General features: G+C 38.0%; 1 protein-coding gene and 1 non-coding gene across 2 annotated transcripts; one reads left to right on the top strand and one right to left on the bottom strand.

Annotated features, from left to right (window-relative positions):
• The first annotated feature begins 43,860 nt into the window (after positions 1 to 43,860).
• LOC145992711 (neuronal synaptobrevin-like) lies at positions 43,861 to 71,570 on the top strand. Its single transcript, XM_083129098.1, has 6 exons — positions 43,861 to 43,966; positions 56,458 to 56,629; positions 57,489 to 57,567; positions 58,079 to 58,158; positions 60,716 to 60,767; positions 69,953 to 71,570. Coding segments are annotated over exons 1-6 (522 nt in total). The 5' UTR covers positions 43,861 to 43,964; the 3' UTR covers positions 70,090 to 71,570.
• TRNAT-GGU (transfer RNA threonine (anticodon GGU)) lies at positions 61,644 to 61,715 on the bottom strand. Its single transcript has one exon. It is a non-coding gene; the product is annotated as a tRNA-Thr (tRNA).
• Positions 71,571 to 72,089: the final 519 nt, after the last annotated feature.

The following is a 72,089-nucleotide window of genomic DNA, read 5'->3' as shown; positions in this document are numbered from 1 at the left end:
CCGTCCACTTAATTGTTTAATCCGCTTGAGGTTTGTTCATTGTTTATGTGTCAGCGCTGTGTCGCTGCTAGCTACGTCAGGTCGCATATGTGATTGTTTGTTAAAGTATTTGCTTGGTAATATGAATTGCTCGTCGCGGCGAAGTGTTTAAGTCCCTCCTGCTAGAGAGTATATGTTCGCGTCACTCAACGGAGGTTATTTGTTATGTTTGGAACCACGTGAGGTCTTGTAAAAGGAAAACGTCCGCCCACGTGAGCGTAATTGCCGTTGAGACGCCTTTGTTTATGCTGGTCAAATAATGTATTGTTACCGCGCCGACCTAGTTTCTTTTTAAAAAAGGTGAACCTAAGTAAGGGCTGGCTAGGATTTGAGTAGCACTGGAGCAAAAATCACAAATGACCTGATTAGACAAAAAATTCAAGGTAAATTTAAATATGAATGCAATCATTAGGGCTTGTCGTCATAAAACCTGTACATGTCATGTATCATTGTTTGTGTTGATGACCCCGAGAGGATTGATTCTGTGAGTGAGTGAAAGTGAGAGTGAAAGAGGGGGAGATGTAGTAAATTGATTTTTGTTGGTTATGAATAGAATATACTTTTTATTTTCATGTTAATTTTGGGCTATATCATTTCGTACGCATGTCGCTACCCGTGATTTTCAGGTATGCAGCTAGCCGCTTCCCGACTACAGGTAAAGAGGTGGTAATTTGAACGTATATATGCTTTTGTTTTCTATTCGACATGACTAATCACTACGCACTGTTGGTCACCGGTTCCTACACACGAACTTAACCTGGACTGTAACGCTATTTCGCTTGTCCGAGGGAGATTTTGCCGCCTCTATCTAGGTAGTGGTAGCATTTGTTTTCCCGGACAAGGGAGGGCGTTTCACACATTTGTGCACTATTTAGTTATGCGATGTTTAATGCTACCATTACGCAGATGGTCCTTTCAGAGTTGACCGATATTCACTAATCATGTGCATATGTATCCAATTAGATTTAGAACTTAGAACTTCCCTATTGAAAATTGCTGATTAATATATTTTCCACGGAAGAACAATACCGAACGTTGAACCAATCTCAATTACTAATGGGAAACATAATCTGATTCCGGTACATTTATTTTGCCTTGTATGAAATGTGGTTGGTTATATTTGTAATAATTTGAATGAATAATGTCAATCGGACATATATGTATATTATACTAAATTTGTTACTGGAAAATTTCTATTGTTAAAGATACTACTGTTGTATAAGACAAATTTTGCTACCTTCATTTGGTGCAAAGGTACATAAATCTTAATCTTAAAACTCAGCTAGCTTATCTACAGGGTAGGGTTCTTTGTAGACAACGAAACCAGACAGGATGCCTTCCAATGTAGACGTTTAAACGAATATATTATTTAAACACAGGATACATGGAGTAAGAATTTTACATGATAAGCTACATTCTTCTATAATTTTCTCGTTTACAGTCAATTTTCATCTCAATATTCTTTTTATTATTTATTTTCTCTATTTGGATATTCTTCTATTTGTACTTCATTCGTAATGGGCAGATCTGGATCGGGACTTCCTTCTTGTCTTCTTTGTGAACTTCCCTCTGGATTTCAATTTATTTAGGTTTTGACTATTTAACGAATTCCTTTATCCTTTTCCAACTCTTTCCTTTAAGCTTTGGGAATAATACTAACATCCTCCCTTGGGGCTGCAATTGGAACGCGCCACCACTAACTAGGTACAACAGAGTGTATACTTGGTGCAAACGATTTACACGCGCATCCAAGTAGGTGCTACGGTTAAACCGCGCAACCAAAAAGTGCTGTGGGGCGTCGATCAGAACGCGCTCGCCACTGATGTAAACAAAATTTCCCCTATGGGAATGGTAAATCAATCAGACAGATGCAATATCTGTTCAAAGACACAAATTTGTATCAGTGCTTCGACTTCCTTAATTTTCATATTAACTTACATGTGATCACTGATTTGATTTATAAAATATATATATTAATTTACTTCTTTCATATTTATTCTTTGTCTTCTTATAATATATTCTATTGTTTTTCATCTTTCCAATTTGCTTTGTTCTTATTTATAAATTTATTCACATATATTCTTAACCTTGCACGCCTGGTGCTGCCATCTCTATTCGTCTTTGGAAAACTATTCACATTACTTGGTCCTATTGGGTACGTAACACAATATTCCCCCCGTTGGCCATAAAAAAATTGTCGTAATATATATATATATATATATATATATATATATATATGCAGATACATTTTTTTTTCAAATTATATATGTACAATTCTATTATTTCTTCTTGACGCTTTCTTTCTTCTCTTCTGTACAATTATATCTTCTAATGTTGTCTAAATTCTCTCTCCTTTCTACATCTGTTTTTATGTGCTTTAGAAGAACTGTATTTCTAAAAGTAGTTATCACTTCATACGGGCCTTCATATATGAAAAATAGCTTTTTGATAGCTTTCTCTGAAGCTTTGCTCACCGGATGTGTTTTACAAAACACTAAATCTCCTTTCTTGATATCTATTTTCTTAACCTTCTTCTCGTCCTTTGTTTTTCTTCTATTTCTCTTTTTATACAGCTCTGATATCAGTTTCTTCATTTCGCTCTTTTGCTCCATTATATCTGGCCACTCCAATTCTTCAAACACATATGGTTCCTCCGTGTATCCGAGAAATAATTCAGCAGGGCTTCTTCCTGTTTCTTCTGACAATGCGTTATTTAACAATTTAGTTATTTTATTAACAACAGTTGACCATCGTGTATGGTTATCGTGGCAGTATGTTCTTAACAGTCTGACTATTTCTCCATTGTATCGTTCTATGGGATTCGAGCTGGGGTGGTATCGTGTTACATTTATTACTTTGACTCCTTTGAATTGCATATAGTCCATGAAATACTCCGATACAAACTGTGTACCATTATCTGTTAACACCTTTCTAGGAAATCCATAGTGTTTAGTGAAACCGTCTTCGAAACATTTAACTATCTCTTTTGATGTTGCTTTTCTTATGTTGTAACACATTACAAATTTACTACTTATGTCCACGCATGTAAGGATGTATTGGAATCCTTTTGATCTCGGCAGTGGTCCAATTAAGTCTATGGATATTAAATCCAATGGCCTTCGAGCTATAACATGTAGTTCTTCCTTTTTTAATTTCCATTTAGATGGCTTAGTCTGTATGCATACAACGCAGTTTCTAACATGGTCCACAACATCCTTTTTCAGAGTCTTCCAAAAATAAAAACGACGTGCCATCCTCAAAATTTTGTCTGTCCCAAAATGTCCTGACTCTTCATGTACTGTTGTTAAGATCTTATAGATCATTGTTTTGGGTACACATAACCTTACTTGGTGTGGATTTTCAGTGTTCACTTTGAAAATCATGCCTTCTATAATCCTGTAATTCCCTTTGATTCTGGCTTTTCTCATCTTCCTTTCTCCAACAATGGTTTCTCCATCCAATATTTTAAATATAGTACTAAGTTCTTCATCTTCTTTCACCTCTTTTATCCATTCTTATTTTACTATACTTTTCATTTCTTCCTCCACAATCGCATTTGTGGACAATTTGATTATCTCTTCTGGTTCTTGTTGGGGTCTTATTGGAGCTCTGCTTAATGCATCGGCAATTTGATTATCCCTGCCCTTTATATCAATCACTTCAAAGCTATATTCTTGTATTAACAGGGCCCATCTGGTAAGTCTAGGATTCCACTGCTTTGCCGAATTTAGCCAGACCAAGCATTTGTGATCGCTGAATACCTTAAATCTCCTTCCTTTGAGGTATGGTGAGAACTTTTGTATTCCAAATAGGATGGCTAGGCATTCGAGTTCACTTATAGTATAGGATTTCTCAAAAGTCTTAAGAGAACGGCTGGCATACTGGATGACTTGGTCTTCTCCATTCCCGTCCTTCTGGAATAGATACGCCCCTAGTCCTATATTAGATGTATCGGTTCCCAAGCAAAATGTTTTCTCGAAATTCGGTTGGCTTATGGCCGGCGATGATATGAGGTCGATCTTCAGTACACCGAAAGCTTTATCTTCTTCTTCTCCCCAATTCCACTTGTTAGTTTTCTTTAATAGCTCGTACAATGGTCTTGCCTTTTGTGCAAAATCTCTAATGAACTTGCTTCTCCAATTACACATTCCAAGAAATCTCTGTAATTATTTCTTTGTAATTGGCTTAGGGAAAAGTCTTATCGCTTCATCCTTATCTGTACATAGCTTAATTTCTCCACCGGATATAACATGGCCTAAAAACGTAACTTCCTTTCTGACAAAAGAGCATTTCTCCAGTTTGATGGTTAATCCTGCTTTTCCTAATTTGTTCAATACCCAATCTATTCTTCTTATATGTGAATCCCAGTCTTTACTGTGAATGCACATGTCATCTACATATATGGCTAACCAATGCTTAGTTTCTATCCAAAATATCTTGTTCAACGCAGTCATAAATGCCGAAACAGATGAATTTAAACCATATGGCAATCTTCTGAATTGAAACAATCTTGAGCCATATCTGAATGCTGTATACTTTCTTGACTTCTTGTCGATCTCAATTTGAAAGTGTCCCAGTGTCAAATCAAAAGAAGTAAAGTATCTGCTTCCTGCAAATGAGTGTAGCATCTCATCTATTCTATCCACCTGGTTTCTTGGAAGTAATACGTGTTTGTTTAGTTCTCTCAGATCTAAGACTGGTGTAACTCCTCCATTGGGTTTGTCAACTACATGCATCGGGCTTACATGTATGCTATTTGAATCTTCTATAATTTCCCATCTTAACCATTTCTGAAGTTCTTCTTCTACAGCTTTTCTTTTCGCAAAAGGTATCGGATACTGTTTAGATACTATAGGTCTTTCTGTATCTGCTTCTATTTCGTAGGAATTCCCTCTGATGAGTCCTGGCTTTAGGCTAAACAAGTTCCTATGTTCTAACAAAACTTCTTGTAATTGCTTCCTCTCTTCTTTGGAAATATCTTTGCACTCATCAACCTTATTCTTTATCTCTTCAACAGATGCAGTGTATTCATCATTTTCTTTATTCATTTCACTTTCAATTTCTTCGCATCTATCATTTGGTACTGCCTTCATCTGTCCGTACATTAAATTGAGGTTGCCAATGCATTCTTTTCTCTCCATTTCGTTGTTTACAGTTTCCATAGGAACATCTAGTCTTTCTTCTTCCAATGACTCTAGATTCAATCTTCTATCTTTGATATAAATATGACCATCATATTTTTCCAAAAATGGTATCCTAATATCATATCACTTCTTAGACCATTTACTACAAGGAATCTGACAGGAAAATTTAACCCTTGAAGGTTCATCATTACGCCGACGGTTCCTTGCATTTTATATTCTTCTTTCCCTGCTGCCATGACCAATCTTATTTTATCCCTTTCTGATGCATCTAGACGAGCTTGTGGATATTTTCCTTTTATCCTTTTCTAACAATCATAACTCATTACTTCTACCACACTACCACAAGCTATTAGGCACTTTACTTCTAATTCTATAATTTTTGCCTTTACATAAAAAGTTCTCCCTGGCTTCAGGTCATTGAAATTCGGCTCTTCTATTAAACATAATTCAAGACTTTCTCTTCCACTATGTACATTTCTATTTACAATTTCTCCCTGCCTTACATTTCTCTCTGTTTTTGCTCTCACACCTGGGAGATGCTGCAAGAGCATTACATGTTTGACCCTCTATTCTCTTCTGCATTCCTTGAATCTTCATCTGCTGTAATTCCCTCTTGGAATCTTCTTGTGTCATTACAATAATTTCTGGCTAATTCTATGGCTTCGTCTCTTTCTACATCCGGAAGTGCATTTCTTCTTTCCATTTCTTCATTGGGCACACTTACTCGGTATTCTCTTTCGTTTTGTTCATATATGTTCCTCCATCGCTGATTTCCTCCTCTTCCGTATCTTCGGAAATTATTTCGTCCTCTCATGTTTCTCCAATTTCCTCGATATCTATCATCGTTTCTCTCTCTTTCTTCCACAGAGTCTATGTTTCTATCATATCTTCCATTGTTTCTTCCTACGTCTCTTCTTTCTGCACTTGGTCTCTGGTTTCTACCTTCTATTCTTCTTACATCAAATTCTTGTCTCCGGAACTTTGGTTTTGAGCGCCCTTCTTCTTATGAATGTTGCCTCTTTCCATAGAATCTTCCTTCCTTATCGTTCCAGGAATTCTGAGTTTTTGTTAGCACATCTTCGGTTCTTAGATATTCAATCAAATCATCAACTGCTTTTATTTTAACCGCTGCTATAGCTCTCTGTATTCTTAATGGCAATGTTTGGACAACTTGTTTAACCAGCTCCTCTTCACTGCATCCTTCCTTTAGGTTTTTGAAGCTTCTTAGTGTCTCCCATGTATGTTCTTCCAGGCTGTCGACTTTTGACCAATCTACATATCTTCTTTTTAATGCTTCTAGCTGCCTTTCCTTTATGTCTTCACTGCAGTAGTAATTCAGGAATTTTCGGCTGAACTCCTTAAAAAATTTTAAATTTGTGCTCATTTAGTTGATACCATCCTGCTGCCGACTGTTCAAAACATGTCTCTATGACGTTCAAAATCATTCCTTCGGGGATCCTCATAAGTATGACATTTGTTGTTAGTTCCCTTAAAAACTTTCTGGGACATTTATCAGATATATTCCCATTGAATTTTGGAAGATGCTGCAATTCTTGTGGCCTAGGTATCCTGGTCCTATAGTCCTCAGATTCATTTTCCAATATGTCTAAGAGCCTTTCATTATTACTTCCATCTTCGCTATTCTTCCATTTCCTTTTCTTGTGACCTCCCGCTATTCTATATCTCTTATGCTTCTCTTCTTCCTCCGTCGTCGATTCATCGCTTGAACTCTCTTCTCTCAGCTCTTTCTTAACCTTCGTTTCTTCACTTTCTCGAAACCTAGGATTTATGTTTCCTTCTTTGATGAATAGCTTTCCTAACCTTCTTTCCACTTCTTCTACTTTCTTTTCTGTCTTCTCTATCTTTGACACTGCCCCATTTAATTTTCTGTCTAATTCCTTTCCTTTCTTATCTGCTGCATTAATTTTATTTTGATTTTCCGCAATGTCCTTCTCCATACTGCTAGCTTTTTCTTGAACTTCTTGCAGTTCCCGCGTACTTACTTCTCTCAGTTTTAGAACTTCCTTTTCCATTCTATTGCGTGTTTCCCAGCTTCTATCTTCCATTAGGACCTTTGCTTCTTCTATCTTGCTTTCATTTGCATCTACTCTAGAAGATACTGCTTCTATTTGCGATTTATTTTCAACAATTTTTCTTTCCATACTATTGGTTCTGTGTATATTCTCCTCTCTAAGTTTTGAAACTTCTTCCTCGATCGTCCTATTTATATCCACGCTTTTGTTTTCAATTAGCAGTGTTGTTTCTTCTATCTTCTTTTCCAATGATCTTCTATTTTCTTCACATGTCTCGGTTATTATCTTGTACATTTTTTTGCTTTCATTTCTTACTGCTTCTAATTTTCTACTATTTTCATCAAGCCTTTCTTTCACTTCCTTCTTATTTTCTTCTAACTTTTCTTCTACTGTTCTATTTCTCTCATCAATCTTCTCCTTCAATTCTCTGTTATTTTCATTTATCTGCATTGACAGCTTTTGGAACATTTCCATCAAGTTTATTTCTTCTGTCTTCTTCTGCTTTTCTTTTAGCTTTTCCTTCTTGCATTCCTTACATGTATAATCTTCTTCCCTTTTACTTATTGATATGTATTTCTCCTTTCTCATTCCTTCGCACGTCCAATGTTTCATTTCCTTGCACGTGACACAGAAAATAATTTCTTCCTTGTTTCCTTCCTCTCCGCAGCAAATGAAAGTTTCCCTTTTTCCTCCGTCTTCCTTCATTGTAGCTTCTCCATTCTCATTTCCATCTTTATCCTTTTCTTCCATTTTCAATTATTCTTTCTCTCTTCGCTGTCTGTTTCCTAATTCTCTAGCTCCAAAAGTTGGTCGCCATTTATTTATGCTACTTTCATTTGGTGCAAAGGTACATAAAGCTTAATCTTAAAACTCAGCTAGCTTATCTACAGGGTAGGGTTCTTTGTAGACAACGAAACCAGACAGGATGCCTTCCAATGAAGACGTTTAAACGAATATATTATTTAAATACAGGATACATGGAGTAAGAATTTTACATGATAAGCTACATTCTTCTATAATTTTCTCGTTTACAGTCAATTTTCATCTCAATATTCTTTTTATTATTTCTTTTCTCTATTTGGATATTCTTCTATTTGTACTTCCTTCGTAATGGGCAGATCTGGATCGGGACTTCCTTCTCAATGGACGGTCTGGATCGGAACTTCCTTCTCAATGGACGGTCTGGATCTGGACTTCCTTCTCAATATGGAGGATCTGAACTTCCCTCTTAATTGACGTTCTGGATCTGGACTTCCTTCTTGATGGACGGTCTGGATCGGAACTTCCTTCTCAATGGACGGTCTGGATCTGGACTTCCTTCTCAATATGGAGGATCTGGACTTCCCTCTTAATGGACGTTCTGGATCGGGACTTCCTTCTTGTCTTCTTTGTGAACTTCCCTCTGGATTTCAATTTATTTAGGTTTTGACTATTTAACGAATTCCTTTATCCTTTTCCAACTCTTTCCTTTAAGCTTTGGGAATAATACTAACATCCTCCCTTGGGGCTGCAATTGGAACGCGCCACCACTAACTAGGTACAACAGAGTGTATACTTGGTGCAAACGATTTACACGCGCATCCAAGTAGGTGCTACGGTTAAACCGCGCAACCAAAAAGTGCTGTGGGGCGTCGATCAGAACGCGCTCGCCACTGATGTAAACAAAATTTCCCCTATGGGAATGGTAAATCAATCAGACAGATGCAATATCTGTTCAAAGACACAAATTTGTATCAGTGCTTCGACTTCCTTAATTTTCATATTAACTTACATGTGATCACTGATTTGATTTATAAAATATATATATTAATTTACTTCTTTCATATTTATTCTTTGTCTTCTTATAATATATTCTATTGTTTTTCATCTTTCCAATTTGCTTTGTTCTTATTTATAAAATTATTCACATATATTCTTAACCTTGCACACCTGGTGCTGCCATCTCTATTCGTCTTTGGAAAACTATTCACATTACTTGGTCCTATTGGGTACGTAACAATTTCTAGTAGTTGTTTCCTCAATAAATTTGTTAAATATGCTATTTACTTTTCGTACTTCCCACAAAGGCCTCTGATTCTGCTAAATATTTCAATGAGTTGTGAAAGTGTAGGCCCCCCTATCCCTCGTTTCTATCCGACCCTCTGGATTACTTCCTACTTTAATCTCTCAATCTCTGATTTCACCTCACCCTGGGTGCAAAGCGAGCAGATTATATTTGCGCCGGAATTACAAAAGGGGGATTTCACATAACAATTTATATTTTTATGTCCCTGGTTCGTTTACACATGTAAAGAAAGTGAATATACAACTTGTTAAATGGACAGTACCGTAGTTCTTGAAGTCATAACATTCTCGTAGGATATATTGGTTTATTATACGTAGTTATATATATATATATATATATATATATACATATTTTACATAGCGTTTCCATGAGTGTCTGCATAGATCAAATTACCAAATCTCTAATAATATATATGCGCACCTATGGCATAACCATCGGCACTTCCTTTACCACAGAGTTAGCATAACTATCTCCGTGGGCCTATCCTCAGCTTAAATGATATTCCGTTACAAATGCGTTTCCTTACGCCTTCACTCCTTCTTTTGGGCATCAATTAATCGAATACGGAAATATCCACATAAAGGGGACTTGGGACAGCAACAGGGGCTGGCATAACCAGATGCTACAGTATTATATCCAGTTTAGCCACCATAAGTGGACTAAACTTGAGGAGACGTTCCTCTTTCGTCGATCAATGGGGAAACACTGTTTTTTTGCTAAAGCCCACTGGCCTTTTTATAGTCGGGGTAAACGTCCGTGGACGTGGACCCCGTAGCGTTGGAAAATTCCACTGCCAACGGTCTTTTGAAAGACAGCTAGCCCCCCAACCGGGGAGGTAAAAAACAGGGGAATCTAACATCCAGCAAAGCACAATCCAATAAGCATATACACTTACATGCAATAATAACATAAAAGTACACTCATGGAAACATATTACTTAACCCTACACCTCGTAGCTGGCCAGCAATTAATTATTACAATATACCAAAACCAGTAATGGTCAATCCGACCGTTACAAAGTAAAGGTAGTAAAATCGTCAGCCCATAGTGTATATATAATTGTAGAGGACTAGTGGTATAATCCAAATCTAAATTATATGAGAAAATACTTGGGTGGTGACAAGTGATGCCCATTAAAGTCACCTAAAAGGGTAATAGGTCCGGGAACGTCTTCTTGAAGGTCTCTTGTTCGTATACCTTGGGAGTTTGTATTAGAAGAGATGTATATCGATATGACTGTGAATGTTCGTAGAAAAATGGAAACGCGAATAGCTACTATTTCTGCTTGGAAATGTTGTAAACTTATGTCATTCGGAATCGGGACTTCTGTACGTTGTATTTTTTCGTGTACGAATACATGTATGACCGTTCCCCGATTAATTGTTGGTGTACCGTAGGCTATATGTTATAATGTGTGATATGATATTGTTCGTGTTTGGTACCTTTAACTTCCTGTAAACAGAGGATTTGGGGTTTATATTCTGCAATTAAGTCTAGTATTTCCAATTTTCTCGCGGAGAATCTATTAACATTCCATTGTACTATTATTTTCATTTCCGGTATCTATCGAACCTTGTTCTGTCACGGCGTGTATTCTATAATAGCCAAGAGGTTGGAGCCCGACCCTGTGGCCGAGTGGTTAGCACATCGCGCCACCAAGGGTCCCGGGTTCGAATCTCGGTCGGGCTTGGTTGTTTGTGAATGTCCCTTCATCAATTTCATCATTTCATCACTCATCCCCATCTTCGAAAATTAGCCAAGAGGCACAAAACGCGAAGTAAAATAAACTAAATCAATCAATCAATCAATCAACCAAGAGGTTGGATGTTAGAGATTGTATTTGTTGAAGCCGAGCCTTCTGTCCTATCGGTTTTGAGCGAGTGCTGTCTGTATTGGAAGTGGGACTGGAGGTCCTGGATAGTATTTCATCGTTGTCATACCTGTTCCTGCTAGTGTTCGTTTTACGTGATTTGTGCTCGTCGTTTCTTTTTGTTTTGGATGGAGGGTGTCGAGGGAACGCCTTGGCGGTTTATGGCATCGGTAGGGGAAATATGCCCTACTTCTGAGTCATCTCTTGTGAACCCCGCCCGCTTCTGTATGCTTCAATATCTGATAGTAGTTGACCGTTTGTGTCGAATGGGGCAACTCGAATCTAGTGTGGTTCACCAGATGTTCCGACCTTGGGAGGCGTAGTGGGGGGAAGTTAGCACCTGTAAATTTGGGGCGGAGTACTTCCTCCCTGGTGGGATTAGGAATAAAGATCCCTTGGAGTTTACTTCTTGCCTCGTGATATGCTATATTTTCTTCAGCCATTTTGTCTTGTATAACGGTTTCTAGTCTACGGCGGGGGCAAATTTTGGATAAAGAAGAATGTGATTCTTTGCAGTTAATGCATGAAGGTGTGTTTTCGCACTGGTCTTCATGTCTTTCTTTTGCACAGTTAGCACACATGGGTTTAGAACGGCAATGCCTCTGGTGGTGCGAGTACCTGAAACATTGTAAACATTGTAGGACTGCTCTTGTTCGCGGTCTTACTTTATATATGGCTATTGATAATGATTTTATCAGGAATTTGATTCCCGCGGAAGGTAACACAGAAAAGTTTTGTTGGGACGAGATCAAAGGTCCCATTTTGTCGTCAGATCTTCTTCGGCTAAAGTTTGACTGTGAGAACCCGGATGGGGCTTTCTATACCTTCCAATACGTCTTCTTGTTCGGAGGTATCATGTTCGATACCAAAAACGAGGCCCTCCCTTTGAACTAGTGAAATTGGCACCCGCGATTTAACCAACATTTCCTGGTGTAAAGCAGTCTGCAGCATGAAGTTGTTTGCTGCCCTTGCTGTTTGGAATGTCACCCTGACCCGGTTGATACCACATTGCTCCACCAAGTTAACGAGCACTTTTTTTTTTCGGAGAATGTTTCCGACACTACCTGCGGCAAGTCTTTTCTCGTTTTCTCAATGCCGTCCAGGAGGACGACATATCGTCCCGGCATGTATTTGTCCTACCAGTAGTCGGGAAGAAGGGGTGGATGTTCGGGAGTGGAGTCTCCGCGGGGAATTTTGTCGGGCTGGTTTTGAGTCCTCCATTTCATCCCGGTGTCGTTTTTGGGTGTTTTTCTCCGCACTTGACTGAGGGGTTGGTGTGTGGTTAAGCTTGTTTGACGGGTGAAGTTGTTCTGTTGTGTCCAAGTCAAGAGCCAGGGTTTCGTTCCCATACATGGCCGTTCGGGCCGGCTACCCGGATCGGTGGATGTATACGTATCACTTGTTCAATTATACCACGCGGTAGTTGTTCCTATACAATACCTGTTAACTACACTATCACTTAGGAATATAGTAAAAGGTGAACTATTGTACAGTGGGATCCATGAGTATTACCGTGCAAATTGTCCATCACCATGTTCGTGCACTTTATTTGACCTCAATAAGAGCTTCAAGAATTAAAACAAAACTCAAAACAAGCCGTTGACAACTTCTGCACCAGCATACATAATAGTTCATCGCTTAAAAACACATAGAATGTAAGAGAAAAAAATAATGAAAATAGTCATGGACAATTTGCACGGTAATACTCATGGATCCCACTGTACGTGTAACCACTGCACGAGGATCTGCGTATGTCGCTGTAGTGACGTTATCGTCAAAGCAAACTATTGTAGATGGCAGCACCCCTGTTGTGTCCCCACGCTTTTGATGGGCAATTGTTCTCCCATTTAGATATATGGGGAATTTGATGCTGAACGTGCTGTTATTACATTAAATTGCAAGTTTAATTTCATCTTAACCTCAGAAATTATGTCGGAGCATGATAGATAACTAACCAGTGCTGTGAAACTAATAATTTTATAAGAGGATCGTCAACAACTGAAAAGATATCGGAACTCAGAAAAGACTTAAACATTTGCACAGCGCTTGTTTACGTCACTTGCAATTTTCACAATTTAAGGGCTTTATTCTTGTAAATCTGGTAAAGAATAATACATAATAATTCCACTCGATTGTACATTTATTTTTATAGTTGTTATTAAAAACTGACTCCATTTTTTTACGTGATATCATACTTTTCCTCACGGCTATTAAACATGGTTCTCTATTATATACATACATATTTATCGAGAAGAATACTTATTACAAAAAACTATTTTATATTCTGTTTCATGTCTCGCAACCTCTAGGGCTTTCTTATTTATAGGAATTATAATTTTAAAATTGTTGTAACCCCAAACAAAAAGGACGAAAATACGGGGGGGGGGGGGGACATATCTGCTTAATGCAAAGAAACCTACGTTAATATTAAGTTATCGGATAGGGCATAATGTATATAATAAATATCATGCGCTTACTCACTTAATATATTTTTTCTTTGTAATATGGTGAGTTTTTCCGATTCCTACTCCCGCTTTGAATTACATACACTCGCAAGTCGAAACAAGAGGAAACGTAAAAAAAAAAACGTAGTGTAAAAATCTAAATTTTTGTATTATAGACCCATGGCAGCTAGGGACGACCAAAATTACGTCAGGTTTAGTGCTCTTTGTGCATAAACATACTATATGTAGCCCGCCTGAGCTACCCTGCCGTTGCGCTTTAATATATTAATTCTTAGGTTCAGGAGAATGTAATTTTCGGAAACTTATGACGTTCTACATAATCTTAAAGGTTTGATAAACACATTTTTGTTATCGATTTACACGAGAAATTCTTACCTTCTTTGAAAATAAGGTTTCAATAGCCATCCTATCGCACTTCAATGTAAAGCTTAGGGCAACCAGATGACAAACGATATTCTTTAGGGACATAACAGGGGTGGCGCCTCTAGCGGAAAAGTTTGCAGTGAACAGCCACATTTCACTTTCCTTCACAAAAATTCCCTCGCTTTATTATTTGAAATAATTTATGTATTTATTATCTCCCAATTATTCAAAGGTTACGGGGCGGTTAGCAGCTGCCCATGAAGCCTCGTAATGCCCGCGAAAAGGGGGGGGGGGGGCAGGATGTTAGGTTGGTGTGGAGCCCTTGAATGGGTATTCCTACATGGTGCAAAATCCTGGGGGGACATGGGGAATTTCCCCCACCAACAATCTTGTCCTAAAAAATCCCCACCAAAAATTTCGGGGAGGAGATTTTTTGTTATAAGAACGAAGAAACAGGTCCGTAGCCAGACAGGGGTAGGCGGGGCTGTCCCCTGTAAAACAATTTTGTATAATTTGCTCGCAGAGAAGAGTGAAAATGTGGACAGAAGATATGATTTTGCTCACAACAGGTGAAGGATAAATTCACAGAACATGAATTTTAGAAGAGACAGAAGAAAACCTGTAGTATTTATAATTATGGTGTTTCTAAATTTTATATTTAACTTAATGACCCCCTCTCCACACACACATACACACACAATCAGTAGCGTACGCAGGAATTCATTAAAGGGGGGGTTATTTCGAAAACTTTCTACAAATTCACATTACAATTGTTTTATTATACTTTAATTAATTAATTAATAATACTTATAATTAATTAATTAGTTTAATTACTAATAATAATACTACTAATGCAGCTGCTGTTACTACTTATATCACTACTATTATTAAGTAGTAGAGATCTACATAAATATATTTATGAAAGCAATATAACAAAATTACATTTTTTTGTTTCTTTGTTACGAAATAATTGTCTAGTCAACGGTTATTTGCATATGATAGGTGAGACATTTCAAGTGTGAACAAAATCCATAAAAGCAAGCAAATATATTAAATTAATTGAAATAATCAAAATATGAAACTCATTCAAGGAGCCGAGGTGGTCTAGTCTGACAACCTCGTGGGAGATCCAGGTTCAATTCCCGGAATTGGTTGGAATTTATCTAGCCTTGTCTCCGCACCCAGCCTAATATCAATGGGTACCTGAGAACAATCCTGGGTGATAAAGGCTGCAGGAGCATGGTGGTGATCACATCACCTGCAAAGTGGCCGAAATCGAGAATGTGTGGGACCCATCACACTACTACGTGTAACTTCATGGCACGGTGCTATATGCACGGGGAAATTTACATTTATGGAACTCACCAAGGATGATGATGAAGCGCGAGAATACGTGTTGCTAAATTCCACTGAGTCTATGTTTTCGTTCAAAAGTAAGTTTATAGACATTCCAACACATTTATCACTTCTAGGTGATTCACAAAGCACTTCTTCAACATTATTTAATGATGTGGATGTAGACTCAGCATCACTTGAGAGTTCACAAGGGGATGTGAAATCAGTACAGGGAAGAACGTTTGCAATAAGGTCGACACACTGCAACGAAGCAAGGAATTTTCACAATTCTCGCGAGAGTCGCTGCGCGACTTTTTGCGAAAAAAATTGCAAAATTGAACTTTACGGCCGCTTAGATTGTGTTTGGAATGTTATGTTTCTCTCCATGCTGCATGGGAATGTCAAATTATTATTATTAGTAGTAGACTATTGTTATTATTGTTATTACTGTCGCAGATCTTTGACTATAATAAATTAGCCATTTTTATTTTTTTCTACAGCCTTTACCATAATATTTCAAAAGCTCAAGGGGGGGTTTAAACCCGGTAACCCCTCCCCTTGCGTACGCCACTGCACACAATGTACCTTTACTTAACACTGTTAAACTTTTGAAAATGGACTTTGTTACAAAGCTTCCCCTGATAACTCGAGAGACGCCCCCCTGAGAAATTTTCTAGCTACGGTCCTGAAGCACAGACCTGAAGGGTCGAGTAACACCATGTAACACCTTGTATGTCTTCCTTCTCATTTATCTCTGCTTTTCCTTTGAAAAAAAGTCTAAACTTGAATGGGGCCCTAGGCTTCAGCTTCTATGGGGTTTGCGAGATCTATAGCCGAATACTTAACCATTTTGTGATTTTGTAGAAGTGAGAATACATAAATACAGTGTGTCCGTAAAGTCATGGTGCACTTTTGACCGGTCACAGGAAAGCAACAAAACAAGGTAGAAATGTGAAATCTTCACCAAATAAAAGGTTAACTCTCCAAGTTTCCGTACTATGATGCGCAAGCATGTGCGCACACAGGTGATGACGCAACACCACGAAATGCGCAGCAGCGGATCAACCCTCGCCCACGCCAGTCGAGATGTGGACGGTACAGAGGAAAGTCCAGTGTGTTCTGTGGCTTGCAAAGTTCGAATCCGTGAGCAAAGTGCAACGTGAATATCGTCCCGTGTACAACGAAGCGCCTCTGTACAGTCCACATCTAGACTGGCGTGGGCGAGAGCTGATCCGCTGCTGCGCAGTTCGTGGTGTTGCGTCATCACCTGTGTGCGCACACGCTTGCGCATCATAGTACGGAAACTTGGAGAGTTTTCCTTTTATTTGGTGAAGATTTCACATTTCTATCTTGTTTTGTTGCTTTCCTGTGACCGGTCAAAAGTGCACCATGACTTTACGGACACACTGTATATTCTCTCATTGTCTTACGGTCCTTTCTGTCTGTTCCGCGTAAATCGTCTCTTAATCGCATGTCTGTTGAGGGAATTCTCCCTACCCCCTACAAATTCCACCCCAATTATTTGCTAAATGTGCTTCGAGAAACAAAAAGAATGCACAGCTTGTGGCCCATTGTGGATTCTTTGCCACATGAAAAGCAGAGCCACAGACGGAAGTTTCGGTAACTAATCAATAAACGCAGGCATTCTCCCTTCACTTCGGTCGTTACGTCACAGATGGTGGGGACAATATCATCTCGGTATCTAATGCTGTGATCTAAGTGAATATTCGGTTATTCGTGCCACAAGGGACATACGGGTCAGTGCGCGATGTAATGCACATATCGAGCTTACGAACGAAATCAGAACAAGTCATACTTTGTCCTTGTCCGATCCTTGCCTGGTTTCGGACTACTACGTTTTTCTAATGTCTATGTCAATAAATCTACAAGGTGTCCCATAATATCCCATAGGAGAAGAACGAAACAAGTATATGTTAGGAACTTATTGTACAGCGTCTCTCAAAAGTTTTACGACAACGACATTCTAAACTAGGCAAACCAATTTACACAATGCGTTGGTGGGTTGTGTGTAGAGTTAGGCTCAATTTCAGGGTTGCCACATGCACAATAGATATTTGTGAAATACGCGAAAGAAATGAAAAGTATTTTTGTATAAAATTATTAAAAATAGCAATATTACGTAGCAAATGACGAATTTCCTTCTAAAAGAAAGAAACTAGGTTTTCTAGTATTTCATCGCTGATGAGCCTAAGGAAAGGATAAGAGGTTAGAGGAAACGAAAGGTGACAAAGGAGAGGAGAAAGAGAAAGCGAAAAGAGAAGAGGAAAAGTAGAGGAGAAAAGAAAGAGAGGATAGATGAGGAGAGGAGAAGTAGTGAGAAGATAGGAAAAATCGAGGAGAGATGAGGAAAATGGAGCAAAGAAGAGAGGAGGAAACCGAGAGGAGAGGAGAGGAGGGAAGGAGACGAGAAGAGGGTAGAGTAAAAGAGAGTAAAAGGGAAGAATGAAAAGAAGAGGAGAAGAGTCCAGTGGAGTCGGTAATCTAAGACAGGAAACGAGATAAGAGGAGTGGAGAAGAGTGGGATGGAGACAAGATGCCAGAAAAATAGAGAAGGTGATATGAGATAAAAGCAGAGGAGAAGGAGGGGAGAGAAGAATAAGAAGAAGAGAAAATAGAAGAGAATGTAAACGAAAGGAGAGAAGAGGTAGTTGGAGAAAATATCGTCTCGGCGTCAAGAATTGATGCATTGATCAAATTATCGACATGAAACACTCAATAACGTTTTGAAATATATTGGAGAATGTATTAGATCGGTGCCATATGCCTTTTGGCTGAGTTCAGAGCAAGATGAAATCTTTCACGTAAGATCATTGATTTTACTGCGATTATACCCCTAACAACATGAATGTAATTTTAACATTTATAAGAATTATCCAATTTTTCGGTTCATTGAAATGAAGATGTTGTAATTTAATAATATTTCCCCTCACCCCGCCCCCCCCCCATCGTTAATTCTAAACTGAATCGTTCCGTTTCACACAGCGTGGACAATGAACATAATGGGATATGTCTAAAACTTACCAAAATGTTCTACCACAGGAGGGGGTTTGAACCTAAGACCATCAGGTTGACAATCCTCAACGATAACCACTACGATACCCCACAAGCTTTCGCTCCCGAAAACACGTAGAAGGAGCTGACCAATCTGATACGTAGATGCAACTCTCCTCCTACATGTAATGTGCAAATAATACTTGTTTGTAACAAAGAAAACGAAGGTAGTGCGAAGCGGCGAAAACATTTAACGGATAATTGCACATGTTGAAAACTTTTCATTCGATATTTGCGGAGGTATCCTTGCATTGATCTCGAGTGGGAGAAGGGGTAAAGTTAGTATATCCTGAATTGCCACAAATATAAAGAGTTATTTCATTAATATTTGTCAATGTCTTTAAACGAGTACAGAATTATCCATAGAGTATCATAATTCATGATCTTATACATGAAAATATCCCTTTGAACGTGTGTCAATTCATTTATTTGTTTTTTTTTTATATATACATTCCAGATGCAGAACAATGCACTGCTATTACAAATAATGCCACCAAGCTGTTGTTTAATAAAATGAGAATCGAAAAAAAAATAGAACACTTCGTAAGCAGGATCGATCCTAGGACCGCTAACAGCCCAATCGAGAACACTAGCCACTACACCACGCTTTTACCTTCAGTTGAAGCATCAATTTTTAAGTATTCTGTCCTTCCAATATTGTAAATGTCGTTGGGTATACATGTAGTTAAACTTTTACATTAATTTTGAATTGGTTTCTTGTAGTATAGCAGCTATCAACCTCGCCGATGGCGCAGTGGTAGCGTCGTTGGAGCGAATTTACAATACCGGACCCCTCGCCGATTTTTGTAATATTTCGCATACTTACTAATTGAGGCTTCCTAATCACGAATTTGAAGTAAAAATTTGGGGGTCACGTGTAGAAATTGCAAAATAAGCGAAATTGAGTGGTCCGCGATCGGCACGATTGCTCATTATTTACCGGAAAATTCTGTGTTTCCAATACTTAAAAAAAGAAATATACATTCCTGATTTTAATAATGCTTGCCTTGCCTAACCTAACCTAACCTAACCACCGTGAATGTTTCGTGGGGTTATCCGTCAATGGTGTGTGGGTCTACCCGTGCATGATTTTACGACCCCAAATTTTAACTGTTTGCCTTACCTAACCTAACCTAACCTTACCGAGAATGGTCAATGGGGCTATCCGTGAATGGGTTTGCGCTAATTGTGAATACGAACCGATAAAAAATCTTATTTTCGTAGCACTTGAACGGCAAACGTTCATCATCGAAGACGCCATTTTCGTATCCTGCAATTTTACGATCGATGCACTGTTGCCAAACTTACCTGTAATCAAATCAGTCCACATTCCACATGTTCTTTTCCATCCTGATTGTCACTGTCACTGTCGCCTTCTTCGTCATCCTCGACGCATTTCCTTGCTTGCTTGCTTTATTGTGGCTCACACCGCCTATCCTTTGCGGTTTCTAGCCATCGGGACTGCTTTATTTGATCCGACTTCTTCTTGTCTCCTGTCGTTATTCCTTATGGCACTTGCACAATACACTTTCACTTTCACTCGTGATTTTCACTATGGGAGGGTATCCTGTTAGGTATGTTACACTGTGATCTTCCTTATTGTTTTTGTTTACATTGAGATGCTGTGTTTTCGTGCGAAGCTATATAGCGTCCACATGATGGGAGCTCGAGGCTGACTTATCAGGGTTGAGATTGACACCGGAAATGGAACAGCTAGTCGAAGTATGGTTTGATACAACTGTTCCCGATGGGCTTGTCGTAAGGGGCATTGGAAAAACAGATGAGTTATTGTTTGGCTGGGTTCTCCGCATTGACAGGAAGTTATAGGTACCGCATTTATTCTTGCCAAATGTTGATTCACCAGAACGTGACCCGTGCGCATTCTCAAGGTGAACACAATCACGGCCCGAGACATTTTGAAAGATTGATACCACAGTTGTTTTGTACCGATGTGCGTGTTCCACTTATAGGTGGTTGTGTTTTGTAATTCGTGTGCACACCATTCATCCCATTCGTGTTGGATTTTCATTTTTACGCGAGGGAGCAAGTCTGTGTAAGGCAATCGTAAGGGGGTTACGTGTTCGAGTGTCCGAGCTTGCTTTGCGTAGATGTCTACGAAGTCGTGAGATTTGTTTTGATTGGAATGTGCCTTGATGTAGGTAAAGGTCACTTCTTGTCCCCGTTTTCGGAGCCGTAACGCTGCACTTTGAATAAGATAAGGGAAAATCGTAAGTTTATAGGCTGCAGTGCCTGCTCTTGACAACGTTTGGAGCACGCTCAAGGCGTCGGTCAATATAAGACATTGTGGAAGGCCCGACGCGAGGATATGAAGTAATGCTCTATATATTGCATAGCATTCCGCCGAAAAAATTGACGCGTCGGGAGGTAATTTAAATTGTCTAATTATGTTCTGGGACGGAATATAAAATGCAGAACCTACTGCGGTATCGTCTTTTGATCCATCCGTGAATATTAATGTCGACTCCGGCCATCTTTCTTGATATTTTCCATGTTCACCCCGGTCGACGTAATGGATATCTAGATTTGGCTCTATGGGGATATTTAATTGATATATGAGTGGGTGGTCGTGGGTAAATGACAGCTGATAGGCCTCTGTGTCTATGAAATAGCAGTATAAGAAATAATATCGGGGGGTTGAGTGATCCATATGCTTTATTATCTCCCATTGTCTTTGGATGGCAAATTCTCTATTGAAAGGGTGGGGTGTATAGCCCATGTTTTGTTTTGAGTAGAAATTGTACCGTTAATTCTTTTTTCGTTTGTGGGTGAGTGATTGTTCATTACTCTCGAGATAGACACTCACGTTTGGGCTGGAAGGCATTAGGCCGAGGCACGTTCGTAAAGCCTGTTGTTGTAATATATCTAACGAGTTCAGGGTTTTTGTGTTTGCCCCACCGTATACTGGGGCTGCGTAATCGTATAATGATCGAAAGCAATTTTTATAAAATAAGAGCATAATGTATGGATGACTCCCCCACTTAGTGGTGGATATGCTTCGTAATATGTTAATATTTTTTTTCCCTTTTAGTTTGAGGTATCCAATGTGGGGTCTCCACGTTAGTTTTCTCTCAAAAAAAAACTCCGAGATATTTATAGGAGTCTACAAGAGGTATATTTTGGATACTTGGTATATTGTTTGGATAAGTTAAAGGTTGTTGGTGATTGAAAATGATGATTTTTGATTTGGAGGGTGAGAAGGTTAGTCCTATACTCCAGACGTTATCCCGAAGTACAGTAATAGCCCTTTTTAGAGCAAGTATGCCTTGAGTGGCATCAGAAGTTTGTTTATAACAACATAAATCGTCGGCGTATTGTAATACTTTAAAGTCAGCGAGATCTAATTGGTGGATGTGGTGGGTATATATATTGAATAGTAGGGGGCTGAGGGGGGGACCCGTGTGGTATTCCGGTTCGTACTTTTCTGGCCCCGTCCACTCGATCATCGAACCAAAATACAAGATTTCGTTCATTATATAAATTCCAGATAATATTAGCAACGGAAGGGTGTATTGATAATTTGTCTAATACATTGCATAGTATTGGGATGCAAACCGAATCATAGGCTTTCCCAATGTCTGTAAACAGGCTAAAACAATAGTCCTTAGTTATCTGACTATTTTGTATTGCTACTGTGAGAGTGGATACGGCATCTTGGATGCCGTGATTGAGCCTGAATCCCATTTGTGTTGGAGGGAGAAATTGTTGCTTTTCCAGAGTCCAGTTTATTCGATGTTGTAATGTTTTTTCCAAAAGTTTGGCGAGTACCGGAATTACTATGGGTCGATACGATTGTGCGTTGTTGGGAGGTTTGGATGGTTTGAGGATAGGAATTACGATATGATTGTTCCAGGTTATGGGAATAATACCGGTGCGATATATTTCATTGTAAATTTGTACAATGAGGTGGATACCTTCGTCCGGCAAGTTGCGAAGTAATGCCGTCATATCCTGTAATATGTAATGCCGTCATATCCTGGTGCGGTATTTTTGAGGGAGTCCAACGTATTTGTGAGTTCTAATGCGGTTACCGCGGGAAAGTCATCTGTGAATGTTGCGTTTAATCTTTCGTCGTGTTTATAACCCGAGCTAACCGAAGGGGGTGTTAATAAAGATATGAAGTCGTTTTTCCAGGTTCGGTCTAGAGTTTTCACCTTACTTTGGGTGGGTTTCCGAATGGAGTTAAATTTGTGCCAAATGGAGCTTATGCTATCCCTGCGATCTAATGTGTTGCAAAAGTTTTGCCATGCTGCTCTCTTCGCCTGGAGGTAAGTTTTTTTTTGCTTGCGCTTGTAGGCGTTTTAGTTCAATCAAATTTTCTCGGAGGTGGTGTCGTTCATATTTTCAGAGTTGTTGTCGTTTTCTGATTTTAATGGTTTCGCAATCTCTCGTCCACCAACTTATGGATGGATATCTGGCCGGGATGCTAAAGCGGGTACGAGGAGCACTGTGGTCCATAGCGACCGTAATCATTTCGATGAGATTGGAGTAAACTAGGTTGATATGTCGGAATGATAGAATTGACATGTATATCCGTGAGAACGTGGCTTTGAACACATCCCAGTTAATGGAGGCTTTATTCCATCGCCGTACTGTGCACGCGAACTGAGGGAATATTTCCGGAGACGTTATCGTCAGGTCTATGCAGGATGCGTTATTTCCGTTGAGAGGGTAATGGGTGGGGGTGCCATCATTACAGAGAATGAGGTTATCCTCAGTGATCCATGTGTCAATTGCGTTACCTAGTCTGTCGTTATGTTTGTCCCCCCACATTGAGTGGTGTCCATTAAAGTCACCTAAAAGGGCAATAGGTCCGGGAACGTGTTGTACCATTTCTTGAAGGTCTCGTGCTCGTATGCGTTGGGAGTTAGTATTGGAAGGAATGTATATCGATATGACTGTGAATGTTCGTAGGAAGATAGAAACGCGGATAGCTACTGTTTCTGCTTGGAAATCTTGTTTTAATCTTATGTCATTCGGAATCCGGACTTCTGTATGTTGAATTTTTTCGTGTACGAATATTACCGTTCCCCTATTAGTTGTTGGTGTACCGTATATATTATAATGCGGAATACGATATTTTTCGCGTTTGGTACCTTTAACTTTCTGTAAACAGAGAATTTGGGGTTGATATTCGGCAATTAAGTCTAGTAATTCAAGTTTTCTCGCGGAGAAGCTATTAACATTCCATTGTACTATTGTTTCCATTTCCGGTATCTATCGGAAACCTTGTTCTGTCAATGTGTGGATTCTATGATAGCCAGGAGATTAGATGTTAAAGATTGGATTTGTTTGATGAGTTGAATGCGACGATTTTTGTTTTCTGTTTCCCGCACCGTGTCCCATAAATTGGGAATCATTTCTAGGATCGAGTTGTAGATAAGATTGTGCTCTATTGGTATATGCGCTGGGGTTGAGTTATTCGAGAACACATTTGTTGGTGGCCGAACAGGATTCACTCTATCTATCTCCCTCTTACTTGTCAAAGCAGCGGGCCGGGCATTTTGTCCTATCGTTTTGGAATAATTGCTTTCTGTGTCGGAGGTGGGACTGGAGGTCATGATTAACACTTCATCATCGTCATACCAGTTCCTGCTAGTGTACGTTTTGCGGGGTTGATGGTCGTCTTTTCTTATGTTTTGGATGAACGATGTCTATTGGGTCGCCTCGGCGGTTTAATGGCATCAGTAGGGGAAGTTTTTTCTGATTCTGGTTCTTCCCTTGTGAGCACCGATTGCGTATGATTCAATATCTGATAGTTATTGACCGTTTGTGTCGAATGGGGCAAGCCAAGTCTAGTGTTGTCCACCGAACGTTCCGACCTTGGAAGACGTAATGGGGGGAAATTAGCACCTGTGAATTTTGGGCGGAGAACTTCCTCCCTGGTGGGGCTGGGAATAAGAATCTCTTGTAGTTTGTTTTTTGCCTCGTGGTATGAAATGTTTTCTTCGGCCATTTTGTTTTGTATGGCTGATTCAAGTCTACGTCGGGGGCAATTTTTTGATAAAGAGGAATGGGGTTCTTTGCAGTTAATACATGAGGGTGAACTGTCGCACTGGTCTTCATGTTTATCTTTGGCACAATTGGCACACACGGGTTTCGAACGGCACTGTTTGTGGTGGTACGAATAACGCCAACATTGGGAACATTGCAAAATTGCTCTTGTTCGAGGTGTTACTTCGTGTATTTGGCTATTAATGATAATTTTATCAGGTATTTGGTTCCCGCGGAAGGTAACACAGAAAAGTTTTGTTGGAACGAGGTCGAAAGTCCCATCTTCTCGCCAGATCTTTTTCGGCAAGCGTTTGACTGTGAGAACTCTGATGGGGCTTTCTATACCTTCCAATACGTCTTGTTCGGAGGTATCATGTTCGATACCAAATACCAGACCCTCCCTTTGAACTAATGAAAGTGGCACCTGCGATTGAACCAGCATTTCCCGATGCAAAGCAGTCTGCAGCATGAAATTATTAGCAGCCCTTGCTGTTTTGAATGTTACCCGGACCCGATTGATACCACATTGTTCTACCAAGTTCACGGTCACTTTTTTTTCCTGAGAATGTTTCCGACGCTACCTGCGGCAAGTCTTTTCGCGTTTTTCTCAATGCCGTCCAGAAGGACGACATATGGTCCCGGCATGTCTTTGTCTTACCAGTATTCGGAAAGAGTGGGTTGAATTTCGGAAATAGTGTCTCCGCGGGGAACTTTGTCGGGCTGGATCGATTCCTCCATTTCATCCCGGTGACGTTTTTGGGTGTTTTTGTCCGCACTTATCTGGGAGGGTGTTATGTGGTTAGTCTTGGGTGGCGATGAGGGTTGATCTATTGTGTCCATGTCGGTGTCCGGGGATTCGTTCCCGTCCGTGTCCGTTCGGGTCGGCTACCCGGTTGAAGGTATGCGTTTCACTGTTCTATTAAACCACGCGGTATGTGTTCCTATACAATACGTGTTCACTACACTATCACTTGGTAGCAAAATCGCGAGAACTAGTTGAACGTGTAACCACTGCGCGAGTATCTGCGTACGTACGTCTTGATCCTGTCAAGGTTCCAGTTGCTCGACGCATTTTCATGCTCTCCAAGTATGAAATGAACAGTGTGGAAACACTGTAGACAGTGTAACTAATTTCGAACGTCAATTGTTCAACAAATATGGCTCCCATACTTGTATATGGAGAATCATTGCGAGAATTGAAAAGCTTATTTTACAACTTCTACACGTTAATGAACAATTTCTTCACCTCACTCAAACATGTTGACCTGAGATAAATCATCGCGACTAATTATTTCGTGAGTATAAGACGTAGCATAGAAATTACAGAAGGGTCCGGTATTGTAAATTCTTTCCGCGTTGCCTTGTAATCAAGGGGTCTCGGGTTCAATTCCCGGTGGAGTCACATAGTGGTTCGGATTCCACCTTACTGTGCATAAATTGGACTTTAAAACACCAAATCAAACAATCAATAGCAGCTATCTTCGAGAATTAATTTGATGTGATACTGAAAAACGAGAATATTAGTAGTTGTGAAAATACGAGTTATTTCTTCTAACTTATTATTGTGATTAGATATTATGAATGGGAATGGAAAATATCTAGAGGCTTGAACATTGCAGAACGATGCTCTCTTCCTGTGATACTGTAACAGACAAAATGCTTGTTTACTGACGCAAGTCTCGTGTCCAGAACAGTCTTATGAAATGTATTTGCTGTTGCGGAAGGTAACACGAAATAATTACACCGTTTGCAAAAATGTTTGCGAACTGCCAAATGTGAGAAACGTTATACGTAGACAGGGGGAAAATTTTATTCATGAAATCACATCACATTTGACAGTGTTTGTCAAGAGATATTCGTGGGACACTCTGGTAAGGTGCTGGACTAATGCTTCTTATTTTTCTTCCTCGAACAACAATTTTTAAGGTAGAGCAACAGTAGTTCCTCTCTTTCTAATTTATTTTAAATTCTTACACATTCTTTTAATTGAGTTTAAAATAAATAAATATATTGCTTGCATTTCTGTCATTGACGTAGACCAGGCACGTAATCCAGGATTTCTTTGAGGAAGGGGCCAGACCCAAAGTTATATATATATATATATATATATATATATATATATATATATGTGTGTGTGTGTGTGTGTGTGTATATATATATATATATGAGAGAGAAATAGAAAATTCATTAGAATTCTATGTTTAGAAAACGACGGGAGAACATTGGTCGAATTTCCTTTCTTGCTCTTTTGAGAGAATATATACTTCTATAATAGCAATCGCGTTCGGAAACGGTTAAAAAAAATGACTTTGTTTTCAAAGGCAGACAAGCTTGGTAGCGTAGCTTGCTCGCGTTCAAAGTGACTCACGCTATATTCAAGGCTGCTCCTTATCGCAAAATACTGTGCGTCGATGCACAACGTCTGCACCCAGCAAGTTACAAGTGACCAGAGCCGAATTTTAAAGAGAATCTGAAGAATGATAGTTTTCATCAGAGGCGGCTAGGTGGGCACTAGCTCAACATGCAATAGTTTAAGTCATAATTCCTGACAAACAAAAAGCTTATTAAACATGTATTCGAATAGTAACACGTGCTTTATCCTGCAACATGTAAGATACTTATTCGGATTACAGCGTAGTAGTGGCAACAGATCCATGAAAAACAAAATAAAACTGAATGGTTGCTTTATTATAGATAAATATTTTTAAAATATATTTTTCTTCATTCCCTTGTATTTTCTTATCGACAATCCTCGAAGGTCCTTGACCTATCTCCCGACTGCCAGTCTCCCTCCCACAGTCCTACCTAGAGGTGTGGAGTACTTCAACCGGTAATGGGGTGACGTGGGATCAGAACGTCGAACGCCAGCCGTTATAGGAGATTTCCCAGACCCGATTACGCTTCTCACTCGTAGCTCGCCAATTTCCTCACGATGGTGGGTTGCTACCGGCCCTATACCCAGGCCGAAAACCCAAAGACTGAACACGGGCGGACTCGAACCCATGACCCCATGGCGTCCCGCAGTCGAAGTCCAAAGCACAGCGCCTTAGACAGTACAGTCAAGGAGGGGGACTTTTCTTATTTTACTTTTGGCTAATGGCGACGATGAGGATGAATAATGAATAGAGAAATAAATAATGAAGTTCACGCACAAAGAAGAGAACGGATCTTCCAACCTCTTAGGTGGCGAGTTCAAGCCCTAAATATGAGGATTTTAACTTTAGACCTCAATTTGAAAATTATAAACAAAATGCCTATTTATACTAAACCTCTCATCGAGGACAAAAGAGTTTGTAACTGTGAAACTAGCCCTGAATGCAAATTGACATTTTTTCATGTGAGTAAGAATGAAATGTGTGGCACACAGAGATACATTTTCCGAAAACAATTAATTGTGTCCTATCCCAGCATCTCTCGAGCAAACCCACACGCATAGCAGAGGAGAAGGGGAGAGGGGAGAAGGGGGAAGGGGGGATCGACTGGACAGAGCGAAACAGTGCAGGCTCCTGGGAAGGCTGGTAACAGCAGTGGCTTTCCTCCCTCCACGCAATCCCGTTCCTCTCACTTGTTCATCGCTGCTCAGATACTTGTTTTCGTTCACCTGCTCCAGAGATAAGTGGGACACAGTGTAGTTCGCATACATGTAGCAAGGAAAGAACTTATCTCAGAATGAAAATTCCAGAGAGAATTAAAACGTTTGCTTCAGCAATGAATGACTGGAAACGGATCACATATAATAATTCCCTTGCAAAAATCTAGTAGTCTAAAATTCATTTGAAGACTTGAAAATATCTATTTACTAGATTCCAAGTTGTAAGGAACTATTTCGTAAATATTCATGTAACCGTTATAAAATTACAAATAAATTATTCACAAGCTTAGATATACTAATACGCAGAAAGAAATTCAGAGTTAAATGCATGTGTATAAAGTAATTCTAGAAGTACAGAACTATATCAGAGTATTGAACTTTTCTTTTGCAGGATAACGTTTACAATATTGAGGCGAGAGAATGATTAAGAATTGTTGCTCCAAGGGAAACGAAGGGCGTAGTGTATTGGTTAGAGTTCTTGAAAGCATTGATTCCAGTCCCAGGTTCGATCCTCCATACTAGAAAACATATTTCCCTTTCTATTAAACAAGAGCATGGCAAAATTATTTGTAATAGCAATGTAAAGTGGCTACATTGTTCTGCATCTGGAATGTATATATAAAAAAACAAATAAATGAATTGACACACGTTCAAAGGGATATTTTCATGTATAAGATCATGAATTATGATACTCTAAGGATAATTCTGTACTCGTTTAAAGACATTGACAAATATTAATGAAATAACTCTTTATATTTGTGGCAATTCAGGATATACTAATTTTACCCATTCTCCCACTCGAGATCAATGCAAGGATACCTCCGCAAATATCGAATGAAAAGTTTTCAACATGTGCAATTATCCGTTAAATGTTTTCGCCGCTTCGCACTACCTTCGTTTTCTTTGTTACAAACAAGTATTATTTGCACATTACATGTAGGAGGAGAGTTGCATCTACGTATCAGATTGGTCAGCTCCTTCTACGTGTTTTCGGGAGCGAAAGCTTGTGGGGTATCGTAGTGGTTATCGTTGAGGATTGTCAACCTGATGGTCTTAGGTTCAAACCCCCTCCTGTGGTAGAACATTTTGGTAAGTTTTAGACATATCCCATTATGTTCATTGTCCACGCTGTGTGAAACGGAACGATTCAGTTTAGAATTAACGATGGGGGGGGGGTGAGGGGAAATATTATTAAATTACAACATCTTCATTTCAATGAACCGAAAAATTGGATAATTCTTATAAATGTTAAAATTACATTCATGTTGTTAGGGGTATAATCGCAGTAAAATCAATGATCTTACGTGAAAGATTTCATCTTGCTCTGAACTCAGCCAAAAGGCATATGGCACCGATCTAATACATTCTCCAATATATTTCAAAACGTTATTGAGTGTTTCATGTCGATAATTTGATCAATGCATCAATTCTTGACGCCGAGACGATATTTTCTCCAACTACCTCTTCTCTCCTTTCGTTTACATTCTCTTCTATTTTCTCTTCTTCTTATTCTTCTCTCCCCTCCTTCTCCTCTGCTTTTATCTCATATCACCTTCTCTATTTTTCTGGCATCTTGTCTCCATCCCACTCTTCTCCACTCCTCTTATCTCGTTTCCTGTCTTAGATTACCGACTCCACTGCACTCTTCTCCTCTTCTTTTCATTCTTCCCTTTTACTCTCTTTTACTCTACCCTCTTCTCGTCTCCTTCCCTCCTCTCCTCTCCTCTCGGTTTCCTCCTCTCTTCTTTGCTCCATTTTCTTCATCTCTCCTCGATTTTTCCTATCTTCTCACTACTTCTCCTCTCCTCGTCTATCCTCTCTTTCTTCTCTCCTCTACTTTTCCTCTTCTCTTTTCGCTTTCTCTTTCTCCTCTCCTTTGTCGTCTTTCGTTTCCTCTAACCTCTTATCCTTTCCTTAGGCTCATCAGCGATGAAATACTAGAAAACCTAGTTTCTTTCTTTTAGAAGGAAATTCGTCATTTGCTACGTAATATTGATATTTTTAATAATTTTATACAAAGATACTTGTTTTCATTTCTTTCGCGTATTTCACAAATATCTATTGTGCATGTGGCAACCCTGAAATTGAGCCTAACTCTACACACAACCCACCAACGCATTGTGTAAATTGGTTTGCCTAGTTTAGAATGTCGTTGTCCTAAAACTTTTGAGAGACACTGTACAACACAGTTAAAGAATGTGTTCAAAGTGTTCACCAGCAAAATAACTTGGATTCGCTCCTCAGTCAGTGCCATGGTTTACCTGGAACAAAAAAAGGGTAATATGAAAAATACCTATGGTTCCAGACCCGGGTAGTTGCCCCGTGTGTATGTGTTTCTTGCCAAAATATTTCTCCAAATATAACCAGATTGAAGGGGTACTTGGTACAGTAATGGGCAAACCTTATCTTCTTCTGTTTCACTCTAAAAATGGTGCGTTTTTACCACCACACTTACAGCAAGATCGTTTTTCCTTTCTCTATCTTATTCTCGTTTCTCCTTATCTCCTTCTTCCTGTTTCTCTCTTTATTCCTTCTTCTTCCTCTGTTTAATTTTCTTTCTTCCGTACTCCCCAATCTTTTCCCTGTTTTCTGAGTTTCTCTCTCTCTCTCTCTCCTTCTCTCTCTCTCTCTCTCTCTCCCTCTCCCTCTCTCTATCCCGTTCTTTCATCTTCCTTTGTCTCTCTCACCATGACCATGGCCGTATTTATGGGGAGGGTTTAAGGGAGCCAAACCCCTCCCATTCGTCTAATAAACATTTTGCATTAATTGAATTTCGCATCAACATTTGATCAAATCCCCATAACATTTGAAATTATTTTCTAAATATAAGGTGAAGTTTATAGTTGGTCCACAGTTTGAATGAACGTTCTTATATTCTTGATATAGCTACAATAATTTTATTTTATTCATATCTTCAGAATAACTATATATACACTGTATGTTAAAAACAAACTGTGAAACTGGCAATAGCTCCCATAACTTTAAAAAAACGCACAGATATATGAAGGACTAGGTGCAATAAGGAGCTAACCCTCACTTCTGTCAAAATTGAGATACACCGTGCAGTACGTGCGGCATGAACGTCTGCTGCATTCACCAAGAGGTGGTGCTGGTGCTGTGTCACATTCGCGCGCAATCACATGGTACCCTTCTTCGAAAGGAACGTACGAACGGAAAGTTCTGTCAACAAGGTGTCAAGCTACAGAAAATGTCGGATAAATAGGAAGGTCTGCAGAGCACCTCCTCATATATATTTGATTCTGATGAGGAAAATGGCCCTCTGTGCGGTGACAACAGCTTTGGTGACCCAGACAATGTGCGTGGAGTTTCGAGCAGCGAAAACACCGACTCTGAGGTAAGAAAGAAGTTTTTATTTTTGGTATTTTTTGAAAATGTTGGTTAACACCTTATTGTCTCAGACTTGGGCACGGTGAAAACGGTTGGTAAGTGTGCGTCGTGATGTGCATGTTAATGCGCAAATCAGCTCACTATGCATTCGTCATGCCTCTTGCAAGTTGGTACAGTAAAATCATGAACTTATTCTGATGACAACTGCTGTTAACATAATGAATGTAGGTTAGCACCATATTGCTGAAATGATTAATCACGAAGAAATCGACATGACACACGTACATGGTTCCCTAATAATGACAAATTCTGACAACGTACCATCAAGGACATTGCGATAAATCGTATAGAATAGGAAAGGTGGCCTCCCGGATGGCGCCGTCGCCTTGTAATCAAGGGGTCCCGGGTGCAATTCCCGGTGGAGGCACAGAGTTGTTCGAATTCCACTTTAAACTGTAGGTCCAGTCCCGATTAGCCTTACTGTGCATAAAGTAGACTTAAAACAACAAATCAATCAGTCAATCAACAGAAAAGGTATTGTAGAAATAATGTAAAGATAAATAATCAGAATTGTTTTGTCATTTGCAAAAATGATGTGTTTCGGAAATTTCTGTTTGTCGAGTAGATTGGACTGTTATTGCTTAGTGCTAGTTTACATTTTCAAATACAACTGTTACTCTGATCCATTTCAGAATGACCTTCACATCACAAGGACGGCAGAGCGATCTCCTGTGAAACATCCTCCAGCCAAAAAGAGACGATGCGACCAAGATAACTGGTAGAGAGTGAAACGTAAGAGAAGAAATAAAGGTGAGCAGTACACATCCGGGCACACAAAGGATGTTGTTCCAGCCAGGAAGATAGGTGAGCCATGTACTTGTCCAAAGAAATGCTGGAACAAAATTAAGGGGGATGCAGAGTTCATTTTTCACACATTCTAGGACTTGGCTGATTATGCAACACAGAACACATACCTCATGCAAAATATTAGAATTCAGAATACGAAACGTTCCTACACAAAGAGACAATCTTCCAGGAGATCATTCACATTTTCCTATAATATACAATATACAAGAGATGAATGGGCAGATGTGATCACCAGTGCAAACAGAAAGAAGAAATTTCATGTAACACGCATGCAGCAAACCGACTTCAATGATCTCACACCACTTGTGGCATCAATTACCAAGAAAATCACCACAGTTGATAAGGAGCCCCTCAAGTTTAAAGAGGATGCGGTGTTCATGATGGAATCCGCTACTCGCCATATTCTGCATGAGAGTTATTCATAACAGAAAGAAGCGCCAGTATGGACTAGGTGCACCCTAAAGAAAAGAGGCCGTCCACTGCCAGAGGTACCCGTTAAGTGATTTGCCATGCAAGTTCAAGGAACAGATTCCCATAGATGTCCGGAAATATTCAGACATAATATCCCTGTTGGAATGGATCCCTCCAATATACCATAATTTTTATCTCAGCCTTGTTCCGACGGAAGTAGCTGCCGAGGAGAGTGCAGAAATTCTGGATGGACGTGATGACTGATACATTAGGAGGGCCTGGATCAGTTGAATTCAGAATAGTTTGTGCGACCTGCATTCATATGCCACTATTTGGTGTCAGTACTGAGAATATTTAGGCTGACACTGCATATGAATTAAACTTGTATGTCATTTTTTCTCCCTACAAAATTAACTTTGATTTTTCATTCTTATGTATATTTTTTTGTTCACAATATAATGGTCATGCATTCCTGTGTGTTGTTATTCCACAGAACTGACACCGAAGATTGTGATGCAATAAGGATCTAACCAACAATGGGAAACAATGAACTGAAAAAAAACTAATCATCTTTGCAATAACTGTACCACATTTGAATGTGTCCATGTAAACTGGAAACTTCAGACATGCTTTTGAAATCAACTATACAACAATACAAACAAAATTCAGATTTATGGATTTTTTCAAACTTTCAAATGCTAATATCTCGAAAACAACTTTTTGAGGGTTAGCTCCTTCTTGCACCGACCCCTTCATATTTTAATATATAATTTGAAAATTTGAAAATAAAAATTTAAACGTACAAACAAGCAATATTGTAATTGTTAATATAATCAGTGCACATGATATAGACTATATGGCGACATATTTAGAAAGTAGCATTTTATTAATTTGAAACTGTTTAAAGACAATAATAATGTAATTATTAACTAGTTTACCGTTAGTAAATAACACACATATTCAATTGTTATTATTAGTATTACAGGTATATACATTTTACTATGCACGGACTTCTGGAAGTTGAACCCTACTTTTCTTCCGTGTAACTAAGGCTGTCATTCTTACTTCTGGTTCGAACTCTTTTCAACTGTTTTTTCTGTTTCTTTGTCTCTTTATCTTATTTCTCTATTTTTCTTTCTTTCCCTATTTCTCCATTTCTTTCTATAACTTTTAAGTTCTGTCACTCAATATTCCCATCTCTTTTTTGCTCATTCCATCGTTCTGTGGACTTTTGGTCTCACTACAAATGATTGTGAAAATTTCTCATGTACCCTGTTTGAGCAGGCAGAAAGTGTGCTACGAGTGTCACGGTAGCCTATAGCAACACACCCGACTCACAGATGGTGACATGCTGTATTTATTCCATATTCTCTCGCCATTAACCAAAAGTGGCAGAGAAGCAACGTAAAAAAACGTAATTAATGTTTTTTTAATTTATTTTTTTTATATATAGTTCTTCGTCTGAGGAAGATCCTGATACAGGGTTGAAACGTTACATGTTAACATGTTAAGTGTTTTTATATCTTAATAAACTACCTTGGTCAGCAATCTTAGTGTTTTTAATATGGAAACAAGGCTTAATTATATTATATTGCTAATTAATTAAATATTCTTTCACATGTGTACGCTATTTTATAGGTATTAATGTGTTTTCAGTTACTATTAGCAAACAATGTGATTTTGATTGTAAGTCTATTTCAAATTGTGTAAAATGCAAATTCACAGGCTATTTAAATCATTTGATTGGTCATTTCCAGTAGCTCGTGAAGGGTTTGGCTAGGCTGTAGATAAGAGCGGCAATATTTGAGTGAAACTTTGGCAGAAATGTCTGCTTTTGCCGATAGATCGACATCTGAACAACTCGTTCCAATATATGTGACAACTTATTCACCCAACCTATAGTCTGTCCCAGCTAACTGTGGAGTAAGGCCGCGCATAGCGTCAGAGCAGTGAAGAAAATCATTTGGCCAGAGCGAAGCTGGGAAGGCAGTCGCTTTCCCCTACTCCACGCAATTCCGTTCCTCTCGCGTGTTCATTGGTTGAGCCATCTCGCGTCACTACTTGCGCATTGACTTTATTTCGTTTGGCTGCTCTACAGTTAGCTGGGACTGAGTATAAGAAATATTGTGGATGAAAGTGAGTGTCATGTTTCTCAATATATTGGTACGAAGCAAGATGATAATGATTAGGGGCAAGTTTTTAAATGTTTCTGTGTTTGTGAGAAAAAATATTTACACGTTTTGAACTCTATTTAAGAAATGACAGCCTCCGTATGTTACAGAGAAAATAAAAATAATAATTTGATGTGCTTTGATTTAATTTGTGTTATTTGGGGGCGTCTCTTTTCTGCAACTTTGGCTAACGGCAACGATGAGGATGAGTGAGTGATATGATAAAATTGATGAAGGAACACTCACAAAGAAAACACATGCTCATGCCGGGATTCGAACCCGAGCTCCCCTGTGTCTTAGTGCTGTAACAAATGATTACATAGCTTAATGTGTTTTAAAAACCAACAGAGGATGTAAAAACTCAATCTTCCCCTGGAAGCTCGTCATGTATTGTCAAATGTGGGAAGTAGCTCAATGGCTCGGTGAGTTTGGAGACCTCAGGTCTAAATGATCATATCACGCAGCGACATGTACGGAGGACTGGTGCGGAACCACACCGTCATTCAAACCAGCTACCCAAAACAATAATATCATTGATTGAAGGAAAGGAGGCATAGTTCGCAGTCATAACCCCTGTATTTTTTATTCAAACCAGCGGGTTGGCGACTGAAAACCGCCCCCAGATGTTCTAATCGGCCATTGACATTTCTTATCTCATATACACGTAAATGATTTCTTCGTAAGAATCAACTTGGATCTACTTCGCTTTTGAAGCCAACCTATGTTGCAGAGTGGACGAGAGCGATTACCTCATCTTAAATTAAAAAAGTGTTCGGGCATAATATTAAGAGATTTTGCTGGAAAGGAAAGATCGCGAATAGCTGGTTGTAGGTGGATAGACCTACATTTCGAAATTAAAGGTTTTATATTTGAAGACCTGGTATATTTATCACGGCGAGCTAAGACGCCAAGGTTCCCGGATTCGAATTCCGACCTGGGTATCGGTGTTCCTTGCAAGTGTCCTTTCATCAGTTTCATCCTCGTCGTCGCGATTAGCCACAAGTAGCTGAAAAGTGACACGAAATAACCAAAATGAAATCAAATCACTTCTGAAATCCGCGGGTCCCAGCAAGTGGATAATAATTGAGTTAGCAACTGTAAAATATTTAGTCTGAAATGCAGGTAGCGGAAATTATGTATCCCTCCGCGCTCAGTAAAGGCACTGAAACTGAATTAAATGATCATGTTGTGTCAATTCTCTTCATCTGAATGAAGATTTGTGGAAGAAGGGGATTTGTAAAGCTTGGAAGTTACTTGTGCACGTTCGTCTATATGTAAGGAGACAGGTGGTGTGTGGATATTTCGTTGCAGTCTGCATCGATTTTCCGTGTCTGCTTGTAGCACCACGCCTTACCGACGTTGGAAGAAGTCCGTTGCATTGTGGTCTTTCAGCAAAGCTCTACGCACTCTAAATGGACAAGCAATGAGTCTGTTTCTCACATGAGCTCTATCATTGCCAGTAACAACAGGAACGAAACTTCTAAGGTTTTTTTTTTTTCTGAATGGTTTAGTGAGATTGTTCGCATAGAATGTTACACTCGCCCCCTCCTCTATTTGCCTGCGCATGCGTTCCGGCCCCTGCGTCAATATGTACTGTTGCTATAACAACCGTCAGGCGCCAATGTTCAGTGTTGCCAGCTCATCTGATAAATCTCTAATTACTTTTCTTCTCTCAAGAATAAGCACATGTTAGTAATACATTTGGATAAAGGTGTGCATCGTTCTTCTTTTCTGGACTGCTCTTTCCAGTTAAAATCGTTTGCAATTGTATACACTTGGGTTAACCCAGGTTTAACCTACCTTGCACTACAAACACTTTGAATACAGGATAATGAGGCTCTGGCGACTGGGAACATGGCCAGTGTTGCCACCTCTCGTGTCTTTCTTTAAATCCCGTATCGAGTGCACAATCCAGCATTACGTTTTACCACAGACAGAGTGTATTGATTTTATCTTCAGATATTAACTACTATTATTTTGTATGAAATTGTTGAATGAGAGAATTTGTATTATTTGATTTTACTTATTTTACGCCTCCTTTCTACTTCTATAGATTAATCGCGACGATGATGAATTGATGATATAGATGAAGAAACAAACACAATGCAGGACTCGATCCGGGCGCCGTATCCCGCTGCGATAACCACTAAGGTATGGGAGCTGGACAGAAACAACCTCTTATCTACAGAAGCACTGACAATATGTGAGAAATCTGATCCGCTTTTGGGCTCTAACCTGCTAGCTTTCTAGAGCGATCGTTCGAGAGTCTGTGCCAATAAAAAACGAGGAAAATGTGTTCTGCTAGACAGCGAGGGGCCAATGGGAAGCAGAGAAATAGCGATGGTGCACGTGATGTTGCCACGTTGTGGACCAATCTTCAGTTTGTAAGTGTCTTCTTAAAGATGCTTCTGTTGCAGGGGAGAGTCATCCAAAACGGAGACGTTCGGTTTCTCACAGATTAATGCTGTTACTAGGGACCCAATGTGGTACTACCAATCCTGGTCGTCTATATTCCAATTTGAGTCGTGAACGTGACAGCCAAACCACCTTTTTTCTACGAAGTTTTCAAGTTCTCTTGATAAAAACTTTCGATTTTGACTCTATAATGTGCTGGGTTTTATTAAGCCACCTTTGAATATTCAAGTTTGTTAATTACAGCTTTCATTCTCCCAGTTTTAAGTTAGATTTTAACATACTGTTTGATAAGTTATCTTACATCTGTGATCTGAAGAGACGCCATGTTTCTAACGCCCGTCACTCTCTGCTAAAACGGGGACGTTGAAAGTAGTCCCAAACGGAATCGTCCCCCCTTTTAAACCATTTTTGAAATATGTTTTACATTCTAGACCTATGCTTTAATTCTCATACAAATCTGTGATATTATGTTATTTATTATATGTTTGAATTGAGTGTAAGAGATTATGTGTTAGTGCATATGTTTAAAAAAACAAGATGACCAAAAGAGTTCCTGTCTTACATCTTTCTTGTATTTTTGATGGTTAACTTGACTTTGTTCTTTCAAAAAAAAAGGTTTGTAACACAATTTTGCATTAGCCCTCGAATTTACATTGTTTCATATGAGTACCCCATTTTACCCAACCAGTTATCCAAAAGTGGGACTTTGCATATTTTCCATAAATAAAGGTTTTTTTCCTGCCATCTCTAACGTTTTTTCTTTTTACAGAAACAACCTTGTTTTCTGACAGTCTAGGACATACTCAGAAAAGAAAAAGTTTGAAACATTTTTTCATTCATAAATTTGCTTTTGGTAGGCCAAAATATGTTGGTGTCCCCATTTTGGACGTCTCTCCCCTGCAGTTTTCATGTTAGTGGTTATGTATATTATGCATAGCATGCTTTCCCCCAATCCAAGCGTACCAGTAGAAGGTGCAAACGCCACGTGGCTTCCGATAGGAGGGCCAACCTTCCACAAGCGCGGGAAGGGTTACAACTTGGGGAAAAAGTCGGTTTACAAGACGGTGTGCGGATGCTACAAAGGTATTGCCTGCAAGTACATGTGTTTTCACCTTACTGACCAAATTCTGGTAATCTGTTTGTTTGTTTTTAAGTCCACTTTATGCACAGAAACGCTAATGGGGACTGGACCTACAGCTGAAAGTAGAATCCAAACAACTATGTGCCTCCACCGGGTATCGAACCCGGGACCCTTTTATTAAAAGGGCGACTATGTTACCACTACTCCGGGGAGACCCGTCTTTACCAACAAAGACGTGTTCAGAGATAGATACTCGAATTAGTGTAAGTTTTGATGTTATTATTATATTTTGACGTTATCACGTTCCTTAATTTGCACTAATTATAAAGGCTAATATACACAGGTTGGTGGATGGTGTAATTAACCTCTTGAGGTTCAAGAATGACAATAAATATTTACTTAGAGTAGAGTTAAGTGTTAGTTACTTTTGGAAGTTATATTCAATTAAATTTGAATTCTAATAAAATTATTAAGACGATTGCAAGTTGAGTGGCAGATATATACACATAAAGAAATATATTCAATTAAAAAAAATGTTACTGGATTTGCAAATGGGAGGGAGATATTGCCATGATAAAACTAATAATTAACAATGGAGAAAGGCTCTCATAAAGATGAATTCAGAGCAATTTGTCATTACAATTTTTCATACGAAGTCTCTCTCTTATTGGCATACTCTGGTGTGAACCAGGTTAAAAATGCCAGAAGGAAATATTCCTCCCAGTTCTTCGTTCCCACCTCTTGTCTCTCATTCTCCAAATCTCTCTTAACTATTTTTCTAGGCCATACCTTTCTATTTCTCTATATTTCTGTTACTTTGGCATGCTGTGTATCATCTAGTACCTCCCACAAATCTGACTAATTGGTACTCTTCTATTTTCCATTTCCGTTTTGGTTATTTTACAATATCTTTTCTACCTCTTGAGTTAATTCGATGACGATGATGACATGGTAATGGGACAAACACCATGCATGACCAGGGTTCGAACCTTGCACCTTTGGCTTTGTAGCGCGTTACGCAGATCACTCCGCCACGGAGACGTCGGCTAAAGGATACTCAGCTGGCATTGGACTACATCTAATTACAAAAGTGATATTTAAATGATAGCTCTTATGTTTCAAGTTCTCTGATGATTTCCTCAGCTTCCTTTTGATAATTCCTTGTTACTAGACCTTTACTAATTCATGGTGATGAAAAACTTTTAACATACAAAAATTAACAACAAATGGAGGCGTTTAAACTTCTACAACCCCCAGTTAGTAACTTTGTAAACTTTAAAAACCTAACCTAATAACTATCTTATCCCATTTCATACATTTTACACTAATATTAACCTTCCGATTACTAACCTTTCTTTCTAACTTTAAGATCTTAAAGTCAATAATTGCAGATCTAACACAATAACATTTTAACCCTACTAACACTATTATATGAAAACCAATTATTCTTCTGGTCTTCGAATAATCGTCGGTCCTTTTTCTGGTATGATATTAAATCATACCATCATGTAAAAAAATACAAATAAAGAACAAAGATAAAAGGGGGAAACCGGTAAATATTTCGTGTCACTGACGTTTCGGTATAATTTAAGGCACCGGGACAATAGCGTATACCTCCGTATGTATGCGGGTGGAGGAGGGCATTTTCGGGGATTCCCCTCTTTATTTAATTCCTTCAGCTTTCCAAGAGTTAGAGATATTTGAACTCTCCAATCTAACTATTGCCAGTTTTTGTGGGAGTAGGAAGAGGTTTATTATCCATATGCCTTGACTCATCTGACCCAACAGGTCGCTAGGTGCCGGGGCTTGCCCCGGGTTGATAGCTTCCTGGAGATGAGACCTGCTCGAAAAAGGTTTATTATCCAAGAAGAAAGTTAAGGAAGTTGAAAGAAAAGCCAAAAATAATTTGATTTAACATGAGCTCAGCTTTTCGTACTGGGTGTAAGGAGTGACCCTTTGTGCAGACACCCAAATGTCAACTTCTCTTCTATGTAGTACACCCTGGACTGCATTTTGCAGACTAACTTGGCTCTGGCGTCTGGAGTAGCTGTCAGTATAATCCTCTGTGTGGCTTGGGTTGTGTTCTATCCATGCGTGAGAGTGTCCGTTAATCCGTTTCATGTTGTAAGGATCCATCCTCATCTAGGTGATTAGCCAAAAGTAGCAGAAAAGTGAAGTAAAATAAACCAATCATAACTGTTCGAACGATTTTCGACCTTACTCAATGAACCAAAGGACAGCGAGACTTGTTGTGGAATGATAGTTGGCGAACATTTCCTAGTGTTGATAAATTCGTAACAATCCCTAAGATTGTATGTTTATTTTATTAAGTCTCTCTGAACGCTTCATGTTGACCAGGGCATTCACTTGTTTTTCTCAGCTGTCTCAAGCCTCTTAGGCATGTTTATAATGCATTGTGTTGTGCTATGCAAACCTCCTGAGCATTCAGGAAACAGGTAATACTTCTGGTTATGGAGTCGGCGGTTTGCATGGTAGCAATTATAATAAACACGATTCGGCATTGAGGAAGAGCTCGATGGCCTGGAGATATAGAGGTGAGACAAGCTGAGGGAGGGACTGACTTTTGGGATTGAGTTGAGAGAGAGAAGGTGGTCAGCAAGGCAGTAGGTGAGAACTGGAAGGACGCTTTGGTCAGCATAGTGGAGAAGCTTACAGAGGACTTCGTTATTTTGATTCAGCTAAAGACTTCAGATAGACAGGTAATTATCCTACACCCAGCCATGATTCAGGTTCAACGGTTCATAAAACCCAACGAGTGACCATTGTCTTTTCTGTAGTCTAGTTCTTTAGTAATTTTGTACCTTTCGCATTGCCAAACGATAACTCGCCATGTTAATGACGAGTGGTCTCATCAAGGATGAATGATGACCAATTTACATCACCCCAGCAATTAATTGCATAAACAACTGGTTCAGATCCCCTCATTCTTTAGAATGACACGTGGTGGAGGTGCGGGGCTTTCATTTCCAAACTGCGCTTCAAGGTCACGGCATCGTCTCCCCACGCAGTCGCCTGTTCCCCTCCAAACGCAACCAACACGCGCCTTCTGCCTGTTCATTGGGTGCTGCACGGGGAATGCATAGGAGTGGGCGTGAGAAAGAGGGAAGCGCGGAGGTGGGTGGATGTCCTTGAACCGCACATTCGAACTTAAATAAATATAGAAGATACTGAAGGGGCATTCCATATGAAATTGCCCCTGAACCTCAATTTTTAAAATTAAATGCAATGCTGTAACTTTATTCTATCTTTTGAGTGAACACTCTAAAATTGTTATTTGCATAAAAATTCAAGAATTATGGCCGGTTCAAATCCGGGAACTTTTCTAACGGTGGAAGCGGCCCCGGCGCCTACCCAGCGTCGAATAACATGGGTACCTGGGGGAAACCCTGGGGGGTAAAGGCGGTCAGGGGCGTGATGCTGATCACATCACCCCCACTCACGACCGGATCAAGAAAGTGTGGGGCGTTACCCCCACACCCCCTATACGCCTTCATGGCGTGGTGCTATGCACAGGGGAACACTTTACCTTTTACATAATTAAGTTAGACGGTAGAATGTATTTTACATATTGTTCCTTTAATCTTCTATTGTGTCCCACCCGTGACACCAAAATACGTACAATTTATTTCTCCTTCAACTGTTACAATTTCCCTTCAACTCCACTAGAATATTCAAAGGTCAAATACCTTCTATCTTTGTCTTAAATAATTTATTTTTCATCATTTGACAATTCACGGAAATTAAAATAAATTTCTTACTAATTGAAGAGGCAGTGTTTCGTCTGTTCCACCTGTGACACAAAATTGTTCACTTAAAGTTACAAATCTGGGAATGTATTTTAAGGGTTGTTATGTTTAATTAACAGTGTTAAGTTTCATATTTCATTGCACAGAAACTGTAACAAAAATGTTGCTTAGTAGAATAGTTACTTTAATATAAAAAAATGTAGGTCCATAGTCCCATCCGTGACAATTGAATCCCCTTAAGCATTCCTCAAGTGGAAATATTTATTTCTTGAATTTGTTCGAAGAGCAAACAGGTGGACACTGGTTTAAGTACGACTGTATTATTGGAATTTGGAGAGAGATACTTATTTAGAGATGAAGTCGAATTTCGGAAGAAAAATAATCCAATCTACTTGAAAAAGTAAAAACATCATGGCCCATCATGCATTCAAAATGCAGCTCTAAGCTTAAGAGTTTCACGTAAAAATGAAAATGAAATGTATAGTACAACTTCCGTTTTGTTTACCTTATATAATATTGCTATTAATGAAATTAATTTTTGCAATAATTATAATTATTTTCTGAAAGTTTTAGAATCCTAAATACCTCACTACTTACTGTATCAGGAAATTTTCGCAAAATAATATTTTTAAATACAACCCCACTGCAAGCAAATGATAATAATAATAATAATAGTTTGTGCTGGGAACGTATCAACACGAACATTTCTAGCTGTTTGTATTGTTCTACTAAACGTTCTAACGGAGTTATTTAAAAAAAATAATCACTTCACCAGCAAAACTGTCTCATGTCTTATTTTCGAAGCATTCAGAAGAAGAAGACATTGAAAAACACACAATTTGTTGTTCTGTAAAAAAATAAACATATCACGGTGCTTATATGGCTCCATGAAGATTGTATTCTTCTTATTCCACGTCATTTTTCTGCCTTTTTTAGGCTGATCGCGGAGATGAGGATAAATGATGATTATATTAAAATGATGAAGTGACACTTGCAAAGGAACACCCATTACCAGGCCAGGAGTCGAACTCGGGAACGTCGGTAACCATATCACGAGTTGGCAGCTAGATCTTCTCGCCCACCAGGCGACTAAGGTGTGTGGAAAGGAATTTGAAAATTTGAAAATATGATCTTACACACACACATGGATTATTCATTTTCAAAAGCAATTTCAGGTTAATAAATAAACCTTTTTTATTTTTGCAGATTTTTTTATCGGAGTACCAGGTTTCTAGTAATTCCGAAGTTTTGGTGATTTAACTTTTGTTCACGCATGGTTTTTAGGGAAGAAATTCCATCTGTGGAAAGAAGCTTGCAGTGTTTGTTTTTCTGAAATATAATGGTAAAGTGTCACGTGTTTTAAATTGCCGGAAATTTTCTTTAAAAATATCGCAAATTTTCCTGCGTAAGAATAACACTTTTGTGGAAAAATCAAGGATCAGTTATTAAAGTGATTAATACAAGACATCACCTTTGGGAGTACATTGTGCAGTGGTCCTGATCCCACTTTGATCTGTAGGTCCAGTCCCAATTAGCCTATCTGAACATGAATCGAATTGAAACTTCTTTATTAGCACATATTCATTTGATTGATTTTGTCATCTTCATAGTAGCAACTCTTCAGGAAGACAGGTTATGTAATTTTAATAGTTTATATTTATTTGCGTTCATCGTCGCGATTAATCGTGATAGAGAGATAAGCGGCGCGAAATAAGAAAAATACAAACTCTCGGATTGGTGCGATTCCTTCAGAACCTTTCAGCACGTAGCCTTCGTGAATAATCGAAGAACCAGTGAGATTTATAGACAAGGCGTTGGCAACACTGTTTCGGGTCGCTGAGTCGCTGCGAGTTGTGTGCTTATCGACAGCAGAGGGGAGAAGAATAACAATATAGTAAAGGATTACACTAAACCATGTAAGTAATTACCTCCAAATTTATCTTTAAGCTCTAAAGATTCACGATTTGTCTGTCTCAAGTTCTTAAACGTCGTAGTAGAGGTATGATAGAAATGGACACCATTAGGCAAGCAAGTTCGATTGGGGCAGACCTAATTTTACGTGACAGGAAATCACGCAGTTGTGTGTGTAATGTATTGACGTTCCAGAAATCATTTAGTAATAAATGTTTCTTCGCGTTAATTATAGCGCTATGGCGACACTGCTACACGGTATAAGCAATTTGATAGATCTTCTCTTGTAGACAGGTATTTTGGTGAATGCAGTGGTATATCTACGGCATGCGCTTGTGGGGCAGGTATTTTAAGTTGAACCGAGACAATAATATGATAGTTCCCAACATCATCGCACCTCCAACCACCTCATATTATCTCTCCACGTCACCGTAGTGTTTAATTTCCTTCCAATCCCTTCTTATCGCAGTAAATTTCAAGAGCCTTCCATATCCTTCATTAATAAATATGTATCTTTTAATCTGTAGCTATCAATTCTTCGCCCGCCCTCAACAACTATTTTCCTATTATTACAATCTCAAATTGGGTGTATTTTTATAACATTTTTTCAGAAATTAAAGTGAAAAATAATAAATATGTAAAAAAAAATGAAAATCGTTGTAAATGGAGACCATTTTTGAGCTTCTATCGTTTTGATAATGTTTGATCTGCAGAACCCCCGAGCCAATTATCGAGTGGCACCCCAACGTATCAATACACCACGGTACAGACAATGACAGTTGCTAACCCAGAATTTTCGTAAACGTGAATATGACAATGAAATGAGATATTACAACTTCTGTCAGTGCAACATTTTCCCCAATTTCTCACGAATCCAACATTTCCGTTGTAGGAATTTCCATTCTAAGAGGAAGGTTTACTCCCTATATTCCCTTCCCGGTGACGCCAGTGATCACTATAGGAACGAATTATAAGCATTAAACATAACTTGTATTTATTGAAAGCGATCAGACCGCAAGCGTAAAAAACGAAAGGAAAAGATTTTCCATGATATTATAATGGATATTGATTTCTCTACATACATTATTGACTACGAATCTAAAAAATTGGGGCAGTATCGTCTTTAGAAATTTATATGGAATAAGCGATATGAGTAGATTCATATTTACCTACATACTGATTTTGGTGAATCCACCGTTATTATTTTTTTCCCCTTTGGTAAAGCTAGGTCAATATGGAGTAGACATGAAATTCTCAACAAATCCTTCTAGATACGCCATCAACAAAAGCTTGTTATAACTTACTCTTGGTCCATGCAACTGTACTATAGCAGAGGTGATTTGAAGATTTACCTTGTTCACGAAACTTGGGCAAGTTTATCAAAAATCAATAGAATGGTAGGTTCGGGTGGATTTGTCACTTCCTTCCCCAACTAAGAATGGAGGGGAGGGGAGGGTATACATTTTGGGGGTGGGTTTTATTTCTCTTCAGATCAGTGGCGGATTCACATTATTTATAGGAGAGGATGTCGCCCGCTAAGATTTAGACGTCTCGTGGAGAGGATAATGAACTAATTGTAGACTTCAATGGAGACGGGGAACTAAATTCTCTTGTTAGTTGATACTATACTGTTTGTCTTTGATGTTTGGAGCAGATGTGCACTTATATTAATTGTCTGTGTACTCACATTATAATATATATTATATAACATATATAGTATATTATATATATATATATATATATATATATATATATATATATATATATATATATATATATATATATATATATATATATAGCAATTCATACTCCTAAATCCGCCCTTGTAGCAAATTGAGTTGTTGATGTTGAGTTGGTGTTTTAAGTCCACTTGATGCACAGTAAGGCTAATCGTGACTGGACCTACAATTTAAAGTGGGATCCGAACTACTATGTGCTTCCACCGGGCATTGAACCCAGGACCCTTTGATGACAAGGCGGCGACGCTACCACTGCACCATCGAGAAGGCCTTGTAGCAAATTGAGAATGGCGTCGGAAATGAGCATGGACATTCGGAATGGAAGAGTGGCACGGCTCCCTGTAAAATGAATATTAATCTGAAAGTACATATATCATATAATTTCATTTTAGTCAGTAATTTATGTCTATTTTATGTCCATTTGGAAAACACACTGAAAGTGTGCATTTTGAAGGGGGAGAATATGCCTTGTTTTGCATAAATTGTGGCCGCGGTGGCTCAGTTGGCATTGCGTCTGACTACCATGCTCAAGGTCCCGGGTTCAATCCCCGGTCGGTTCAAATACGGAAACTTTTCTAACGTTGGAAGCGGCCCCGGCGCCCACCCAGCGTCGAATGACATGGGTACCCGGGGGAAACCCTGGGGGAGGGGGTAAAGGCGGTCAGAGGCGTGATGCTGATCACATCACCCCCACTCACGACCAGATCAATAAAGTGTGGGCGTTACCTCCACACCCCCTATACGCCTTCATGGCGTGGTACTAAGCACAGGGGAACACTTTACCTTTTTTTTTGCATAAATTCCTTGCTTTCATCTCCTTCGAAAAAATTCTCGAACATTCATGGATATCAGCATGTTTCAACCTTCTTTTTGACCAGTGAACCCCTTGAAAATACTTCTATGAGCTATTTATCCTTTTGAGAGCTATCTTTATTTACCTGCTTAACCTGTGCATTTTACAAGCCCCAGTATCAATTTACAACAAAGCGTTTACATGTCAACGAGCTTTTCAATAACAAAATTGAAGTGAATTAAAAATATCAAATGAGTTCCAATTATATATCATCATGTTGTGTGTGCGTGCCACATAGTCACCCCCCTCTCTTCCTCGCCGCCTCTCTGTATTTTTCCTCTTTCATTAGCCATATAGGCAGCATCAGGAAAATGAATCTATGGGTGCAATTTTTTTTTGGGGGGGCAAGGCATTCCCCTTCAATATCTCAAAGGGGATATCGCCCAATATCCACTCTCATTTAGATTAGAATTAAACTTGAGACGTTTTATTTTCTTTAATTCCAATCTCTCCTCCTAATTCTAGTATAATATAACTCCTACAATATTAAATGCTCTATTAGCACTAAATCAAATTGTTCATGCGTTATTTACTAGGGCTCAAAGATTTTCCTCGCAAAACCAACCGTTTTGGCATTTCCACAATTTAATAAATCGAAAAAACCCTTTTCTTCTGATTACGATACAGCTCACATATTTGTGAAACATATACAGGCAAAACACATAAACTGTTCTAAGCTCTAAAACTAACATTTTTTTTAATGCAAACAACGTTGAAATATCATTTCTTACGGAGCAATGGTACGGTAGTATTGCTGGCAGAAGGATACAGACAGTGGTAGTGAAAGAACTCTATGGCTAAATGATGATTGCTACTTTTGACTCTTTGATTTAATAAGAAGTGATTAATCCTTAATCAGTATTGACAAAATGGTTTAGACAGTAAATATAGTACAATTGTGTTATTTAGGACAGAAATGCATTTTTACAAAGATCCCAAAATATGTCATTTGATATGAAATCGGATAATGTATGTAGAATTCATTGCGGTAATATGTAAAAAGTAAAAAATAATAAGTGTGTTCTATTAATATAACCCTTCGAGGAGTTTTTATACGACTACGTACGCTGGAATATACGAGGCAGAGTAATATGAAAACCTTAATGGTCTGATAAAAATTATGGATCAGACTGTATACAGGCCACAGTTACATCAGGGATCAACTGTTATTTACGAAATAACATCAGGGCTGCAACACTGATCAGGCAAGCTTAAAAACGCCATTTTCGTCATTTTTAAAGATGGCGCCTCCTCCATACACTTCCATCAGCGAAGAGCAGTGGTTTCTTACCACATCGACTTATAGATATTCTCCGGCAAATGAAAATTCAATATCTCTGATCACGCTTGCCACACCAGCAAGCTTACCAACAGAAGAAGAATTTCGACAATGGCCTCAGTCTGCACGCAGATTGGTGGAAAGACCTTCGCTGTGGCTCATAAGTAGGGGGCGGATAAATGCATATTTGCGACGTTAGTGTATATTTTAGCTTAACGTGCATATAATTTGCATATATTGGAAATTTGGGAGCAATTTTCATGTAATTGTTCGTTTCAAGTTTGTCTGCTTCATTGTGTCAGCATTAATAAATAGCCTACTTCGTCTGATGTTGAGCACTAGTTAGGTCAAGTACATTCCAAAACTCATCTCACAGCGTTGCAGGTGGTCTGGTTGCGAAGATAGAGAAAACACACACTTCTTTCATCAATCAACGAACGATCTTTCAGAGATGGGAGTCATATCTCCAAATTCCAGCGACAACATTGGTGTCACGTTGTTTGAAGATTTTCTGTTAATGTGACATCTTGATAAATCTGTGAGTGTATGTGTGTGCTGCAGAAGTGACAATAAATGCCGAAGGAGAGAAGATGTAACAGTATATTGCTCCAACAGTGGGTCAAAGGCAACGATGCGTTTACCACTGCTGGCAGAGTTATTTATTCTCAAGTATGCTCTAAACATTTCAGGTATTTACAGTAGTTTTCAGCAGCTTGAATGGAGATTTGCCGACATGTAAATTTACCATGCTCAAACAGAGCTTTTATTTTTGGTAACAGAAAACATATGTTGTCTGCGTAGGCCTGGATATTGTGATTTTTATAAACTTATGTCAATTTTTGCGGACATGCTGCTGGATAACCTAGTGAAGGATTATTCTGTACAAGATTATTTGAGTACAAAATAACAAGACGGTAGAATCTAAGGGAATGATGGTCAGATGATGGAGATATGCACTATGAGAGTATTTTATTTTTAAATTAGACATAATGAAAATACAATAACTTTTTTCGATTATGTCTGTCGATGGATTGCAGCTAAATATTCAAACAACATACTGGTGGGGATTAAACATGATTTTTGGATGCTTTTCGTCACGAAAGTAGTAGTGATTTGAAGTGGTAATTTTACTATTAAAGTAATTTGAAGGAGAAAGATGGCAGTAGATAGCGTCCGTGGAATTTGTGTACTTATTGATAGCTATATCTAATGCCGTCTACATGAAAACAACGATAAATAACATCTAGTGTATTGAAATGTTAATGTAAAAGAATAAGATATTGATTAATGCAACGAAAAGAGCATCGTGTTTCCAACAAGATACGTACATATATTATTATAATTGCATTATTGCATTTTTAGAGCGAGCCTCCAGACAAAGAAATGCATGTAATATATTCATTTTGTTCCATGAGACTAAAAACATTTGTAAATTGGTATATTTTGGTGATCATAAAAAGCACAATTTATCACACTTTTAATTCTATAATTTCGCAGTGAGTTACTGATGCATGCATTTTGCATGTAAGGTGTACAGAACCTTAAAATGGGTTGTTTTGAAAATTTTTAGTGCAAATTTTGGCCTTTTAATGCATATTTTAAGTGCATATTTTGGCCTTTTTAGTGCATATTTGCATGTTTATTTTGGCCTTTTTTTAGTGCATATGAATCCGCCCACTACTCATAAGTCACTGCAGCCGGACCCTGTGGCCGAGTGGTTATCACATCGCGCTGCGACACCAAGGGTTCCGGGTTCGAATAACGCTCGGGCTTGGTTGTTTGTGAATATCCATTCATCAATTTCATAATTTCATCCCTCATCCCCATCTTCTCAAATTAGCCAAGAGGCACAAAACGCGAAGTAAAATAACCTAAATAAATCAATCAATCAATCATAAGTGACCGCAGATGCCTCAATAAGATTCTTCAGAGTTGAACATATGAGGGTCAGCAATGAGTCTATGTTAAAATGCAGCAAACTTGTGCAAACGTTCATGTAGAATTCAACTGGATAATAAACAAAAAACAAATTAAGGTTTATGTAATTACGTCATCATCTTGCAGCCTTTCTTTTATTTGCTACTAAACGTGTTTGTGTGTCCTTTACAAAATATATAAAGAGGAGAGGGAGGGATGTATTTATAATTCACATTGAACGATTTCTTCTTTTTCCCTTATAACGATGGCTGAAGATGTAATGAGCATATGAAGTAGTGGTTATCGTTCTGAATTTCCACTTGTTCAAATCTCTGCGGGTGCAAAACCTTTTCGTAAGCTTTAATCTTTTCTCATTGTTGTTAAATTAAATTGTTCTGTTTGGCATTGACGTTGAGAGATTATTAGACAAAATCTCTCTACTTCAACAAGAAAAGATAACGTTAGGATCGTAATTACAAATACGAAATTAGAATTGGTACGAAAATTTTAACCTGCACTGAGATTAAGGAAAACAGCTTCCTCCCGTTTACGAATAAAATACATTAAATTTGATATGTATTAAATAGCCGTAATTGATTTTTATTATTGTTTATAACATTGAGGAACATAGTGGTTCGGATCTCACTTTAAATTGTAGGTCCGGTCCCAAATAGCCTTTTTGTGCAAAAAGTGGACTTATAGAAACCCTCTCTCAGACATGGGCAAAAAGTACATCTTTGGTAGTCCTACGTGTGTAAGAATATGTAATTCAACACGCAAAACTTGCTATCTATTTTCTCACCCCCCAAAGAAAAGTTGAGCAGGAAGGGGGACGAAAGTGACCTGCCTACTCTGGTCATCAAAATAAATCATGATTTAATCTGACTTTTCCCCGCAGATCTGGGATATGCTGTATCATTCATTCTTTGATTATTATTTTTGCTTTTTCCTTACATACCGTTCTCAAACAGACTGACTGAAGAAAGAAAAATTACAATTGATTGATTTTATTGATTTTACTTCGCTTTTGTGCCACTTTTGGCTAATCGCGAAGATGAGGATGATCGATGACATGATGAAATTGATGAAGGGACACTCACAAAGAACAACTATGCCCAGACAGGGATTCGAATTAGGGACCCCTAGCATCGTAGCGCTCTGTGCTAACCACTCCGCCACGGAGGTCGGCAAAATTAATTATAAAAAATGAACTATACCTACGTTTTCCAACAATGAGAAATCAAATTAGCTATATACAGGGTGTACACAAAGTGTCAGTTTGTCAGACACATTTCAATTACTAATAAATTTGAAACTAATGAAGATGCAAATTAACTGATGGCAATGATAGATAGATAAACTAAAAAAGTTTTATGTCCTGTACCAGTAGGTTTCTATATGTGCTTCTCTTGTTACACGGAGAATATCATTGCGATATTCGATTTCTTTCCACCTTCGGGTCAGCATGCCGACATCCACGGTGGATATCGCGTTGTTTATTCTAACTTTCGGTACATTGATGTTCATCACTTTTATAGTGTTCGTTATGTTTTGAACGAACGCTTTCCGGGAAGATAGATTTCAATTGGTAGTCCGATTCCTTGGCCTTGAAGATCACCCAGCACAACCCCATTGGATTCTTTCCTCCGGGAATATGTGGAAGACATTGTTTTTAGGCAAAACTGTGACAAAAGAAGCACATGTAGAAGTGTACTGATAAAACGTTTTGAGATTATCTACCTATCATTGCCACTAGTTTAGTTGCATCTTCATTAGTTTCAGATTTATTAATAATTGAAATGTGCCAGACACTTTGTCTTTGTGTACTCCCTGTATATATCGACGCTTCGATATTTTAAAAAGATCAACTTTGCATCGATATATCGAAATATCGCACAGCCCTACTTCTGAGATGTTTGTTTCAAGCGTCAACTTTACGTTACAATTACTTGAGAACTACAAGACTAGCATTTCTGCCAGTACAACGTGAAAGGAAGTACATCCTTTAGTGTAAAATCAACCTTTCGCTCTCACGACCGAAGGTTCGCCGAAAGGCCGAAAGCGAAAGCAGGGGGGCAGGAGGGGGGGAAATCGATCCGTCAGTTGGCGTGGCCTTCCCCTCGGTCCCTTCGAGCAGCCTAGTTTTACAGCGGCAACACGAAACCCGACTCTCCCATTTGACACGGAGGAACGCGCGCAGGGAGATATCCATCATCCTTCTACGGTTGCCGTCATGTGCATTGGGAAGGGGGTGCAGGGAAGGGTAAATGCCCCCTGACGGATGTTGAATATCAAGGGAACGTTGAATTCCAAGCGGGCAATTTCAGTTTCTCTCACTAGATAGCGTGGTGGCTAAAGCCTGCATCACACGAAACTGGATTTCCAGTAGGTATGCCCTACTTGGCGCTGGACTGGCTACCAATTTGCTAGTTTTCGTCTCACACGGTACTTATCAGCGTACTTGTCGATAGACTTTTGTTCCCATACGAGGGAAGTTGTAATGGCGGCCGCGTGAGATGTAAACAATGTATCACTTCACATTTTTAAAAGCCGATAACTATTCAACTGAGAGGAATAACGTTTCGTGTAAAACGTTATTAGGTACAAAACAATGGCGCTGCTTAAATACATACTTTACAACGTTTACTGTACACGAATGGAAGAATACGTTTGTTGTTTCAAATGTAAACACCGTGCACTCAGCATAGATGGTGTAACTGAACGCGCCTTTCATGCTGTATACGTTATACATTGCTGGAGTAACACTCGGAAACCACAGATAAAAGTGCTCCTTTGCACACTCACAGATTATCTTCACATGGCGAAACTTTGCTCTGATTGGCTGTTCCACAGAATCCAGTCGAGGAAAGCAAGTAGAAATTAGAACATGTTCTATTCCTCCAAACCAGTCAAGCAGTCAGCCAGGTAACCTAGAAAGTTAGTTCAGCGCCAACTAGGGCATTCCTACTAGAAATCCAGTTCCGTGTGATAGGAGCTTAACGCTGTGGCTTTGTAAGCAAGGGTGCTAGGGTTTGATTCCCAGTACAGGCACACTTAACACACTATATAGAGCCCCGATTAGCCTACGTATGCATAAAGCACACTTCAAAATGAACAAAAAAACATCAAATGGTTATATTTTGAATAATTGATTTGGTTCATTTTAGCTCGCTTTCCTGCCAAGTTTGGCTAATTGCAGAGATGGCGATGAATGATGATAAGACGAAATAGATGTGGGGACAATCTCAAGCATATGTGTACAGCACCCAACACAAGACCCATAGAGGGTTGTACTAACTGGCCATGAGTCCAGACGCCAGAGCCTCGCTAGTCTGCAAAATTCAGTACAGGGTGTACTACGTGGAAGGGATGATGAAATTAATGAAGGAACTCTCACAAATAACACCCAATCTCAGGCCGGGATTCAAACCCAGGACCTGGCGCTTCATGCGCGTTATGCTCCGCCAGGTTTTATTTCGAGAGGGTGGTTCCAAGAGGTAGCGAATAACTTGTGCTTCTAGCCTACATGCCCTAACGTTACACCAAGCGAAAGTAGGTATTACATACACATTAAAATCCACGTCTACAAAAGTAACTTGTCTTGATCTTTTGTTGCGCTTATTAGAGTAATTGTTAATCTTTCTTTGTGTTAATTCGCCTAACTTTTTAAGGTTTTCTGTTCTACCAAGTATTACGAAATTACTTACAGTCAACAAATAATAGCCTACCCATAATAATTTTTAAAAGACGATGGAATTTGGTAGGTTGAAGGGGTGGGGTAACTGATAACCCCGTACGTCAAATGGAAATAATTGTATTATTATACATGAGTATGTATTATACTGCAGATGCTTGCTTGTACGTGGATAGCACATACGAGGGATGATGAAAAAAAATGTTGCAAAGCCTATTATGGCGTATGTGTTAGACATAGCTGGAAGATCAACACACCTGATGATGGAGGGCACTCAACACTAGTCCTCGATGTAATCACCTTTTTTTGTTCAAGCACTTGTCCCAACGGTAGATGAGGTCTTCCATACCGGTTGCACAGAAAGCCGCGTCAAGTTCTCATGGCCACCGTGAGGCAGCTCTTTTGACATCATCACATGTCAGATAATGGTGGCCAGCCAACCAAATGGTAGTGCCAGCTCAGCTGATATTGAGCGTAATGTCCTTCTTCTGTCCTCACGAATACACTCATCCACAAGAGCACAGTTCACGTCAGTGGTTGAGGTACTGGGCCTACCGCTGTGTCCAGGGTTGTCATTAACAATACTGGTCCGTCCTTCTTTGAAGGAACGACATCACATCGCTACATGTTGCCTTGAAATTGTCCCCTCCCCATACACCTCCACAATCTGCCTATGAATGTCAGCAGGTGTAGTGTTTTTGGCCCACAGGAACCGCACCACTGCCCTCACTTCTACTCTTGACCAATTTTCTAGACGAGTCACCATTTTAAATGTCCACTTATCGGGTATACATGGACAGAATCTGAAGTCCTCAAACTCGCAACAAGACAAACATGTTATTAATTTACACATAAATTTTCGTTACGTTACAGTGAATAAAACAAAAGTTATATGCTTTTTTCGATCATCCCTCGTAGAACATGAAAACAGAATTATTAACACACGAGTGGCCATTAAGATATACATAAATTAATGCGACGCTTGCTTCAAATATAGATCTGCATTATGTATATGCAATACCAATAAACGTATAGCGCTGCACCATGTCTGTCTGTCTGTTCAACGAGTGGCGTGTCCTGGAATTTCGCAAGCGGAATATCATAAAAAATGGAGTTGTACCCCACCCTACCCCATACCCTTGGAATGCCGTCTTCAGCAAATTAATGTCAGCTGTGAAGACCATTTACTCCTCTGGCAAGATAGGAATTCAAATCGTAATACTCGGACATTAACCTACTTATTATGCAACCTACAATACAGTACAAATGTACGGGTCTGCATAACGTACAGGATATCATTTCCTCAATGCCAGAAGGATGGTAATTAGAGACATGGAATGTGAAATAATATGCTGTAATGTTCATTTTAAAAAAATGGTGTGAGGTACATTTTCCTACCATTTTTGTCACGAAATGATGCAAAATGAACTGCAAAGTGCGAAATAAACTCTTAAACACGAAATTTAGAGTTCATTTACCGACAGTTTCCGATTTGTATTATCCTGTGAGTCAAGCAAAAATCGTTCTGCTGTAAAAATTTGAGAAACAAAAATCACTCCTTTACACAGGAATAAACTTAAAACTGAAAACTAATAAATGTGCTATTAGAAAGGAAATGTTTATTTTGCGTCATGAATCAAATCAAATTTGGGATTTTATTCACAATTTTAACACCAAAATGCCCCTATTGCATGCCTCTTTTGATCCCAAAACGTGCTCCGTTTTTGTACCGAAAAGTTTATATTTTATTCACCATAAGTACGTGGTGTTTGCAATTGGGTTTTAGTACATTTAGTGTACCCCTTTTTTCATCTATTAGACATCCCTTTTATTAATGGATTGCTATGCTGTGACAAGTGATAAACATGGACACCCTAAAGTAAAAGTAAAGTAAAGTGTTCCCCTGTGCATAGCACCACGCCATGAAGGCGTATAGGGGGTGTGGGGGTAACGCCCCACACTTTCTTGATCCGGTCGTGAGTGGGGGTGATGTGATCAGCATCACGCCCCTGACCGCCTTTACCCCCCAGGGTTTCCCCCAGGTACCCATGTTATTCGACGCTGGGTGGGCGCCGGGGCCGCTTTCACCGTTAGAAAAGTTCCCGGATTTGAACCGGCCGGGGATCGAACCCGGGACCTTTAGCATGGTAGTCAGACGCGTTACCGACTGAGCCACCGCGGCCGGCCATCCCTCACACGAAATTTCACATTAGCTTATTATTTACTTAGTTTCGTAGTGGCTATGTTTGGGAGTAGTTTCCATTGGAAAGCACTGCAGATCCACTCATGTTTAGCTAATCTTTGCATAAAATTCTGCTCAAGAGAATGCTGTAGTACTAAGGAGATCTTAAACATCTGAACCTATCGTTTTGCATTAGAACGATTCTGCACGATACCTAGAGTACTGTTATCTACGACAGCAGAGATCCCGGGTTCGAATCTTAGCTTGGGCATGGGTATTCCTTGTGTGCCCCTTCATCAATTTATCATATCATCACTCATCTTCATCTCCGAAATTAGCCAAAAGTGACAGAAGTAAAATAAACCATATCAATCAATCAATCTAGTACTGTTGCAGCAACAATGCTGAAATTTTACATGTATAGTCTTTGTCTCTCTAGGGACTCCAGTCCAATGGTGTGCCCAAGGGGGAGGTTGGGGGGGGGGGGTCATAATTCCCCTTAGGCTCAGAATTCCTAAAAAAAGAACGTGAAAGACAGGAAAAGAAGGCAAAATGAGGGTTGACTACTAAAGAAAGTATACGCACCCCTCCCCCCCACTTTCTAAAATCCTGAGCACGCTACTGCCCAAGGCCTCCCCGAAGGTGGTAACGTTAGCTTTTTGGTGTGTAATTTTTCCCATTAATTTTCTTCGCAAATGTCAAATTTGTTGTGATTTTGGCTCCAAATTTATCCTTACACCCACCAAGAGAGAACTCTCACCTCTCTACGTGGATAAACTCTGGTCTAATTGTCTTTATGTTTATTAACACATTTTCATTTTTAAATAAACAGGTCAGAAGAGAAACCTAAAGATGGGGAAAATGCCCCAGCAGAAGGAGCAGATGGGGAGCCTGCCCCCAAAACAGCTCAAGAAATTGCTCTTGAGATGCGGAAAGTCATGGCTGAGAGGCAGAAGGCAGCAGCGGCGATGAGATTACAACAGACACAGGCACAAGTTGACCAGGTGGGGGAATCTTTCTTCTAGTAGAAATACAGTACTCAATACTTATTGTTTTATCTATATATGTACCAATATGTAATTTTCATATTTAACTTGCAAGCTGGCTTTTTCAAGACTGATTTAATATTTGTAATTTCTCCTAAAGTTTAAACAAGAAACAATGGAACAGCGAAGGATTATAAGTGTTAATAACTGCATTTTTTTCATTAGTCAGCTATAGTACTGCTAAAAAATGCGTGCCATGAGAAATGCCTTTGTGTAACTAATATATTTTTTGTCATGCAACAAGGATATAATTGTGAATAGATTCTCTCGGGCTATCGACCAGGTGAGTTGTGTAAAAGTCACTTCTACCCTGAAGATGAGAGTGACTTTAGCTCTCGAAAGCTTGGAATATTTTCCGCAACTCACTTGGTCGATAGCCCGAGAGAATCTATTCCTCATTCGTCGCCAGGAAAGCTTCCATCTTACTTCAAGGATATAATTGTTTTTTTCATTATATTGATTATATCATAATTACATATTTTCTAATTTATGTATACGTAAGATAAATATACGTCAATATATTTTAATGATGTAACAATTTGTAATAGTACTGGTAAACTGTGAAATTTTAGTGTAAAAGAAAAAAAAACATTTGTATTTTAGTGCCAGCTGGTATAGCCACAATATTGCAACTTTAATACTTTTTCAGTTTTTCAAATTCAAATTTTCATCATCCCATAAATACACAACATTAATTAATTAAATATTTAATTTGATATGTATAATATTTGTCTTCAAAGAAGAGTTGAGTAATGTAAACTTAAAATTAATGTGACGTTATTCTAATTTGAATGTATTTTTACATGCTGCATAAAAGGTAAAAGATATCATGATAACAAATGTGGAGAAGGTTTTGGAAAGAGATCAGAAGTTATCAGAGTTGGATGAAAGAGCAGGTACGTGTTCAATCTTTTAACATGAAGTTAATTGTTTAATGTAATGTATGAAACGGTAAATTATAGCATGTTAATATAGCTTCAGTTGGTTATTTGGTTGATTTGGTGTTTTACGCTACCACTGCACCATCGGGGAGGCCCAATATAGCTTCAGGTTCAGAGCCATTTAACACCTAAAATTCAGTTGAAGATAAGAATCAGGCAGTGTAAATTGAATTATACAAACTGTCTGGAACACATAAGTTTGATTTGCATCCACTGACAGTTTAATTCAATTAAATATTCAGAAACAATTTAGTTACTCTTTAGATTAGTTATTCCCTTTGTTTTACAACGGCTCTGCATATTAAAACAGATTGGTAAATTGTTTAAGAGGGAAGAGTTGCTTATTTGGAATGCAATTTTACAAGTATCATACTTCTGGAGTACAAAGAGTCAGGTTTAAAGCTCTATTCAAGCAAGCATGCATAAATTATTGTTTTTACAATAATTTGTTATTTACTTTTTTCAGATGCCCTTGAGGATGGTGCCTCAAGATTCGAGAAACAGGCTGGAAAATTGAAAAACAAATTTTGGCTACAGAATATGAAGGTAGAGTAACAGAATGTATTCGCATTATTCTAAATTACTGTAAATTATAAACATAGGGGTTGCATCACCTTCAGCTTCCCTTCAGCTTGCACTGAATTTCATGAAGCAAAATATTGCCAAATACCACATACTACCTTAAATAGTGATGTTTTATTATACCATCATATGAATGACACACTATAAAGCCAATCCAAGTCAATATGACCAGAAACTAGTGTTTAAAGTTTCATTCACATTCTATGAACATTGTATTCATATTAGGGCTGTGAGTCGATGCCGATGTATCGGTATCGGCCAATACCAGTAGTATCGGTACTGGAAAGTATCGGCTGGAATTCATCTACTGATACCAACTGATACTTTTCCATCACCCTGATCTTTCACAGAGTCAGGAAAAATGCCACGCAACACTTTCATAGAGACTAATTATCCAGGGAATTATTCAAAATTGAAACTTCTTTTTATTTTGCACCAATTTACGATAACTCTATTTTGTTATTACATAACATTATTTTAATATTCTGAATTAATTCTTGAATATTCTAAACCAAATTTCTTGATAAATTGATGGACATAATTGGAGAAGAATATGTACACACAAACGTTGATCAATATTTTGAACAAATTTAATTATTGCAATTTTTAAGTATCGGTATTGATATCGATAAAAATCAATAAGAGTATCGGTATTGGTTCAAAGTGGTATCGGCTCAGCCAGTGGCGTGCCCAGGATTTTTGAAAGGGAGGGATTATGTACACTTTTTCTCGTAGTTAACCCTCATTTCGCCAACTTTTCTTACCTTTGATGTTCTTTTTTTTTAGGAATACTGGGCCAAAGGGGGGGAGAGTTATAACCCCTACCAACCCCCCTTGGGCACGCCACTGGGCTCAGCCCTAATTTATATGTATATATTTTTGTTAAATAGCATTCCTTTTATGACACTTTTAGCTAATTGCAATGATGAGGATGAGTGATGATTTCATGAAATTAATAAAGGGACACTCATAAAGATCACCATATCCAGGCAGGGACTCGAAAACGGAAACTTTGGTGAGGAGATTAAGAATTTGACCACTTAATGGGCTGGGCCACCAAGCTGACTATATCAGCATTGTCAAAGCTTATGGAAGAAACAGGTGAAAGAATTACACTCTCATGTCAGCTGACAAAATACTTTCTGCATAAAGTTGTTGTTATCAATCCCGTTATGATAAGAATCCCACCCTCAATAGAAACTCCTTTTTTCATTACTGGAGAAAACACATAGAAAGTTACAATGCACCAGCAACCTTCATTATCCTCCATTTTGTATGGTTACAAAATTGGTTACAGTAGCTTTTAGTAGATTAGAATCAGGCATGTTAGGTTTAGACAAGTCGGTTTAATTTAGGTTAATTTCAGTCTATTCTATGCTCAGATGGGCTAATCAGAATTGGGCCTGCAGTATAAAGTAGAATCTTAACAATTGTGCAATGTGCATCCACAGGGGATGGAACCTGGGACACCCTGATTAAAAGGAGCCAGTATTGCCAACACTTGTTAAGTTAGGTTACGTTTTGTGACAAGTTATGCTAAGTTTGGGTGTATATGTAACATTACATTGTACAACAGCCATTGAGGGCCAAGGCCTACGTACTGACTGCCGGTCTCAGTCCCACATGCCTCAGCAGAGGTGGGCGATCATCCAGCCAGTTAGGGAGTGGTGTGTGGTCAAGATGACAAATTCCCAGTTGTTGTTGTACGTTTTCCATGACCAGGTTCTGCTACTCATTCATATCTCCCAGTCTCCTCATGGCAGTGGTGGCCCCCAGTCTCATACACTGGCCGAAATCTCAGGAGAAAAGTTGTTATGCCTCCCCCCCCCACCTCCAGGTGACTCGAACCAGTGAACATCCCGTAGCCTGAGCCCAAATCCTGATGCCTTAGACTGCACGGCCACCGTGTGTGGCATATGCAACATTAATTTAGGCTAATTTCATTAGTACAAGTTATTATTTCTATTCATTTTGTACCTACATTTAATAAACGTGGCCACAACACTATTTCTGCTTCATTTTTCCTTGTTTTCTAAATACCCTCATTCTAATTTCTTATTAGGTAGATTATCTGTGGTCAAGCTTTCGAACAAAGATTCAGAGTGAAGATTTTGCCATGCTTTGATCTTAATAATATTTAAGCTTGTTTATTAAGCTCCTAATTAGATAAACGTTAGGAACTAAATTCTCTAAACTACACCTTGAAATTTAATTATTGAGTGCTGAGCTCATAATATTTCCGTTTATCAAAAAATTCATAATTCTAGATGAAAGTTGTGATTATATTTATGCAAGATATGCAAAATAACCTTATACAAATTATACCATAAGTCCAAAACCTCATACGTATTTGTTGTTGACGAAAAAATTCTCTTTGTAGCATATCTAAATCAATTAAGGGATTATAATTGCTTTCTTGCTATGCCACTATTAGTTATTGATGTAAAAGTCTGTTTAATCAATACTATTGATCAAAGGTAAATTTCCTATTAAGTAATGTAACTGTTTTTTCTCTTTCTAGATGATGATTATCATGGGGCTTATTGGTTTGGTAGTAATAGGTGTTTTAGTGCGTAAGTACCCTGGTCATTTTCATATGCTACGTAAGATAAAAAAATCATTTCTGCTTCTAACTATTTTGTTTTTATGCGAGTCTTGTCAATAACGTCTTAAATGCATATATCATCACCACTAATTACATGTAAGTATGTGCCTTACTTTAAAAAAAAAATAACCATGTGAAAAGTTTCCAATATACATGAGAATGAGACCGGATTGTGTTCAGATAATATTTCTATATTTCTACACAAAAAAGTAATGGTATGCATCATAAAATTATATTGTAACAAGGTCAAATCCAAAATGATAATATTATTGAAAAAGCTCCATCAATACTGATTAGTAATCCTTGGATGCAAATAAATCAAATCAAATCAAATTATAAAGATGTGTTAGCTACGTCCAGCAAACACAATAGTAAGTCTTGACCTCAAAGACTTTAAAAGTAACTTGAGCTTAAAGATCAGATAATAAAACACAATGGCTGATATGAGAAAACTTTCTTCTAGCAAAACGTTCCTCCCCTAAAATATTTTCTTTGATAATATGAATCTGACTATTTGCAAGTATGAAATTTTGGAACCTAATTGAGAATGAATTTCGATTTTGTACACATCAACATTTCATCCACATTCTGTTGGCTATAATATTGGAAAATTAGCTTCTATGATCATTTTCATTGGGAAATGGTGTAGAAAAGTTTTCCATATCAAAGAAGATGAAATAATTGTGACAAAATTATGTCAGTCTGGATGTTCAAGAATTTCAGATTATTCAAAATCCTTCTTCATAGGAACTGACTCTGTATATTCTCTATAAATATAATACAGCACCTCTACAGGTTGGGCAGATGTGGTTTATCATACGTAGAAATTTTCAGCGAAAAATGCAGGCTCGACCAGGACTCGAACCTGGGTCTGTGGCATACCATGCCATTGCTCTAACCACTGAGCTACCAAGCTGGCCTGGCCTCACCTTATCTTTCGCTATCGCTGTTTTACCTGCGTGGAATCGTCTCTGCCAGTGCTACCGCAACGGGATCTGTTGCCTTTGAAACACAGTAGACTTCGACATTGCCTGGTTCCTCCCAGTGTAGAGATGTTAATAATTGTAGATTAGGCACACACAGGAGTTGTACTACGTAGAAATTTTCAGCGAAAAATGCAGGCTCGACCAGGACTCAAACCCAGGTCTCTGGCATACCGTGCCATTACTCTAACCACTGAGCTACCGAGCCAGCCTGGCCTCACCTGATCTTTTGCTATCGCTGTTTTACCTGCATGGAATCGTCTCTGCCAGTGCTACCGCAACGGGATCTGTTGCTTTTGAAACACAGTAGACTTCGACGTTGCCTAGTTCCTTCCAGCGTAGAGATGTTAATAATTGTAGATTAGGCACACACAGGAGTGTGTGTGCCTAATCTACAATGGTTTATCATAACATATTAGTTTACTTACATGTTAAATAAGTATTAAAATATGCTTGTATGATTGAATTATTTTATTATTAAAGAAGGTAAGAACTTTTTCACACTAGAAATTTCATATGCCAATTTCATACTTGTTGTTGCTTGCAGAAACACAATGCTTCTGTTATCTATGGTATATGCCAGAAATGAGAAAATGGCCTAGTTGCTGGAATTTCTCCCACTGATTTTTTTTTTCAAATACCACACCGATAAACATTACTTACTTTGATTGTATTGCATCTATAGATAGATATCCATTTGGTGGTTGCTTGGAGAGATAGTTCATTCCAATCAACTTGCATTTCATTTCTCCATGCAGCTTTTCTTTTGCGATCGATTTCATGAACATAAACGAAGCTACTACCATACAGGTCGTCCACTGAGAATGTAAATCCAATTTCTCACTTTTTCAGGCAGGGTTGCTACAATTTTTTGACTATGAAATTTCCTGACATTTCCAGGTTTTCCAGTCCAAAAATGATTTTTTTCCAGACATGTTTATCATCATGATTTTTGCTTTTGAACCTTGTGTTTTCAATGATTATTACGAATATTCGCTTTCACAACTTTTTTAACAAATTTCATTCTCCACACACAAGAACATGTGAAAATTCGAAGAGTAAATTATAATTATAATCGGCATCAAATGTATTGGCTGCTACAATCACGTGTATCTAACCTTCAGGCTAAGGTAACAGAGGTACATTATTTCACCATAACAGATCTCCACAATATTAAAACAACAGAAAAATTTTATAAACCATACACAAATTTTCATTTTCTGGCGGATTTATAATGGCGTAGAAAATGCTGCTTTTTTGCTTACATTTATAAGTATACAGCATCTGGAGAAATTTTTGTTGCATATAAGAATTCTATAGGAAATGCCAACAAGACTAAGATCTATAAAATAGTCAATGATAACCTCATCTTCACCAACCTTTCTGATAATTATGATCATATTGTCAATGTACTTTCATTATCAATCAGATATTTGGACTGAAAGTTTTATTTTAATATTCTTTCTAATATCTAGTATTATAAAAGTGAAAATTTATTACAGAAATTCGAAGGAACCATAATTTGCACAAGACTGAGATTCATAAGAATGAAAGAAACAAGATTCTAAACTGAATCTTTTTTTGGGAGTGGAATCAAAAGAACCGAATCCAGAAGTGGAAGTGAACTGCTTGTTCATTTTGCAACTTTTTCTCTTGCAGACTCCAAAATGCACATAAATTCCAGACGATCTGCAAAATTCCATGACATTTCCCTGTTTTGCAGGTTTTCCAGACACGTAGCAACCCTGCAGGAGAGCCCTTTAAAGCCCTTTCTTGGATCTTTGTCACATTGTGCTGAAAGTTTGTATCATTGGAAAGGCTGATATATTGAAGCCTCTCTAAAAACAAGTAGTTGTTTGGTTATGTATTTATTCTGTAATTAATAATTGAAATTTCAGATAGAACAATTGCACGAAACACTAGCTAGCATGCAAAACTAGCAACGAGATGGAGATGAAACAATTTCATTATAAATTTGTCATTCGGAAGCAAAATACATAAAATAAATAATTCATATTTTTGGAAATCAATCAACTACTTTGATTCCACTATTATTCAAAATTTTTGTCTGTTAACAACAAAAGTAAGAATCGAAGACCACTGGTGGTAGTAGCTACTACTTCTAAGCAGCTCCCACAAGTGACTGAGGTTAGAATGCAAGTGGTTTTTCTCATACTCTGATGGCGCTTGTGGTTGGTTGCAAAAATTATCAAAAGGTTTCATTGGCTGTTGGAGTTTGCATTCTCATGTCTGCTTCCAAATTTTGTACATGGACCAAAACACTCTCAATATATCAATATTGGTTGTATGTAGCCATCAAACGATAGCAGACATGAAACAATTGCATCCTAAATAGACCACAGCCAAAATATCTTGATTTGCTTACAATTTGCAGATAGAACATTTACATTCTCAATTGACGAGGTAGTAAAATCGATTGTGAATAAAAAAACTGCATGGAAAAATGAACTGTAAGTTGATTGCAATGAACTACTAATTTAATTCTGGCCGGCTTTTACATGTGATGTTGATTGAAAGGCAATGGTGCAGCATCAAGAATGGTGTTGTAGAACCCCAATTCCATTTTAACACCAGATGGTGTGTTCTATAACACCAAACACCATATTCGGTGTTATTTTATATCCAGTCTTTATAGAGTACTCAGCTTCCATATAAGTTTGCTCACTCAATATATTGAATAACTTCTTAATGCCTCTTTCATATGATCTAATCATCATGACAATCAATAAATTGTATGAGAGATATCCACAATGGACCTTTCCTATATATCAAGCACCAAGTTTTCATAAGTTACAATGGAGCAAATATTGGAGAAGTGCAATTCTCATTTACAATAATAATAATAATAATAAACAAATGGACAGGCTGATGCACAAGAGTGTCCATCAGTGACTTTATGCACACATAGATTAATCATACCAGACATAGAAAGTGGGGTATGTGCAGTTGACATATCACATATGTACACCATGTGTTGTTGTTGTTGTTGTTGTTGATTTGGTGTTTTAAGTCCACTTTATGCACAGTAAGGCTAATCGGGACTGGACCTAGAGTTTAAAGTGGAATCCGAACCACTTGTGCCTCCACCAGGTATCGAACCCAGGACCCCTTGTACACCAAACCCAAGATTTCTTATTGCAAAGTTTTGCATGAACCTGTTTGATATCCCAGATGTTAATGACGTAATGGTAGGTACTTGTATTATAAGGCATGAGTTTGTAACTCACGTATTATTGCCTGTTTACAGATGTTGTATGATCGAATGAATACTATATTATTTATACAATCTAATTTTTAGCATGTGCAATTTTTGAGCAGAGAGAATTATTAGAAAGAAATTATATTGACAAATTCTAGTTTTTCAAACTGCATGAATGGCTTATTCCTGCATGGTTTTTGTGCACATCTGTATATTTATATGCTCATTTAGAGTATGGTATCCATCTGCAGAACTATATTAATGAGATTTGTGATTTTGCTTGTTTTTTCACAGCATGAGAGGCATCTTAAGATCACATCTCAAGTTCTGGAAGTAACAAGATTGAACACCATGGAGTGCAGAATTGATTGAAACATCTTTTGCATAAAGTTATTATTCATATTATCATACGTTTTCTGTTCTTTTCTGAAACAGTCATTATCTAATAACAGACAAGAGTTAATTTTTGTTATTCTATTTTTAAAATTGGTCAAATTTGCTTGGAATTGTAACATTGATACAATTCCACATGATACAATATCTATTTTTAGAATTTTTGCATGCAATTGTAACCAATTAAAAATAGTGGAAAATTATGCATTATGTCTTGTTACAGAAATAATCTCTTCCTTGCCCAGAAATCAAAGCTGAAACCTTCTGATTTCTGGACAAATATTGAAACTGTTGTTTTAGATGACAAACAAAATCAAGTCCTCACATATTTGTGGTTTCCTAAATTAAACAATGGCTTTTTGTTGTAGAATAGAACTTGAAATAGGTTCTTATAAAAGCAAGTTTACACTTTAGGGTGAATAGGATTGGAATCATTAAGAACTATGATAACTTAATGATTACCTGATGAATTTGAAAAATTTCCAGTACAAATGTGTTAATGTGCCAACAAAGAACAATGCATTTGAATTGGTGGTCTAGAACATGGTCTATCTCATGTTCACTACTTGAAGATTTGTAGGTTAAATTCGGAAGTGATGCAATATAAATTGCATTGAGGTATGTATATATTTCAAGATTCAATATGTATTACAAGGCCAATGAACACCGACCAGTACAATCTATATTATATATCAATTCTGAAGATGAAGAATACTCATTCCAAACCCTTTGAGGGTATTCTTGTTCAGTGATCGAGTGATTTTTATGGTATATGATGGCATCAACATTAACCCTAGAACACTACCGTGTTCCAATATTACAGTATAACTACCGCTACGTAAATTTTACATACATGAAGAAATCTATTTTTAAAACAACCTCTGCATCATGAAAACAAATTTCTATTCATTGTGAACATTATTTTGTTTATTTTTCCTTCTATTGAAATTTTATTCTTCATTTTAAAATGTATAAGCATGGTTTTATTAAACATTTAATATTTTAAGAGAAGGTCTTGCTTGACAAGCCCATTCATACATCAAGAATGAAGGCGAAAAGTTCAAACAATGAAAAGCAAACAATAATAATATTCATAACGCTGTAAATAAGGAACAAATGTAATTTTAAAGTCTTACAAGAAAATAGTGCATGCTTCTAAACTTTTGTTTTCAAAATCTAAGTATCCAAATCGAATTTACAAATGTCAAAATTACGTGGAAGATACTTCTCGTTTTACACAGCTACGTAAAATTGACGTACAGTGCACAACGTAACAAACGAAATCAAGACGATCAGTGCTTGCACCCTCCTTACCACAGTGCTGCCTTATGTCTGACGGACAACTTGAGGCACTTCTAGGCAAAGGGGTGAGTGGGTGCAAGGTGAGGGGTAGGGGAGGGATTTGAGCACAAAGCATACGTAAATTTTACGTACGGTAGTGTTCCACAAATTGGCTTCCCACAGGAGCAGTACGTAGTTGTCATCCTCCTTTTCTTGTAGTTGCAGAAACTGCAATACTTTCGGTTTCCTTGTAACATGGCTGCTACTGTACTTGTCTCTTCCTTCCCCAGTACCTTCAAAATTAACTTTCTTAACTCCTGTATTTATTAGCCTTTGCTCCTGCCAGATCTTGGTCAAGTTCTCATGGAGGTGAAGCATGAACTGAATTCGTGAGAATGGTCTCTTTTCTGAGTTGCCCTGATTGTTGTAGAGGTTGTGAGTGTGAATAATGCATCCATTGATCGCTGCGATGTTGATCATATTATAGAAAAATGAGATATTATAGAAAAATTCACGCAAATCTTACGTGAATACAAATGGCGTTATTACTACATGCACGTCAAAATTACGTGCAAGATTTTTTCTTCTGTTACTATCACTACGTATTATTGACGTACAGAGTCTCACATAATGCACAAACTAAAGACGTTCACTGCTTCCGCCCTCCTTACCATGGTGCTGGGTAGGTGGAGTGGTAGGTGGGTGCGATGTGGGAGGTAGGGGAGAGAATTGAGTGCGAAGCATACGTAAATTTAACGTATGGTAGTGTTCTAGGGTTAAAGTTATTGATGTTGTTCATGCAATTCACAGAAGCATTGACATTTTCCTGCAGCACTGTAAATATCTCTATTGTCCACAATAAAGTACTAGGAAGGCAAGCTCTTAGTATGAAGTATATAATCTACAACAAATGGCTAGAAAGATTGCTTACAATGAAAAAGCAATTTATAAATTATATTAATAGACACTTAGATCAAAGAAAGACAAAATAAAGAGACAACATACACCAGGAATCATTACATGATGTGGTTGGTTCCAGTTGCCAAAACATTGTCAGCCTGTGATCAAGAAATTTAAAGTGACAAGATGAAAACATATCTTTTGTTCAAATTCCTGGGTGGGTACTGTGATATAGGAACGTAAAGGTAAAAAAAAGGTAAAGTTCTCCCCTGTGCTTAGCACCACGCCATGAAGGCGTATAGGGGGTGTGGGGGTAACGCCAACACTTTCTTGATCCGGTCGTGAGTGGGGGTGATGTGATCAGCATCACACTCCTGACTGCCTTTACTCCCAGGGTTTCCCGCAGATACCCATGTCATTCGATGCTGGGTGGGTACTTGAGTCACTTCCAACGTTAGAAAAATTCCCGGTTTTGAACCAGCTGGGGATCAAACCTGGGACCTCTAGCATGGTAGTCAGACACGTTACCTAATGAGCCACCGTGGCTCAGTGATATAGGAACATTCACTTTCAAATCAGCAAAGCTTTACAAATCACTTTTCATGTTCATCATTTTATTTTGAAAGCAGTGAAATTTTCTGAAACAACACCAGGGATAATTACAATTCTAGAATTTAAAGTGTTATTCCATTCCAGAGATACTGATAAGGAATATATCTTTTCTTAAATTTGACATGATATAATGAGAAATTGGATTTAGATATTGAGATACGATATTAATTTACTCAACATATTGAAAATGTCTCAGTTATAAAATAAAGGAAATCACATTTTCCTGGTAATGAACAAAGCAAAGCAATTTTTAGTTCAGTCTTTTAAAAGCATAAACTAATGCTGATCTCATGAATTCAAGCAAATGAGGACAATAATTGTGATACGCACATATCCGTAGTGAAAATAGGGAACAAATTAGGAGGAAGTTAGGATTACTCTTAATTTACATGTTGGAATATTACTATAATCGAAAATTCATTCCAATTTTGAGTTTTACCAAATTGTATTGGGTACCTTTCATTGTGCATACTGATCTCATGCAATGTATTCAGTATGTTTACACACAAACTGACAGGAACATTAATTACATTTTTATTGGTCTATTCAACTTACAAACTGAAAGGAGGTAGGATGAAATAGTCTTGTTGCTTCTTGTTTTTCCATGTTGACTGTAGTGTGCTTAAATTCTCACTGTTGCTTGTAGTGTTGCATGAATTTTAAAAGTAGGTTAAATTGCATTTTTGTACTTATACATTGTTGCATGCAATATGTTACATGTGCACTTATGAAAAAGATATTTATGAATTATATTAATTGCTATATCCACATTTAATCAGGCAAGAAAAATATATGCCTTAAATATCCTAAAAAAATTAAGTCTCACTTTATATTTTAGTTCTGTAACATGGTATTATTTGCAAATTAGTTATATATGCTACTAAAGAAGTATGGTTACACGTGATAAAACCATTGACTATGACAGCATCACTGACAAATATTCCTTACTCACATTCAGGGATAATTGAGATCTTTTATCATTAGATCACCACCTACTTTTTATTGAAATTAAGTCCAGAAGATTTTTCCTATTTATACTGTTTAGAAAAATAGTTTTGGACCAAATTCATTATACAAAAGCTATATTTATATCTTAAGGAGAAATATACAGATATTCTGGAAACTTTAGGTAATAACTTTCTTGCACTGCACATTTATCTAGACAAATATTAGTTGCCACAAAAAATAGCTCACTGCTATTAGTAACTACTGCATGAATTGAAAAGCATTGCTTGCACTTTCCATTAAGTGAATGCTTGCGTCACTGCAATAAGCCCATTATATCCAAATTGCACATTTTCCCAAATGCTTCAACTAAATTAAGGTATCATAAATAAAAATTGTGATGTTTTCACATAGTTTTGACATTTTTAGAGATAGCTAATGAAATAGATTTCATTTCTACTTTTTCTAAGGTGGCCTCCATCAAGTATTTACAGTTTCTTCTAGAGTACTGAAGAATATCTGCCTATCAATTTAATTTTAACCTTTAAGGATGAAGAATATAATTAATAAATTTATACTTTAAAATATAAAATAAATTTATGTTTGCTGATTTCTGTTGCAGGGAGTTGATGTTTAGTGTGTATGCGTGTGATGAGTATGAGTCTGTGTGTAAATGTATAGGTTTTGTATATGTGTCATATTTTGAATTGTTCGATTGTACTTTCTCTGTACACTGTGTAATTGGTTGTAGACTTACACAAATGTCTGCTACTTTAGGATGTTGTATTAAATGTGCTTCTGGTTCTCTGTGTCTTTTAGTTAAGTTCATGCCTGAGAATCCTCCACCACAAGGTCCACCAATGTATATTCCTCAAGGAGCACCTGCCGGTGCTGCCCCTGCTGGTGGTGCTCCTGGTGCAGCTGCAGATGCCAGTCCTCCTGCGAATCCAAAGTAGATTGAACTCAAAACTTTTCCTGTCTTTTCTTTCTTTGCCAGTGAATTTCATTGATTTTTAACTTCATGCTCACTGTGTGTTGTCATGCTGTACACTATACTCTTCTCTCTACATGACTTTTGTTCTGTCTTCTTCTATGCTGTCTGTTTTCCGATGAAAATTTTGAGCAGCTACACAAAAGAACAATGCATGTGTAATATGCAAACCTTCCACAATTAAACCAGGTGCGTACATTCGTAGCCCTCCTTGTTTTTACCACATGCAATAGCCCGCTAGAGCGAACATGAGAAAAATGGTAAGCTTGGTGTTATATGTGCACAATAACCTTTTGCAAATCATAATTTACATTTAACTGAAGAGGAATAATTGCAGCTTAGAGTAGCATGACATTACACAGTAAGGACAATACATACATACAGACATGAGAATACAGTCAACGTGTATATTGTAACAAACATATATTACATATTCACATATGCATACGAAGTATAAGAATTAACTTGTTGTCAACATGTGTGTGTGTATTTATTCTTTATATTAGCTTCATTAGGCTGTAGGTTATGAAAAGAAAATTAGAAATTATGTACATATCAGACATTCAGTAATATATGTGCTTGTCAACAAGTAGACGTTCAACACAATGAGTCAAGTTAAACTTCTTGTTTTGTTTTTTAAAATCGAACCATGTATATTTTCAACCTTGTTGAAAACTCTCACTTACATGGTTATCAAATATAAATTTTATTGTTTTAATTGTTTATAAAGATATCACCTATCTTGTGTGTCTATATTGTTAATTATGCTAAAATATTTTTATGTGTTGTACATGGTTAATGATATGAGATACAGTTATTATAACACCAGTAAAGAAATGGCAGATGGTGCTATACAAGTGGACTGCCTTATTTCACCTGAAGTCTATTGTTGTTGTTGATTGTTCTTGGGTTTAGAAAAAAAATAATGTGCCTATAAGAGGATGCTGGATATTGTAGCATATACAAAAAGGACACAACCGTACCATGATTCAATAGCAGTTACAAAAAACTAGCATATCATTTAACCACAGTAGCTCATGATACTTACAAAGCATGTACCGTATCATTCTACAATTGTGGTTACTGAACAACTGTAGCATATCATTGTATAACAATCAATAAATTTTCTGGTTTTAAAAACAAAAAATTACAAAGCAACAAATTGTTGGAGGTAGCTACTTTAAAATGCTATTTTATATAGCTATAACAAATGATCTACAGTAATAGCTTCTAGATCACTTGCTATTATAGCATTCAAAACAGTACCTATGCAAACCTCTAAGTCATTGTCCCTAACTATGTAGCATATCATTATGCATCTGTAATTAATGGATGATCTGTTGTATTATTTGACAGTATTTAATTAATTTTTGAGAGATTGTAGAAAAAAATAACTGCTATATAATTGTAATGAAATATTGTATAGATAATAATAAAGATGTAATATCTTTCTCATAGTATATTTTATTGTATTATTAATTGTCCCTGTGTAAACTTACAATTAATTTAATTCTGTCTATCATTAATATTAATAAGGAATAAGTTACAGACATAAGGTTTGGGACTTACAATATGCCTTGAACCAAAGATTAAATTTATGTGCAATTTTATTTTATGTACAATGCTTGCTTCTAAGAAAATCATGGCCATAACAACATCAACTCCTCCCCTCCATTCACATGTGTGCACCTGCGTTTTGTGACACCATACTTCTCCACTGATAATAACCTACCTTTTCCTCTTCAGTTTGAGTGCATGAGATGGGAAAGTGACATTAAATAGCCAAAACGCAACAATAATTATTGTTGAATTAACATAGCTCAAATACTGAAAAAGCATTTGCTATATGTATCAGATTTTTAGAATAAGAAAAGAGATGGAGTTCTCTGTGGCAGAAGGATCCAAAACTTTCTGCTTTGCAAAGGTAAAATGCAGAATTTCATTTACGAAAATGCAGCTGAGAAC

The sequence above is a fragment of the Lepisma saccharinum genome, chromosome 1 (assembly GCF_977018435.1).
Source record: "Lepisma saccharinum chromosome 1, izLepSacc3.1, whole genome shotgun sequence".
NCBI lineage: Eukaryota > Metazoa > Arthropoda > Insecta > Zygentoma > Lepismatidae > Lepisma > Lepisma saccharinum.
This window is presented reverse-complemented; position numbering and strand designations above follow the sequence as displayed.

Bases quoted from the DNA above. Each gene is read 5' to 3' on its own strand.
- LOC145992711 (XM_083129098.1), top strand. The intron at 56,630-57,488 runs GTGGGGGAATCT...GCTGCATAAAAG, and splicing joins CACAGGCACAAGTTGACCAG to GTAAAAGATATCATGATAAC. The intron at 60,768-69,952 runs GTAAGTACCCTG...TGTGTCTTTTAG, and splicing joins AGTAATAGGTGTTTTAGTGC to TTAAGTTCATGCCTGAGAAT.